Below are 72,089 nucleotides of genomic sequence, written 5' to 3'. Positions count from 1 at the left end.
CCAGAAAGTAAAAATGCAAAAAATTACTTTATTTACCCAAATGGGACATGTCCCATTTGGGTAAATAAAGTAATTTATTGCATTTTTACTTTCTGGAGTGCTGCCCTTTTTTTTTACTATAAATATATATATATATATATATATATATATACAGTCATGTGAAAAAATTAGGACACCCTTTGAAAGCATGTGGTTTTTTGTAACATTTTTAATAAAAGGTTATTTCATCTCCGTTTCAACAATACAGAGAGATTAAAGTAATCCAACTAAACAAAGAAAACTGAAGAAAAGTCTTTTCCAGATCTTCTGTAAATGTCATTCTACAAAAATGCCGATTCTAACTGAGGAAAAAGATAGGACACCCTCACATGTATTCCCTCTTAAATTGGCTCAGATCTCACACAGGTATATCACACCAGGTGCACATAATTAGTAGATCGTTACTCTGCATGTTGAATGAGGCTTGCCCTATTTAAACCTCAGACATTTAGTTTGGTGTGCTCCTGACTGTTGAAGTGAGAGTGAGCACCATGGTGAGAGCAAAAGAGCTGTCAGAGGACTTCAGAAAAAAGATTGTAGCAGCCTATGAGTCTGGGAAGGGATTTAAAAAGATCTCAAAAGATTTTGAAATCAGCCATTCCACTGTCCGGAAGATAGTCTACAAGTGGAGGGCTTTCAAAACAACTGCCAACATGCCCAGGACTGGTCGCCCCAGCAAGTTCACCCCAAGAGCAGACCGCAAGATGCTAAAAGAGGTCTCCAAAAACCCTAAAGTGTCATCTCGAGAACTACAGCAGGCTCTGGCTACTGTTGATGTAGAAGTACATGCCTCTACAATCAGAAAGAGACTGTACAAGTTTAACTTGCATGGGAGGTGTGCAAGGAGGAAACCTTTGCTTTCCAAGAGAAACATCGAGGCCAAACTGACATTTGCCAGAGATAAAGTTGACAAAGACCAGGACTTCTGGAATAATGTTCTTTGGACAGATGAGTCCAAAATTGAATTATTTGGACACAACAGCAGAGGACATGTTTGGCGTAAACCAAACACAGCATTCCAAGAAAAGAACCTCATACCAACTGTGAAGCATGGAGGTGGAAGTGTCATGGTTTGGGGCTGCTTTGCTGCAGCAGGACCTGGTCAGCTCACCATCATAGAATCCACGATGAATTCTACTGTGTATCAGAAGGTGCTTGAAGAACATGTGAGACCATCAGTTAGAAAATTAAAGCTGAAGCGGAACTGGACCATGCAACATGACAATGACCCAAAACATACTAGTAAATCAACCAAAGATTGGCTGAAAAAGAAGAAATGGAGAGTCCTGGAATGGCCAAGTCAAAGTCCAGATTTGAATCCCATTGAGATGCTGTGGGGTGACTTGAAAAGGGCTGTACGTGCAAGAAACCCCTCAAACATCTCACAGCTGAAAAAGTTCTGCATTGAGGAGTTGGGTAAAATTTCCTCAGACCGATGTCGAAGACTGGTAGATGGCTACAAGAACCGTCTCACTGCAGTTATTTCAGCCAAAGGAGGTAACACTCGCTATTAGGGGCAAGGGTGTCCTATCTTTTTCCTCAGTTAGAATAGGCATTTTTGTAGAATGACATTTACAGAAGATCTTGAAAAGACTTTTCTTCAGTTTTCTTTGTTTAGTCGGATTACTTTAATCTCTCTGTATTGTTGAAACGGAGATGAAATAACCTTTTATTAAAAATGTTACAAAAAACCACATGCTTTCAAAGGGTGTCCTAATTTTTTCACATGACTGTATATATACTCCAGTAAGATTTTTATCTCATGCCAGTGCTGGTTTCACAACTACACTGATCACTAGGTCAATTCGCATAAAACTTTGTTCCAATACTGTACGGAGCAGGAGCTCCGTACAGTATTAGAATGTATTGGCTCAGATGAGCCAAAGTTATTGCTTCGCGAAGTCTCGCAAGACTTCAGGTAATAACTTCATAAATTAATTTGGACTGTAAAAAAACATTTCCCGAACTCGGGTTCGGTTCCATCTTAGCCAATACATTCTAATAATCCAAAGTCGATTCGCTCATCCCTACTGATCACTACTCATGTCCTCCAGGCTGCTGCTTCTGAGTGTGCTACAGAGAGAAGGATTTCCGCTTCTCTATGTGCAGTGCATGACAGCCACCATAGCAGTGCCTTCAAAGGGAAATCTAGTAATCTAGTGATAAATGCAAAATACGTGTTGGATAATGATCAGATATAGTGTTATTCTCCATTTACACACACAGCTTATTCTGAAACAGCAGGTAACTTCGTTACACACTTTAACCTCAGTGCAACATTTTTTACTCAGGACAACCACTAACAAAGGTGTCCATAGCCTTTAAAGGGGTTGTCTCACTTCAGCAAATGGCATTTATTACTTACTAATGTATTGTGATTGTCTATATTGCCTCCTTTGATGGCTTGATTTATTTTTCTATCACATTATACACTGCGCATTTCCATGGTTACGACCACCCTGCAATCCAATGGTGGACGTGCTTGCACACTATAGGAAAAAGTGCTGGACTCTCCAGTGGCCAAGACTGTGGGAGTATGTATACACCCCTATGCGCAGCAGCTCCCGTCCCAACCACCTTATATCTGTGCTACAGTGGTGGCTGTAACCCAGGTAACGAGCCATGTATAATGAGATGGAAAAATGTATCAAGCCAGCAAAGGAGGCAATATGGAGAATCACAAAACATTAGCGAATGCCTTGTATTGACATTGCCTACATGATAAATGCCATTTGTTTAAATGAGACAACCTCTTTAAGCCACATCTAGACTATGCAGTAAAGGCACCTTTAGATGCGCTGAGCAGTATAAGGACAAGGGATCGCTATTGCAATCGCTCTTCCTTATACAGCTGCATTATTTCTGAGTAGCAGATCGCTGGTTAGACAGAACGATCTGCTGCCCAGAAATAATTATGTAGGTGCCTGTAGTGCAGGAACAAAATGATCACCTGAGCATTTTGCTCATTCATCGGGTGATCGGCACCACCTTTACACGGCCAGACTGTTCGGGAACAAGCGTTCACAGGAACGTTTGTTTCCGATAATCTTTCAGAGAAGCTGCCCATGTAAATCCACCTTTACTCCACACAAAAGATTAGGAATTGTTAGTCGGGAATCGATTGGGATACTGGAGTGTTATGCACAATAAAAAGTATTGCGAATTATTATATTTCAATAAATTTTAATGATAGAGATATGAGATAGATATAGACCAGGAGTAGGCAACCTCCGGCTCCCAGCTGTTGTGAAACTACAATTCCCAGCATGCTCCATTCATTTCTATGAGAGTTCTTAGAAGAGCAGAGCAAGTATGCATACTGGGAGTTGTAGTTTCACAACATCTGGGAGCCAGAGGTTGCCTACCCCTGATATAGACAGACAGATGGATAGAATCTGTAGTGGAACACTTTTTCCAATAATAGACACAATAATTAAATAAATGAAGAATTGTAGGTAGGTGTTGCTCAGATATGTTTTTACAGGTCTTAAAGACAAGGTCTGTTACAGTTTTATTAGCCGAGTGTTCCTGGAAGATAGTAGATGAAAAGGAATGGTATAACGTTTTTTGCTGAACCCTGCCGGATCCAGTAAAAACCCTAGTGTGAAAGTAGTCTTAGCCAGGGCAGAGAGCTGCTGTAAAGAGCTACTCTCAAGGAGTTGGCTAGGCCAAGAATTACTTGGCTGTGCATCGATTTCAATGGGACATGTGTAATACTATAAGCAAGCAGCGATCATGTTAGCGTTAGGGGGAATCCACATGACAATGGGTCTTGTAAAAAAAACAAAAAATGCTGCATGTCTTCAAAAAAATGCAATTACAAATTCTTGTGCGTGATCACTGGTTTTAGAGGGACAGGGAATCAAAGGTTTTGCACAATACAGGTACACCCTGAGCTGCAGCTGGCTACGTGTTGTTACTTGCTTATTGTCTCTTAAGACAGAAAAACACGTAAATAATTTCCTTGTGCACTTAAAATATTTCACATTCAAAACGTTATCTGAAATTCTAGTTTATTTTCCTTCCTCTTTCCCTAAGTCATGCCTGCCAGGACAGCAACTCATTAGCATGACATATGTCCTTTCGAGAATGCCACGCCGAAACCTCACATGGAAACATGACAGAAACACCATTTAAAAGAAAAATATTCCCTGATTATAAGTGAGGATTTATTTTCCATAAAATGTGGTATGAAACATATGGGTATAGTTTACTAAGTGCCTACAACATGTGACTGGTAGATAACACCACACAGAGAGGGCCTGGCTCACACATTCAGTCACAACATAATTTCAGGTGTAAAATCTACCACAAAGGCCACATCCACGTCAGTGTTTAGAATTCCTGTATTCTCTTCTGCGAAGGAACAGAATACTGGAATTGCCAGGCATCGCTGGTGCCCACCAAATCCCATTCTGTAATGGGATCCGTCGGGTTTCTGTCATGGATGCCCGACTTATGCCAGAAGAAATACACCTGCATTTAACCCTTAAATGGGTTGTCTCACTTCAGCAAATAACTTTCTCTACATAATAAATGCTAATACAAGCCACTTACTAATGTATGGTTATTATGCATATTGCTTCCTTTGCTGGCTGGATTTATTTTTCCATCACATTATATACTGCTTGTTTACATGGTTACGACCACCCTGCAATCCATCAGCGCTGGACGTGCTTGCACACTATAGGAAAAAGCACTAGCCTATGTGCGGTCCCACGGTCCCGGCCAACAGAGAGGCCAATGCTTTTTCCTATAATGTGCAAGCACGGCCACTGCTGCTGGATTTCAGGGTGGCTGTAACCATGGATACGAGCATGCATATTGTGATGGAAAAATAAATCCAGCCAGCAAAGGAAGCAATATGGACAATCACAATACATAAGTGACTTGTATTAACTTTCTCTATGTAATAAATGCTATTTGCTGAAGTGAGACAACCCCTTTAATGACCTTAAAGAGCACATTTTGCGATTTAGTGCATGAGGTTGTTTAACACTTGTAACTTTTTTTATTTGTTGGACAAACAAAATAATTTACCCACCTTTTTTTACATTATGTGCAAATTTTTTTTTTTTAAATTTGCACATAATTTTTTCGTTTCATTTGGGGTAAACGGTGCAAAATTAAAGTACAGAAAAAAAACCTTTTTTTAAATATGCAAACTGTCCCCAAAATAAATCCTTAACATGAGTTCCATATATATTTTTGCCGGTCATTTTAATATATAGTATTTATAGTTTCATATAAACAGAGACATATTGGTGACTGTTTGGGTCTATTTATCAGTTTATTATTTACTTTTATTTAATTTTTTTTTACTTTTTTTATTTTTAGCACATGTCGCACAAGAGTAATTAAAGGACCTCTGGGGGACACTGATACTTTTTATTTTATGCAATCTTTCCACTGTAACTCGGGCATCCGGGGCCCAGATTAAAGGGGAAAACTGTACAGATACGTAGCTGATCAGGATCTGATAAGGCCCGGCAGCTCTGCTATGCCTCAGACCTGGCGATCACGTGATCACCAGGTCCAATAGAGTAAGCGGTAAAGCCACTTCCTCCATTCACTCATTGGGCGCTATGCACCAAGGAAAAGAGAAGGCAGTAATACTCCTCTTCTGTCTTCTCCTCGGGTTCCAGGGACTTGATCTGCTCCTGCTAGGTTGCAGGAGCTTTAATCCTAAACCATACATGTATAGTGCTCTGTACCAAGCGCTCAGTTGTAATAATCTAATACAAATCTAAAAAAAATAAACCAACAAATTTTATTTTATAAAACATATCCAGTAATGAAATGGTTACAGGGAACTATTTAGGACATTTTCCAGGCTCTTGTAGCCAGCCTTAAAATGTAGCGATCTGGAATAGAAATATAATGAGATGTCAAACATGCAACTCATAAAGATTCTTTTTTTTTACTATTTAGAACTGCATTTTCAGCTTGGTGAAGAACATATGTTGCGAATTGTGTATTTTATGTTTATGAAGTTATTGCTTTATAATATCAGATGACACATCATGTGTGCTTTATGTGCATATGGCATAGACTGTGCCTAATAAAACAGCAGATTTCCAGCGTTGACTTCTATATGATGATGATTAATTCAATGACTGCAACATTAGGTAATACGAAATGGCTTGATTTATGTCAAACATTTATTAAAGTGGAGGATGAAAAGGCTGCCACAGTTTTCTTGGGTTTGACTCACTTTTCATTTTCAGCTGGATAACAAAGCCTCGCAAGCAAAATCTTCTGCTCAAAAACATCATATCCCCATGATTCCAGTGCAGCCCCTCTGCTCAATGTAACACCCCCAGCCAGTTACATAGTTTGGTAGTTTACACATTTTCATTTTTAAGCTGGAACTCTATATAATAATATTTTTCATCTCCTGTAAGCCCCTGCATCTAGGAGCCATTAGGGGAATCCTAAAATGTTCAGAGAAGATATTGTGTCCGTCTGCCACCTAGGTCGATGTGGCCTTTCCGTATAACCTGAGAAATAGAAGCTCTTTAAGTCTCACCACCAGTACCAGAATAATACTGGTGGCATGTATAATCCATTTTCATAGATACATGTACATGTTCATGGCCACTTCTTAATCCTCAGTTTTACAAAAGCAGAATCAGAAAGAAACCGTATGCATGTCAATTTTCAGTGACCACAAAGGTCATGCACCCACTCCTTTACCCAAAGATCACTGGGTATAATAGCTAGTTACTATGTGTCCACTAAATTGAACAATGGGATTAATAACCATAAAATTAAATTTCTACAGTTGAAAGCATATCTGGTAATTGGACGGGACTTAATTCTATATGGTAATTGAGTATAAAGTTTCCATTTGCACTATTTCTAAAATCCGCTCCATGCTGTGTTTGACTTGCTTCTCTATTATATGGAAAGATGCTTATATATTGCTCAGCTGCTAGTAAGACCTGATTGACATGACCATGCTCGGTCCAAAAAACGCAGCATCTCCCGAAGCAGCCGTGGCTCCCCTGACCTAAATTGACTGTGTATCATAGTGATTTATTATACAGTCAATCTGATTGTGGGCCTGTTGTACTGTGCGCACATGATAATCTAAGGCTACTTTCACATTAGCATTTTTGCGGCTCCGTCATGGATCTGCAAAAACGCTTCCATTACAATAATACAACTGCATGCATCCGTCATGAACGGATCCGGTTGTATTATGTCTTCTATAGCCATGACGGATCCGTCTTGAACACCATTGAAAGTCAATGGAGGACGGATCAGCTTTCCATTGTGCCAGATTGTGTCAGAGAAAATCTGTCCCCATTGACTTACATTGTGTGTCAGGACGGATCCGTTTGGCTCCGCTTCGTCAGGCGGACAGCAAAACGCTGCAGGCAGCCTCCAGAGCGGAATGGAGACTGAACGGAGGCAAACTGATGCATTCTGATCCTTTTCCATTCAGAATGCATTAGGGAAAAACTGATCCGCTTTGGACCGCTTGTGAGAGCCCAGAACGGGTCTCACAAACGGAAAGCCAAAATGCTAGTGTGAAAGTAGCCTAAGCACAGTACAACAGACTTGTGACCATATAGCAACTTTCATAAATGAATATGATATAGTCAGTCCAGGAGATGTGGCCGACACATAGGCTGTGCTTCCCAGACCAAGCACTGTTGTGTGAATCAGGCCTAAATATCATAGCTCCTGAGTTTGCCATTTTAGATCAAATTAAGAACAGATATTTAAAAAAATATATATCTTTATGAAGACAAAAGGTCTTGTTGCTCAAAAGAAAACCTTAATATATCTCTTGTTTTAAGCTTTAGTGTAGTACGGCAAAGTATACCCAGGACTGTCATTCTCAATCACTCCTTATTAATAGAATGAAAGGGAGTAGGTCATCAATTTTGACCATGGTAATCTGCTGACAGTGCTAGACAGGGTCCGGGACAGAACAAACATATTTTTTGTGGAGCTTTTATCATCAGTAGTGTGAATATGAACTTTTATTCTGCTCCTCTAAGTGACCAAGACACAGGCTTCACTGTAAGTGCTCTCTTCATTGAGCTGCTTCACAACCCTCTCTGAGTGACAAGTGTAACATCCAACCAAGAGAGCGCTACAGCAGTGGGGAAGGACCATGGGGCTCTAAAAAATTCCCTGGCCACTAACTAGGACAGACTGTTGTCTTTTAAATAATAGCAGTGTAGATTTGAGTTTCTGGCACACGGAGGGCCAGCCATACGCCCTATTTATTATATTAAGAGACATTTGCACACAAGGGATCAAGGCTGCAGTATGGGAACACCAGTCTTGATAAATCTCCCCCATTGGGATATATTTACTACTGAATATGCACAAAAAACATCTGTCCATGCCTTGTACCACATTTATTGTTTTGAACACTTTTTCCGGATTATACGACAAAGGGGCATAGCTTCACTGAACAAAGTCTGGTTTCTCGGGATAGCGCTGTCGCTTAAAATGCGCCAACAATTTGGTACTTTTTTAAAGTAAACTAATCTAACAAAAAGTTGGTGTACTGCGTGAAGATGCACCAGATTTGTCACTCATTATCGGTCACTTTAGGATCAGTGACCGATAATAGATTTGTTTTTGAGCAGTGAGGGGCTGTCTCCGCTGTGAGGAGGTTCCTCTCTCCCACTTGATTGACAGGGCTGGTCCTATCAATCTCATGCCTGCAGCACTCCTTAGGATAGCGATGCAAGCGCAGATGCTCTGGTGCTACTGACGCAGCGCTGCCACCCAGAAGTGTTCGGCTCCGGAGCCTCTTGCTGCTCACGAAAGGTTTGATGAGCGAATCGATTCGCTAATATCTATGGCTAACTAATTCTTCACCTGATGTGAACTGCATCCTGTATATTACTCTTCTATGTGCTTTGTAATAAGATTTTTTTCTGACTAAATAAATTAGTATATTCATGATATATGGAGGTGTGGCTCTTTTTTAAGTGTGTTCTTTGTTGGGTTTATTTTTTATTTTTTTTGTTTCATTTTATTTAGCTATGCCACTACTGCTTTAATACTGCATTAGTATATACTTTGCTAATTTATTGAAAAGGAAAAACTAAAATCTCACATTCACACAAGTATTCAGCCCCTTTACTCAGGACTTAGTTGAAGCCCCTTTGGCAGTAATTCCAACCTCTAGTCTTCTTGGAGATAATGCCACAAGGTTTGCACCTGGATTTGAGGATTTTCTGCCATTCTTCACTGCAGATCCTCTCAAATTCCGTCAGATTGGATGGGGATGTCGGTGGACAGCCATTTTCAGGTCTCTCCAGAGATGTTCGACTGGGCTCAAGTCAGGGCTCTGGCTGGGCCCCTCAAGAACATTCATAATGTTGTCCCTAAGCCGCTCTTGTGTTGTCTTGGCTGTCTGCTTAGGATCATTCTCTTGTTAGAAGGTGAACTTCGGCCCAGTCTGAGGTCCAGAGAGCTCTGGATCAGGTTTTGATTAAGAATATTTCTGTAATTTGCTCCATTTAGCTTTCTATCAACCCTGACCTGTCTCCTCATCTCCCCCAGCATGAGGCTGCCACCACCATGCTTCACTATAGGGATGGTGTTTGGCAGGTGATGGGCAGAGTCTGGTTTCCTCCAGACATGACACTTAGAATACAAGCCCAAAAAGTCTATCTTGGTTCCATCAGACCAGAGAATCTTGTGTCTCACAGTCTGAGGGTCCTTTAGTTGCTTTCATGTGCCTTTCACTGAGGAGAGGCTTCTTTCTGGTGACTCTGCCATAAAGACCAGATTGGTGGAGGCTGCAGTGATGGTTGACCTTCTCTAAGTTTCTTCCATCTGCACACAGGATCTTTGGAGCTCATCCACAGTGACCATTGGGTTCTTAGTACCATCACTTACCAAGGTCCTTCTCCCCCGATTAGTTTGGTGGGGCAGCCAACCAGAAGATTCAAACTTCTTCCATTTAAGAATTATGGAGATCACTTTGCTCTTAAGAACTTTCAGTGCAGCAGAAATGTTTTTGTCCCCTTCTCCAGATTTGTGCCTCCAAACAATCTCGTCTCTGAGCTCTACAGGCAGTTCTTTCCTCCTCATGGCTTGGTTTTTGCTCTGATATGCGTTGTCAGCTGTGTAACCTTATATAGACAGGGCAGTGTCTTTCCAATCAATCACCACAGGTGACTCCAATCAAGGTGTAGAAACATCTCAAAGACGATCAAGAGAAATTGGAGGCCCCAGAGCTAAATATCAAATGTCAGCAAAGGGTCTGAATACTTACCGTATTTTTCGCCCTATAAGACGCACCGGCCCATAAGACACACCGGCCCATAAGACGCACCTAGGTTTTTGGGGAGGATAATAAGAAAAATATATATTTTTAACCAAAAGGTGTCCTTTTGGTGGGTTTGGAACTAATGGTGGTCTGTGGATGGCACTATTATGGGGGATCTGTGAAGGACACTGTTATGGGGGGATCTGGGGATGGCACTGTTATGGGGGATCTGTGAATGACGCACTGTTATGGGGGGATCTGTGGATGACGCACTGTTATGGGGGGATCTGTGGATGACGCACTGTTATGGGGATCTGTGGATGATGCACTGTTATGGGGCGATCTGTGGATGACGCACTGTTATGGGGGGATCTGTGGCTGACACTGTTACGGGGGGGATCTGTGGCTGACACTGTTACAGGGGGTTCTGTGGCTGACACTGTTGCAGGGGGGATCTGTGGGTGCCACTGTTATGGGGGATCTGTGGGTGCCACTGTTATGGCGGATCTGTGGGTGCCACTGTTATGGGGGATCTGTGGGTGGTACTGTTATATATGTGCCATCCACAGACCCCCCCCCCACCCCATAACAGTGCTATCCACACCCCCCCAGCCCTTAACAGTGCCATCCACAGATGTCCCCCATAAAACTGTCATCCACAGATTCCCCCCCACCGCTCCAGTGCTGCAGTATACAAATTTAATTGAATGAGACATTTTATAAGTGATTAAACATGCCCCCTCACTCCTAATATTACCGTACATCCTAACAGCTTCTGTACAACGCAGGCAGGCCGGGCGGCGCGTCACTCACTGACGTCACGTGCCTGCGCCGCCTGCTTCATTCAAAAAGTAGGCGGCGCAGGCACGTGACATCAGGGAGTTACACTCCGCCCACTCCGCACGCCCGGCCTGCCTGCCTGCATTCTACAGAAACTGTTAGGGTGTACGGTAATATTAAAAGTGGGGGGGCATGTTTAATCACTTTTAATTGAATGAGACATTTTATATTTGTATAGTGCAGCACTGAAGCGGCGGGGCCGGAGTACAGTGACTGCACCACCCCACCGCAATTTCCGGCCCCCAGCTCCTCCCCGCTCGCTCATAAATCGTAGCCTGCCCATAAGACGCAGGGGCATTTTCCCCCCATTTGAGGGGGGGGGGGGAGTGCGTCTTATGGGGTTAAAAAAAGACAGTATGTCCTTGCAAAATTTTAGGGGGACATTTATCAAAACTAGTGCTAAGGAGAACTGCCTTAGCTGCCCATGGCAACCTATTAGATTAATCCTTTCATTTTCCAAAGGAGCTTTGAAAAATGATGCACGGAATCTGATTGGTTGGTATGGGCATCTAAGCCAATTTTCCTTTGCATCGGTTTCGGTAAATGCCCCCTTTGTTTTTTCTTTTTTTTAATAAATATGCAAAAATTTCTAAAATTCTGTTTTCACTCTTTCGATATGGGGTATTGAGTTCAGAATGAAAGGGGGAAATTTAGCACTAGGCCACAAAATAACAAAATGTGAAAAAGTGAAAGGGCCTGAAGACTTTTCAAATGCATTGTATGTCACAGTACTATTCGCCAAGGATACCAGTAGTAAATGTGTGTTACATTCAGATGTTTGCCATTTTTATTTATTCTTCCCAGCTTGGGGGCAATTTCCTCCAGGCTGCTCAGTAGAGGCAAGCTAAAGACACTGGCTTCAGGCATGGGTCTAATGAGCCTCCGTACAGACTATGGACTTGATAAGCAATATTTAGCTGAAGTTGTCATCCTCCTCCTCCTCCTCCTCCTCCTTCACAGCCCTGGATAAGAACAGAAGAATACAGCTGCCACAAAGCATTGTGAGGTCTTTCAACATAAACTCCAGCGATATCCTCCCATCACAAGGTCATAAAACTGATTTATTATAAATACATTTCTCATGTGTTTACAGTGGAAATGTTTTAGTCCTGGGTAATTAGCACATTAGCCATCTCTCACAGTGAGTGCTCTCAGGTGTTGAGAGGAGTGACCAGGCAGTTTAAATTAAATGCAAAGCATTTAAAAGACTAATGGCCTCTTTAAGTTAACCCCTTTGCCCTTCAGACAATTTTTTATAGTGCATCCTGATATATGATGCTTAGTGATTTCATTCCTATTATTCATATACTGTATTTAACATAAGTAGTCTGCATTGTGAGACTAAAGGTGCCCATACACTTCAATAGCATTCATCTACAAGCTGTTCTCCCCAACTCCCCCATACACATGCATCCTCAGCACTGGCAGCGGCTCATCTCCCTTGACAAATGGATCAGAATTTAGAAAGATGCTCTTTCTAAAGTAAACGCTCACAGAGAGACTTTATCAAGCAGTGTTCTTAACTTCTAATATGCACAGGAAGGCGGTATGCAAATGAGCTCTGTCCCTACTGCTACTGCTGTAAGGCAGCTATCCTATAAGTGAATGTTCGACCGTTTAAATAGGTCTTGAAACATGACTCGGGTATTTAAATAAGCCAGCATCTCATCTGCAGACAGCTGTTTCTGGGTGATAGCCCCTCATTAGTGCAGAGCAGAGAGAACTGGCTTCACTGGGTGAGAGGCCTAGGTCAGGATTCAGGGGATAGTAAATCTCAAATAAGCATTGCCTGGCCTGTAAAACTCCTCATAAGAGCAACTCTCAGCAGCATCTACCCTATTAAACTAGACTGGTGGGGCTGATGCTGCTGATAAAAATGTGAAAATTGCTTGGAGTGTTCCTGAGAAAAATAATTTTATACTTAAAGAGGCTCTGTCAGCACGAAAAACCTTATTAAACTAGACATACTGCCTGGTTGCTCATGCTGATTAAAATGATACCTTTCTTTTTTCTGTATGCTAAACAGCTGTAGAGATATGTAGCTGTGTTTTATTCACGTGCAAATGAGCACATTGGAGCATCAGGGGGTGGGGCTGAATCCTTTGAGCCTTGCTTTGTAACATCCCCTGTGCTCTGCACACTCCCCCCTCTATTAACAGGCCTAGACATCAGCATGGTGAGGGCAGAGCTGTATCCTAGAATGTACATATCATATACACTATTTACTGTAGCCATACCACATTGAGATACTCTTAGAAAGCTAATATACATATTACTGCTTTATTCACAGGTACAAGATATGATTATAAAGACAACAGTAAAATGTGTTAGCTTTCTGAGCATAGAAAAATAATTCTGCTGTAAGTGGAAATACTACAGCTTAGTGCTAAGTGGTCAGCCTTGCATGTAGAGATCCTAAGTTCAAGTCCCAGGATATACTTATATATGCTATTTTCTGTTGTATTTATCTCTCTCATTCAACCCATAATAAAAGGATATACTATAATAAATACCATATTGTCCGCTTTATAATACGCACTGACGGTACTCGCCTCTCCCTGATCTTCTCTGGGCACCAAGCTGCATTGTTGTGACTGCACACTGTGTCATGACGTAGTGCACACGCTTTGACTTGATGCTGCACGCAGTCAGTTCACAGTGTAGTGTGGGCCCAGACAAGATCAGGGAGTGCGACTGTAGGAGAGGCCGCCGGATCTAGAGAGTAGCAAAGGAATAGGAAAGGTAAGTCAATGAATTTATTTAATATCTGATGGGCATCTGATCGGAGGTCTGACATCGGGTGTCTGATGTGAGCTTTGATGGAGGTCTGATCTGATATGGGAGTCCAATCTGAGGTCTGACATGGGAAGTCTTATCTGATATGGGGATCTGATCTGAGGTTTGATATGGGGGTCTTATCTGAAGTGTGACGAAGATTGAGGGTGTAGTTTGGGGGTCTGATAAATATTGAGGGTCTGTTCTGAGTTCTGACTAAAACATATTTTTTTCTCATTTTCCTCCTCCAAAACCTAGGTGCCTCTGATCATAGGTGCGTCTTATAGTGAAGAAGTGAAGAATACGGTAATATATAATAATTATAGGTCTTACTATATTGAGAATAGTGTTTTTATGCTTAGAAACCTAAAACCTATCACTGGATTATTCACAGACACAATATATGATTATAAAGAAATCATAGATACATACGGTATTACCTTTCTAAGGATTTAAAAAAAATTCACAATATGATATGATAAGGATATAGATTTTTATTATGGGTTAAATTAGGGAGAGAAAAAATCGGAAAGTCTCTCCCAAGATTCAAACCTGGGATCTCTACATGCAAGGCTGAACACTTAGCACTAAGCTATAGTATTACCATATAGAGCCTGTGAATAAAGCAGGAATATGTATATTAGCTTTCTAATCATATCTCATTGTGGTAAGGCTACAGTAAGTAGTGTATATGATATGTACATTCTAGGACACAGCTCTACCCTTAACATGCTGATGTCATTAGCCCTGTCAATAGAGGGAGGGAATGCACAGGGGGTGATTTCAGCAGGGATATTTTATACTACCTGTGGATGCATTTCTGAAAACCTCATCCACATATATTGCAGTAGCGATCGTTCATCCTCATGCACAGGGGATGATAAAAACGAGCAGCAAAAATGACTGGGCAATTGTCAGGAAGAAACATGTAAATGTGCTCTAAGAAGAACATCAATTTGATTACATTAGATACACAAGTTAGGTCTTCTGGCTCCATGGCAGACTTTAATAGCCAAGCAGCCAAACACATTAGAAATAAGGATAGGACATATTGAATTTTTATGTGCCCCATCCGTTGTTCTTACAGGAGAAAAGATGTCCTGCCAAAAGTCTCTGGCAGTAGATTACTCCCCTAGTTTGTCCAACACGGTGTGTGGCCATTCAGCCAACAGCTACTGCAGGTGCATGGCCAGGGTTACGGACACTTATCGAATGTACATTTACTGCTGTAAAAGTTACACCAAATGTTGAAAACCAAACTATCAAATGGTTGAAGCTAATTATAAATATGCTTGTAGAACTATCCAGGTCGTGTACCCAGGTTATTAGCAAGCTCTTCAACAATTGGCTTCTAGAATGTGTATAACTTGCTGTTACCATGGGCGTCCGCAGAAATTTTTCCAGGGGGGGGGCATAATTTTATTGACATCCATGCTCTGCTTGTTTCTAAGAATGTAATGAAGGAGAGGGGCATATTCATTATCACAAAGTATAATAACGCATGAGCTGTACAGTGGCGGATCCAGAGCCTGGTCTCGGGAGGGGCACTTCCAGATTATTTTCTGTCCGCCGCCACAAAACAATGGTGCTTATAGAACAGACTACACAGTGTAGCGGTATACTGTATATTGTGGGGCACAGTGTAGAGGTATACTGTATATTGTGTGGCACAGTGTAGCGGTATACTGTATATTGTGTGGCACAGTGTTTGCTATATGTGTATAACAAACATATTTCACATGAAAACTTACAATTACTTGGCTTGGCCCTTGGGGATCTCGGACGCCACTTCACCACTTTGGCCGGGGGCTCGGCGGAGCTGATGTTGTGTTTTATCCTAATGAGAAAGATTTCATAATAAGGATTTGGAGAAGGGGAAGAGGGATAGCAGAGCAGGGAGAGGCTGGTGCTGCTACTAGGGGGTCATACCATGGGGGAGTAATAAAGCCCACCATAATGCCCCCCCCCCCCAGCAGAAATAATTCTCCTTATAATGTGACGGTGCAAAAAATACCCCCTTGTAATGCCCCCAGTTGAGCTAATGTCCCCATAGTGTCCCCATAATGTGCAAGTATAAAATACCCCTATATAGTGTCCCCAGTAAATGCCTCCATAATGCTCCTCTCCCCCCTTCCTCCTAGTGCCCCCCATAATGTACCAGTATAAAATGCCCCAGTAGATGCCCTCAGTGTCCCTCATAATTTGAAAGTATAAAATACCCCTTCTTAGTGCCCCCGTAGTTGACCCCATAGTACTCCTCTCCCCCCCTCCTCATAGTACCCACCATAATGTGTCCCAGTATAAAATTCTACTGTACAGAGCCCCCCATATAAAACACCCCTTCTATGTGCCAGTAGCCAGAGCCCCCCATTATGTGCCAGTAGCCAGAGCCCCCCATTATGTGCCAGTAGCCAGAGCCCCCCATTATGTGCCAGTAGCCAGAGCCCCTCTTTATGTGCCAGTAGCCAGAGCCCCCCATTATGTGCCAGTAGCCAGAGCCCCCCATTATGTGCCAGTAGCCAGAGCCCCCCATTATGTGCCAGTAGCCAGAGCCCCCCATTATGTGCCAGTAGCCAGAGCCCCCCATTATGTGCCAGTAGCCAGAGCCCCTCTTTATGTGCCAGTAGCCAGAGCCCCCCATTATGTGCCAGTAGCCAGAGCCGCCCATTATGTGCCAGTAGCCAAAGACACCCCATTATGTGCCAGTATCCAGAGACCCTCATTATGTGCCAGTAGCCACCAGTATTGTACACAAAAAAAATAAACACTTATACTTACCTCCTTGGCAGCCCCCATTATGTGCCAGTAATGACAGCCCCCCATTATGTGCCAGCAATGACAGCCCCCCATTATGTGCCAGCAATGACAGCCCCCCATTATGTGCCAGTAGCCAGAGCCCCCCATTATGTGCCAGTAGCCAGAGACCCCATTATTTGCCAGTAGCCAGAGACCCCCATTATTTGCCAGTAGCCAGAGCCCCCATTATGTGCCAGTAGCCAGAGCCCCCCATTATGTGCCAGTAGCCAGAGCCCCCCATTATGTGCCAGTAGCCAGAGACCCCCATTATGTGCCAGTAGCCAGAGCCCCCCATTATGTGCCAGTAGCCAGAGACCCCCATTATGTGCCAGTAGCCACCAGTATATTACACAAAACAAATAAACACTTATACTTACCTCCTTGGCAGCCCCCATTATGTGCCAGTAATGACAGCCCCCCCCCCATTATGTGCCAGTAGCCAGAGCCCCTCCATTATGTGCCAGTAGCCAGAGACCCCATTATTTGCCAGTAGCCAGAGACCCCCATTATGTGCCAGTAGCCAGAGCCCCCCATTATGTTCCAGTATCCAGAGACCCTCATTATGTGCCAGTAGCCACCAGTATTGTACACAAAAAAAAGAAACACTTATACTTACCTCCTTGGCAGCGATGCGATGCAGGCCTCTTCCGGCCTGTGTCCCGCGCTGTATGGCTCAGGCGGCGCGATGACGTCATCGCGCCGCCTGCGCCGGCCTCTGATAGGCTGCCGGCCTAGTGCCTGCAGCCTATCAGAGGAAGGGAAGGGACACGCCTCTCTCTCCCCTGCCTCAGCACAGTCATCTGTATCACTGTCCTGGGGACATCTCCCTGTACCCAGATTTCCAGGGGGGGGGGGCACTTGCCCCCCATGGCTGTTACCCCTAATGCAGTACTCCACCACACACATGAATACTATTCTACATTTCCTAAATGATTCTGGCCGTTCATCTTGCATTTACATGTTGAATTTTCTTCTTAAACAAACAGTTGGCTACTCCTAAAGTATGGTCCTAAACCCTATAATTAGTGAAGCAAATGGATCGAGTAACCAATAGGATGTGTGCACATAGTTTATATATATATAATTGTGTGGAATATTGGTCGTTCATTCCTAAAATATGGCTTGGCCAAGGTTCTCTGAGGACAGACATGAGAACTGAAGCTTTACACACCTCGAAAGACTCAGGCCCAAATGGCTCTGTAAAACATCCATCCTCTAACTGAAGTTTATTTTCCAGCATAAGCCTGCTCTACTCTCTGTTTTATAGGCGTATTGTTTTTGGAGACGAAGGGACATTTGCGTGTCAATTGTAATACTCAGATGCAGCTATAAATCCATATTTTACTGCTAACTTGTGTTCCCCCTTGCAATAAATATCAGCCAACAATCAAGTCCTGCAGGGAGAGACAATGGCCCATAAAATTATTTAAGTGCTTCTAAAAACAATGTTTCCTGCTTAAAAGATTTAGCTCTTAATAATTCTTCTTGTGATCATTAAAATAAATTGTCTTTGTTACTTGTGAGACGGATCTCGTTAGACATACGTACAAAGAATATATAAAGCATTTCTGAATTTCAAACAATGGTTCTCTTGAGTTCATGCATTCTAACTCCATGATCGCAATGTGGAAATAATGAAGATTTTTTTATGAAGGATAAAGAAAAAAAAAAGTTAATACTGAAGAACAAGGTGAAATAAGGATTTCAATTTGGGATGAATCTTCCTGCAGTAGCACAAAAGCAAATTCAACTGGCCACATCAACAGTGCACACTGTTACTGATGTGCAGTAAAGCACCATTGGTCTCTATAATGTTCCTATGCACATTAGCACAGGCTCAGGAGAAGTAAGTAGTTCGCTTGCCCTGCGAACAAGCAAGTAATTTTACCAAACTGTGGCTCGAAACTGGCGTAAAAGTAAAGGCTTCTTGGCAACGTTCTTGTCCTAAACTACAAAATAAACATACCTCCCATACCTCTATATTTTCTGAAAATGGACACCGGCAAATTGTTAAAATGCTATTCAGCACTTTATACGCACATTTTCTTTTCTTTTTTTTTTTCTTTTATAAAAAATTTCATAAAAGTAAACATGTAAGTCAAGCAGAAAGTTCAAATATACCACTTGAGGACTAGATCTACCTGCACATATAGTCATAAAAATCACCAGAATTAGAAAGAACAAAAATCCAGTTTTAAGGTGAAAATGTAAGAAAAGTAACAACCGATAAAATACAAGGATTACACTCCTTGAAAACTTCTGCTTAGATGTGCATTTTAGGGTGGGTTCACATCGACGTTATGAATTCCGTTATTGCTTTCAGTTATAACAAAATTCGTAAGATGGAATTCAGAATGGAAACTTTCAGAGGCATTCCGTTTTGATCCGTCATAATAGAGTTCTTTGGGCAAGCATAACGGATCTGGTCTGGGTTCTGTCGACAGGACTTTCTTTTCCATCCTGCATAAAGGAAACCAGACAGAACCGTTATGCTTGCCCAAAGACCTCTATTTTGACGGATCAAAACGGAATGCCTCTAAAAGTTTCCGTTCTGAATTCCATTATAACCCGCACTTAGGGGCAAATGTTTGCTTTGATTACCCTTCAACTTTGAATATGTGTCTTATTTTGGCGAAGACCAGAAATCAGCAGGATTTAAGTTAAATTTGAGGTCTATGGCAAACATTACTGTACCAGAAGTAAAGTAAATGCTTTGTTTAGAATAGATGAATTTAATAAATGATCTACTATCTCTGGTTTATATGTTGCATTCACTTTTTTTACACCTTGGAGAGAAGGAGCAATAGCTCCATTCAGGACTTTGTTAGGACACTTATTTCATTAGGGGGGGGAAATAGCTCAAGTCAAGATGATCATGGATCTAATTGACATGTCAAGTGATGCAATAACAAAAAAAAAAAGGAGAGATGAAAACAACAGAACACATTCATTGTTAATCACATGTGACTGCTCACCTTAAAAAGGTCATAAGTGGCTGCCAAGAACGGAGCATGAAGGCACAGTCCCTAATTTGCTTTGAACAAAAATGTCTTCATTAAAAAGCTGCTGTTCATTATGACACTTGTCTGACATATTTACATTTTTACACTAATCCCTTATCTCCTAGAGGGGCGATTAACACTCCATAATAAGCCATGTATATAGGTTTATTGTACTGGAACCTAAGCGTTTCATCAGCAGATTTTTTTTATACTGTATGTAACAAATATGTTCTGCTACTTTTAGAAGATTCGGTAAAAGGCAGCAGATTGGGAGTAAGGAGTGTGACTAATATATACAGTATGTACACACACCGTACTGTTCAAAAGTTTTAGGAAGGTGTGGAAAAAATGCTGCAAAGTAAGAATGTTTTCAGAAATAGAAGGGTTAAGGCCCCTTTCACACGGCCGAGTTTTCCACGCGGGTGCAATGCGTGAGGTGAACGCATTGCACCCGCACTGAATTCGGATCCATTCATTTCTACGGGGCTGTGCACATGAGCGGTGATTTTTTACGCATCACTTGTGCGTTGCGTGAAAAACGCGCAAAATAGAGCTTGCTGTAGGCCCCATAGAAGTGAATGGGGCTGCGTGAAAATCGCAAGCAACAAATCTAAATCCAATCAGTGGAGTGACTGCCCTTTGCCGTCAGCAGCAGATCTTCTAGATACACTTGTACACAGCTTTTAAAGGAACTCAGCATGGAGGTTGTTCCTGACATCTTGGAGAACTAACCAGAGATCTTCTATGGATGTAGGCTTGATCAGATCCTTCTGTCTCGTTATGTAATCCAAGAAAGACTAGATGATGATAAGATCAGGGCTCTATGAGACCATATCATCACTCCGTTCTCCTGCTATGCCCTCCGGTATCTCCGGCCACTAAGTTCTAGTAGGCGGAGATTTCAGTCACTAAGTTATGGAAGGCGAAGTCTGCCCTTGTTCTTCTGTAGCGCTGGCCAATCGCAGCGCAGCGCAGAGCTCACAGCCTGGGAGGTTATTTTCTCCCAGGCTGTGAGCTCTGCATTGCGATTGGCCAGTGCTACAGAAGAACAAGGGCAGACTCCGCCTACTATAACTTAGTGAGCAGAGATACCGGAGGGAATAGCAGGAGAACGGAGCGGCGCCCGGGGATAATAGTAAGTGCAGTGAGATCCCCGAGCGCCGCTGTATATGTCTGTATACTTAGTTCACAGTGTAATAATTGGTGAAAGGTTCTCTTTAATGACATTGGCTTGATATTTGGGTCGTTGTCCTGCTGCAGAATACATTTGGAGCCAATCAGACGCCTCACTGATGGTACTGCATGATGGATAAGTATCTGCCTGGACTGCTCAGCATTTAGTATTAAAGGGGTTGTCCCATGAAAAACGTTCTACAGTTTTCAAACCTGAATACTTTTGTAATTGCATGTAATTACACTTTTAATTTCATTTGCAGACGAATTGAATAAGTATTATGCATTTTGTACTTCTCGCCTTTTATGCAAATTAACATAAAAGAGTCATATCTTACTTGTGTGACCAGAGAATAGTCATATTTTCAAGCTCTAACTCATCTCAGGTTAATTTGCATACATACACAATAAAAGCACACAGAGCTATGGGGACTGGGTATTGCGGATGTGCTAGCGGCCATCTAGCAACCCATGTCCTCCGCTCTATACCCAAAATCCAGGTGACAGGTTCCCTTTAACTGCCTCCTGAAATGTGATAGGAAGAGCATGGACACGCCCCCTGAGCTACAGCAGAAAAGACACTCCCCTTAAACTGTCAGCTTGATATAAATCTAGCAGAGCAATAAATAGGGAGCTCTCTGGATCAATGTGAGGTGCAGGGCTGCTTCTCACTTTGTTAGAAAGAGATTTTCATTTTTTACAGTAGTTATGGGACAACCTCTTTAACCACTTAAGGACCACAGGTTTATACCCCCCTAGTGACCAGGCCCTTTTTTACAAATCGGCACTCCACAACTTTAGCGGTTTATTGCTCGGTCATGCAACTTACCACCCAAATGAATTTTACCTCCTTTTCTTCTCACTAATAGAGCTTTCATTTGGTGGTATTTCATTGCTGCTGACATTTTTACTTTTTTTGTTATTAATCGAAATTTAACGATTTTTTTGCAAAAAAATGACATTTTTCACTTTCAGTTGTAAAATTTTGCAAAAAAAACAACATCCATATATCCATTTTTCACTAAATTTATTGTTCTACATGTCTTTGATAAAAAAAAAATGTTTGGGTAAAAAAAAAATGGTTTGGGTCAAAGTTATAGCGTTTACAAACTATGGTACAAAAATGTGAATTTCCGCTTTTTGAAGCAGCTCTGACTTTCTGAGCACCTGTCATGTTCCCTGAGGTTCTACAATGCCCAAACAGTAGAAAAACCCCACAAATGACCCCATTTCGGAAAGTAGACACCCTAAGTTATTCGCTGATGGGCATAGTGAGTTCATAGAACTTTTTATTTTTTGTCACAAGTTAGCAGAAAATGCTGAATTTTTTTTTAAATTTTTTTTTTTCTTACTATGTCTCATATTCCACTAACTTGCGACAAAAAATAAAAAATTCTAGGAACTCGCCATGCCCCTCACGGAATACCTTGGGGTGTCTTCTTTCCAAAATGGGGTCACTTGTGGCGTAGTTATACTGCCCTGGCAATTTAGGGGCCCAAATGTGCGAGAAGTACTTTGCAATCAAAAGCTGTAAAAAATGACCGGTGAAATCCGAAAGGTGCACTTTGGAATGTGGGTCCCTTTGCCCACCTAGGCTGCAAAAAAGTGTCACACATCTGGTATCGCCGTACTCAGGAGAAGTTGGGGAATGTGTTTTGGGGTGTCATTTTACATATACCCATGCTGGGTGAGAGTAATATCTTGGCAAAAGACAACTTTTCCCATTTTTCTATACAAAGTTGGCATTTGACCAAGATATTTCTCTCACCCAGCATGGGTATATGTAAAATGACACCCCAAAACACATTCCCCAACTTCTCCTGAGTACGGCGATACCAGATGTGTCACACTTTATTGCAGCCAAGGTGGGCAAAGGGGCACATATTCCAAAGTGCACCTTTCGGATTTCGCAGGCCATTTTTTACACATTTTGATTGCAAAGTTCTTCTCACACATTTGGGCCCCTAAATTGCCAGGGCAGTATAACTACGCCACAAGTGACCCCATTTTGGAAAGAAGACACCCCAAGGTATTCCGTGAGGGGCACGGCGAGTTCCTAGAATTTTTTATTTTTTGTCACAAGTTAGCGGAAAATGATGATTTTTTTTCTTTTTTTTTTTTTTTCTTTCAAAGTCTCATATTCCACTAACTTGCGACAAAAAATAAAACATTCTAGGAACTCACCATGCCCCTCACGGAATACCTTGGGGTGTCTTCTTTCCAAAATGGGGTCACTTGTGGCGTAGTTATACTGCCCTGGCAATTTAGGGGCCCAAATGTGTGAGAAGTACTTTGCAATCAAAATGTGTAAAAAATGGCCTGCGAAATCCGAAAGGTGCACTTTGGAATATGTGCCCCTTTGCCCACCTTGGCTGCAAAAAAATGTCACACATCTGGTATCACCGTACTCAGGAGAAGTTGGGGAATGTGTTTTGGGGTGTCATTTTACATATAACCATGCTGGGTGAGAGAAATATCTTGGCAAAAGACAACTTTTCAATTTTTTTTATACAAAGTTGGCATTTGACCAAGATATTTCTCTCACCCAGCATGGTTATATGTAAAATGACACCCCAAAACACATTCCCCAACTTCCCCTGAGTACGGCAATACCAGATGTGTGACACTTTTTTGCAGCCAAGGTGGGCAAAGGGGCACATATTCCAAAGTGCACCTTTCGGATTTCGCAGGCCATTTTTTACACATTTTGATTGCAAAGTACTTCTCACACATTTGGGCCCCTAAATTGCCAGGGCAGCATAACTACGCCACAAGTGACCCCATTTTGGAAAGAAGACACCCCAAGGTATTCCGTGAGGGGCACGGCGAGTTCCTAGAATTTTTTATTTTTTGTCACAAGTTAGCGGAAAATGATGATTTTTTTCTTTTTTTCTTTTTTTTCTTTCAAAGTCTCATATTCCACTAACTTGCGACAAAAAATAAAAAATTCTAGGAACTCGCCATGCCCCTCACAGAATACCTTGGGGTGTCTTCTTTCCAAAATGGGGTCACTTGTGGCGTAGTTATACTGCCCTGGCAATTTAGGGGCCCAAATGTGTGAGAAGTACTTTGCAATCAAAATCTGTAAAAAATGACCGGTGAAATCCGAAAGGTGCACTTTGGAATGTGTGCCCCTTTGCCCACCTTGGCATCAAAAAAGTGTCACACATCTGGTATCAACGTACTCAGGAGAAGTTGGGGAATGTGTTTTGTGGTGTCATTTTACATATACCCATGCTGGGTGAGAGAAATATCTTGGCAAAAGACAACTTTTCCCATTTGTTTTATACAAAGTTGGCATTTGACCAATATATTTATCTCACCCAGCATGGGTATATGTAAAATGACACCCCAAAACACATTCCCCAACTTCTCCTGAGTACGGCGATACCAGATGTGTGACACTTTTTTGCAGCCTAGATGCGCAAAGCGGCCCAAATTCCTTTTAGGAGGGCATTTTTAGACATTTGGATCCCAGACTTCTTCTGGCTCTTTAGGGCCCCTAAAAAGCCAGGGCAGTATAAATACCCCACATGTGACCCCACTTTGGAAAGAAGACACCCCAAGGTATTCAATGAGGGGCCTGGCGAGTTCATCGAAAAAATTTTTTGGGCATAATTTAGCAAAAATTATTATTTTTTTGTTTTTTTTCTCACAAAGTGTCACTTTCCGCTAACTTAGGACAAAAATTTAAATCTTTCATGGACTCAATATGCCCCTCAGCAAATACCTTGGGGTGTCTTCTTTCCAAAATTGGGTCATTTGTGGGGTGTTTGTACTGCCCTGGCATTTGAGGGTCTCCGCAATCATTACATGTATGGCCAGCATTAGGAGTTTCTGCTATTCTCCTTATATTGAGCATACAGGTAATGAGATTTTTTTTTCCGTTCAGCCTCTGGGCTGAAAGAAAAAAATGAACGGCACAGATTTCTTCATTCGCATCGATCAATGTGGATGAAAAAATCTCTGCCCAAAAAAAAAAAGGAGGGGAAAGGCGTCTGCCAGGACATAGGAGCTCCGCCCTACATCCATACCCACTTAGCTCGTATGCCCTGGCAAACCCGATTTCTCCATTCACATCAATCGATGTGGATGAATAAATCATTGCCGGGATTATTTTTTTTTTACATACAAAGTGTTTGCCAAAGCATAGGAACGCCGCCTCCTCCTCAGCTCGTATGCCTCGGCAAACGTATCTGTTACTGCAGAGTAGAAATCTCGTCTTGCAGCGCCGCATACACCGACTTGCGTGTAATCTGACAGCAGCGCAATGCTTCTGTCAGAATGCACATCAGTGCTGCAGCTGCTTGATCGCTTGGTCCACCTGGAAGGTAAAAAAACAAAAAAACAAAAAAGAAAAAACCAGGCCGCAACGCAATAATTTTATTAACATTAACTTTAGAGAACATTAACTTTTCTAAACTTTTGAAACAGAACAATAACTTTTTTGCTTACCGGTGATTTTTTCTTTTTTTTTTTTTTTTTTTTTTTTTTTTTTACCTTTATTGGACAAACCTCTCCTTCCCCATGGGACAATGTGCAAAGCGCAAATCGCCCAAACATGTGGCGAAGTGCATTATGCACTTTGTCCCAGGTGAAAGGAGAGGTTTGTGGCAGCTCTGTGTGAAAGGGGCCTAAGACCCCTATGTGCCTGTCCTGTGTACGCAATCCCTATGCTAATAGTGTACCTGAGTGTGGAACTTGCGGAAACACTCCCCTATGCATAGGGCAGGCTGGTCAGGACAGTCAGGACAAAAAAAGGTGGTGTCACGCCTTATTCCACCCCTGCTACAGACACGACATCTTTTTCTTGTGGAACGTTGAGTTGGGGTACCAGGATAGACAGACGGGAAGTGTCTGCCATGTAGCCGGCTCACTACATCAGGGCCTTGGGGCACGGACCCTCCTGGATACAGGATTTCCGAAATGATCTCTTCCTGGAATTTTAGGAAGGATCCTGTTCTCCCAGCCTTACTGTAGAGAACAAAACTATTGTACATCGCCAATTGGATCAAATAAACAGACACCTTCTTATACCAGCGTCTGGTTCTGCGGGAAACTAAATAGGGAGCCAACATCTGGTCATTGAAGTCCACCCCTCCCATGTGAAGGTTATAGTCGTGGACAGAGAGGGGTTTCACAATGACTCCAGTTGCCCGTTCAATTTGGACAGTCGTGTCTGCGTGAATGGTGGACAGAAGGTAAACGTCCCTCTTGTCCCTCCACTTCACCGCGAGCAGTTCTTGGTCACACAAGGCAGCCCTCTCCCCCCGTGCAAGTCGGGTACTAACGAGCCGTTGGGGGAAGCCCCGGCGACTAGGTCGCGCGGTACCACAGCATTGAATTCCGACTATATGTAAGTGCCGAAAGAGGGCCACGCTTGAGTAAAAATTGTCCACGTATAAGTGGTACCCCTTGTGGAATAAGGGTGACACCAAGTCCCAGACAATCTTGCCACTGCTCCCCAGGTAGTCAGGACATCCGACCGGCTCCAGTTTTGAGTCTTTTCCCTCATAGACCCTAAAACGATATGTATAGCCTGTGGCCCTTTCACAGAGCTTATACAGTTTGACCCCATACCGGGCGCGCTTGCTGGGGATGTACTGTTTTATGCCAAGGCGCCCGGTAAAATGTACTAGGGACTCGTCTATGCAGATGTTTTGATTAGGGGTATACGCATCTGCAAATCTGGATGACAAATGGTCTATGAGGGGCCGAATTTTGTGGAGCCGGTCATAAGCAGGGTGGCCTCTTGGATGACAGGTGCTATTGTCCGCGAAATGCATAAAGCACATGATGACCTCAAAACGTGCCCTAGACATTGCAGCAGAGAACATGGGCATGAAATGTATTGGGTCTTTAGACCAATATGACCGCAATACATTTTTTTTTGTTAGACCCATGCTGAGGATAAGGCCCAAAAAAATTTTAAACTCGGAAACTGTGACTGGTTTCCACCGGTATGGCTGGGCATAGAAGCTTTCCGGATTGGCGGTAATAAACTGTGTGGCGTAGCGGTTGGTTTCAGCCACAACTAGGTCATAGAGATCCGCGGTGAAGAACAGCTCAAAAAACTGAAGGGCCGATCCTAAATGAGCCGTCTCCACGCGAACTCCAGACTGGGCGGTGAAAGGGGGCAGTACGGGTGCGGCGGAATCAGGGGATTGCCAATTAGGATTTGCCAGCACCTCTGGGAGACTAAGGGTTCTACGGACCTGTGAACGCGGTGGCTGTGACGGGGGAGTTATTGCACGTGCCACCGTACCAGCTGGAACTGCCCTTCTGGTGCTCGCCACTTCACCAGGGACTACGGCAGTGCTGGTAGAAGGTCCAGGCTGTGCTGCGCTGCTGGTGTATGCCGCACCATAAACAAGATCAGCGCTAGCACCACTCTCATGCAAATGAGGATCATCATGCAGGGTAGGCAGAACTCTTACATGGGATCGGGTACGTCTGGCCGTAGCAGGGACCTCTACCTCGTCATCCTCACTAGCCGTTAGAGTGCCACTGCTGTCTACAGGTTCATATTCTGAACCACTGGATTCAGCGGATAAGGCGTCCCCATCGCTTTCATCCATCACGGTCAGAATCCTGTAGGCCTCTTCAGCGGAATACCCCTTGTTTGACATTTTGGGTTCACTAAATTTAGGGGGTATTCCTCTGAGACTACCCAGGAAAAAGAGCAAATCTGCCTAGTAGAAAGGAGTGCTTGCGAAGTAAAGCTGCGATCGCTAATAAAGATCCAAAAAGCTCAAAAGTGATCTTTTATAGCGGCGCAGCGATTTTACGGTTTTTGCAGTGATCAGAAAAAAAAAATTCTGTCACTGCGGTGGGGCGGACTGAACGCAAGTGTGCGCACAAGATCAGGCCTGATCGGGCGAACACTGCGTTTTTTGTAGAACCTAAGGTGACCCTAATGTACTTATATAGATCTGATTGCGATCAGTATTGATCACTTACAGATACTATATAGTACTAGTGCTGATTAGCGACAGCGATGACGCTAATCAGCGACTAATCGGTGACTGCGGTGCGGTGCGGTGGGCGCTAACTACCTAACAAGTAGCTAACTACCTGGCGGTGATAAGGGACCCTAACAGGGGGGGTGATCAATGACAGGGGGGTGGATAAGGGGGTGATCAGGGTGTCTAATATGGGTGATCAGGAGCTAAATAAGGGGTTAAATAAATGACAGGGTAATATCTAATGTGTAGTGTGGTGTTTGGTGCTACTTACTGAGCTGCCTGTATCCTCTGGTGGTCGATCCAAGCAAAAGGGACCACCAGAGGACCAGGCAGGAGTTATATCAGACGCTATTTTCAAAATAGCGTCTGACATAACCATTTCATTGGCCGATTCAAAAATCCACAGCCTGCCAGCCAATGATCGCGGCCGGCAGGCTGCAGATGAACTTGTGAACTGCGCAATCCTGTGAACGCACGCTCCTGTGAGCGCGCGTTCACAGGAAATCTCGGCTCACGCGAGATGACGCCAATCGGCGTTAGTGTGACCTGGGAGCGTCGCAGAGATGACGCCTTTTGGCGTTAGTGTGACGGGAGGAGGTTAAAAGGGTTATCCAAGACTATTAAATGCCCCCCCCATATGCCCAGGGTCTTCACAATGAATATACTTACCCTGCTCCGCTCCTGATCCCTGTACCACCGCTGCTGCTTCTCCCCGTGCGCAGATGAAAACATCTGGTTTTGGGGGGGGGGGGGGGGGGGGGGGCGGGGCAGCCAATGGAAGACAGGGACGAGCCTTCCTAGCATTGCGGGTGACGCAAGGGAGGCTCGTCCCATTCCCCGCCTGCCATTGGCTGCTCCCCCCCCCCCCCCACACCGGATGTTTTCATCTGCGCATGGGGAAAAGCAGCAGCAGCGGTGCAGGGACCAGGAGCGGCGCGCCAGGTAAGTATATTCAATGTGAGGGGCCTGGCATATGGGGGACATTTAATAGTCTTAGGTAACCCCTTTAACACTTCTATTTTTTTATTTATTATTCTTACTTTGCAGCATTTTTTCCTTGCTTGCCAAAAACTTTTGCACACTACTGGATTATATATATATATATATATATATATATATATATATTTGTTTATTTAAACCATAATAAATGCGCCGCTGCATGTACTTTGTGGCTGCAATACAAAATCAAACACAAGATGCAACAACACTCTGCAAACATGGCACCACATTCATACATATAGTGAATATAGCATTAGTACAATTTCTAATCCATACATTCGATGTTTGCAGAGACCTGTTGTATCTTGTTTGCTTTTGTACTGCAAATAAACTGGACTGACAGTCAGCATTTCAGTATACAATATCATTAGATGAATTTATAAAGCAAGTCTGCTGGCAGAGTAAAAAATGGGGTTAACAGTATAAGAAGTTCTGTACTCCTGCAAATTGACGTACCATTCAGGGTTGCCAACCGTCCAGAAATTTATGGACAGTCCGTAAAAATTGTCCATAAAAAACAATAGATGAGTCGATGTTTTTTTTTGAGACTGGTGGTGTTTGATTAGATTATTTTAGTGGTAATTATTACAGATGAGCGAATTTAATATTTTGACATTCGTTCACAATTCATTTGTTGGTAAAAGGGGAATTGCGTTATGAATTCTGTTACCACAGACTATAATGCAATTCTATAACGGAAACGGGATGGATCCGTTTTGCAGCCCATAGACTTCTATTATGACAGAATGAATAACGGAATGCCTCTAAATACATTCCATTATGCATTCCGTCATAGAATTGCGTTATGATCCGTGGTAACGGAATCCAAAATGCAATTCACTTTTAACCAACAAAGTGTGAATTAATTTCATAAGCAGAAATTCACTCATCTCTAGTAATTATCATCATTTAACAGCTCACAGTAAATGCTGGTAATGAGTTCCGATCAGTATACTGAGCTATAGACATGTATTACTTATAATCTTTAGCATTCATTATGGTTTTCCAATTTGTCTGTAAAAAATGTTGGCTGTCCATCATTTTGGCATAAGTCATCAAGAAAAATGAAACATTCTGGTTGGCAACTGTAGTACCATTATGTTCTTGTTTTGGTCATATGACCTTAGTACGACTTAATAGTATGAAATCTGAACTACACATACACGAGAGCTGTGCCCGTGCCATCAGCAGCAGATGCCAGCTGTACAATACAGCCAACATCCTGCTGCAAAAGCTGGAATCAGAGTTCACCCTGATCCTTACTGTTTACCACTGTAGATGACATGGTCAAATCTAAGGAGTATGACAGAGAGGGCTCAATTTGCATCCCACCAGCACCCTATGATGCGATGGGATCCCATGGGTGTTTATAGTAGCCGGGAGGTTTTCTGTCCTAGTATCTGAGTTTGTCTTATCTCAGACAATCGAGGCAACACGATTACACGGCCACCACTCCCATTCAATTCTATGAGCCCGACAGAAATAGCCGAGCCAGTGCTTGGCTATTTGCGGCGGCCACATAGAAAATGTATGGAGGGCGGCTGTGCATCTGCAGTGCGCCCTCCACCAATTTCGGCGCTCCGTTCTCTATAAAGCTGTGGGTCCCACCTCCTAGCGATATTCCCCCATTGTCTGAGTTGTGAATAACCCTTTAAGAAAGGACTTATAATCAAGTTGTGCTGTACTTGGCAACACTAGTAACTGGGGAGTTTCTACTTTTTAACTTGAAAAGCTTTCATGAAGCCATATAAATATACTGGAAAAACGTACTGGAACACACCTTAAGCTACGTTCACATCTTTTCTGGGCCTATGTCACAGAGTTTGTCAAGAATAGTGGAGAGACTTTTTTATTCTCAGCTAAAAAAAAACTTCTCCCGAACGGAAACCTAACAGATCCCATTATAGTCAATGGCTCCTGTTAGGCTCTGTTCCTGTCAGTTATGTGCCGAATCCGATACTACGTTTTCATTCTTTTACGCCTATAACACAGCAGAAGTCGTATGGAAATAAATAGCGCTGATGTGAAAGCGCCCTTAACCATTGAATTCACACATTTCATTCAGTGCAATTGTGACAGGTGTAAAATCTTTCCCCTAGCCCTGCATTCGCCTTTACAGACGCTTTTAAAAGAATGGTTCATTCTAAAGACCTCACTGATTCAGCGTGGTCCTGTAATAGGATGCCACCGTTCCAACAAGTCAGTTCCTGAAATTTCTTCCCTCCTAGATATTCCACCATGAACTGTGGTATTATTGCAAAGTGGAAGCATTTAGGAACCACAGTAACTCAGCTACAAAGTGCAGCTCATGTAAAATTACAGAGCGGGGTCGCCAAGTGCCGAGGCACATAGCGTATAAAAGTCACAGACACTCTGCAAAATCCAAACCTCCTCTGGCATTAACATCAGCATAGCAACTGTGCTGTGCCAGGAGCTTCATGATATGGGTTTCCATGGTTGAGCACCTGCATGCAAGCCTTACATCCTAAAGCACAATTTGGATGGAGTGGTGTAAGACATGCCGCCACCGGGAATCTGGAGCAGTGGGAACCGGTTTTGCAGTGTTCTCTATCTGGCAGTCTGATGGACGAGTTTGGGTTTGCTGAATACCAGGAGAATGTTATCTGCCTGACCGCACCAACTGTTAGGTGGAGGATGGAGAACGCTATGGGTGTGTTTTTCAGGTCGGCCTAGGCCTCATAGATCCAATAAGATAAATCTTAATACTTCAGCAAAAGAAAAGACATTTTGGACAATTGAATGCTTCCAACTTTGTGTGAACAGTTTGGGGAAAGGCCATTTTCTGTTCCATTGTGACTGCGACACACTGCACAAAACAGGTCCAAAAAGGCATGGTTGGGTGAGTTTTCTATGGAAGAACTAGACTGGCTGCACAGAGCCCTGACCTCAACTGCATCAAAACACCTTTCGGATGAACTAGAATGGAGACTGTGAGCCAGGACCTCTCGCCCAACAATAGTATCTGACCTCAGAAATACTCTTCTGGATAAAATGGGCAAAAATTCCCACAGACACACTCCAAAATCTTATAGAAAACCTCCCCAGTAGAGGGGACCAACTTCATATTATTGCCTATGGATTTAGAAAGAGATGTCCTAAAAACTCCTGTAAGTGTCATTTTTCCCATATAGTGAATTTCTCAAATAATACAAAAACACTGAGCATATTCCTAAGCACATCCATAATAATTAGAGACACTGTACCAGTCTGGAAGCCAGTGAGGAAATTATGCTATAAACCATTTCTAGTATCTCACTATCTTGTCCCTTGGCAACAGCCGGAGTTCACACCAGGTTCCCTTAATAAGTAATTTGCATGCTGGCGTCAACACGGCATTCATTCTGCAAAGGGATCTCTGGAAAGTTCACACACAGAGGTATTACACATTTGGGGAATCATGTGATACCTATACTTTAAGCCCGACAAATTTTTTGGCGTACCACAAGATCATGGAGTTTCTCAAGGCTAGACTGATTAACCTCGCATATGACTTTTCTGTAGATGAGTTGGACACCATTCTCTGAAATCCGCAGGAAAAACGATCACTGTCCCGGTTGTACAGCTTCTTGCATTAAGAGGTATCCAAGAAGAACAAAAAAATCTTTTAAAAAAATGTGAAAAAGAAATGGGGATGTTGGCCTTATCCAAGATAGTTCTGCAGGGCTGGAAAGTGATAAATAGGGCAATGTCAAGCGAGATGTGCAATTTAGACTCATGCACAAGGGGATTTATGGCTTTCATTCTGAGAGGTAACCAACAACAGGGGCATATAACTTCTTGCCCCTCAAATGTAATGAACCTTATTCTGATCTCACACATGGGCTATGGACTTGTCTGGTCAAAGTGAAGTTGTGGGAATCACTGTTAGAGACACTTCGTACCCACTTCCATATCACTATACTGTTGATGGCGGAAATACATTTTTTATTATTCATTGCAACTAATTCCCATGGCAGTTCAAGTGTTAATCTTAAGGGCTGTATATTAAGGCACTTCTTAAAACCAAAAATACCAACCATCTCCGAGATAGTGGAAGATGCTAAGTTATGTCTGGAGGCAGATAGGTGGGAAGTGGAAAGACAACAACCTCACATACCAAACGTTTCATTGAGAAATTAGGCGATTTTATTTTATTCTCAGTCAGAAGCGAAATCTACCACACTGAGATACCATGTTTCCTCTACTGCCAAATAACCTTCACATATTATGCCCAAGTTCTCATGGTCATTATCCTAGACATCAACCACTTATCTGCCATTTCATAGACCGAGAAATTAGACTGAAATATAGAGTCGGATAGGGTGAGGAACTGAACATGGGGTGGTTTCGTCTCAATCTTTTTCTGTCTGATTTATCAATATGAACTACATAGTACATTTCATCTTTTTTGTATTGTATTTTCCATTGATGGAATTATTTGGAAAAGTCTATAAAAGTTTGTTAAAAAAAAAATAAGCACAAAATTAAAGTTTGGGATAAGAAAATGTCTGAGCATCATAACATTGTAGACAATCTCCAGATTTTATATCTTGGATAAGGATGTTAAAAGGTAAACATAATAATAGGGGGGGGGGGAAACAGTCCTGAATTGATCACTTGCGACTCCATTGTCCTCCAAGAAAAGATCAGAAACTCTGCAGATATTTAGATCTGAGCTGGATTACTTTTTGTTATCTCAATGTTGAATTTAGTGGTTTTAAAAATGAGTTGCAGAGGAGGCTGAAGAGATGAGAGTTATGAAGCTGCCATTTAGTTAAATCAGAAACTTTTAAATAAACAAAAAGGTTTTTGAAGGATGCGGCGCCAATCGGGGCCATAAAACATGTTTCGCTATGTGTTTGGCAGGTTATCTTGAGAAACTAATATTACTACCACAAACCCAGTCGTCCTCGTTTCATAAGAAAAAAAAAAGAAAGAGTTGACACTTTTGAAAAGGCAAATTTCTGAGGATTAGCAAGTCTAGGCCACGGTCTGTAACTTGAGCGAGGAGCTATGAGGAACAGGAAAATTATAATCATGAGAACACCTGCTGAACATTTCTGGTGGTGTAGATAAGTGTTCACACCAAGTCCGCATAAGGCAGGTATGCACAAGGGCAAAGTGGAGGGTGCTGCCGGAGACCACCCAGATCAAGGGTAATTAAAAACTTGTTCTCACAACTCGCTCTGAAAGTCCCACTCTTGTATTCATGAAGGATTGCCCCACTCAGACCTCCCGAAACTAGGTAATGATTTAAAATATCAGTACTGCCAATGCAATGTGTTATTTTATGGCATGGGAATGTGGACTTTTTGGCCTCTGCAAAAGCCGTATTTTATTGCTGAGACCTCCCTGTCATTCTTCCGCACACCCTACGATGTTGGTTAGCTGTCAGTGAAAATGTGTAGCCATCATACATCTTTATTTAGACGCATGTAAGAGGAAACCCTATTTTGAAACCAGTTTTTCTATGAGCTTATCGAACAGCTGGTTGATAGGCTTGATATCATTTTGGTTCATGCACAAAACTAAAAAGTAAAAAATAGTAATAAAACATAAAAAATAGCAGGTCAAATATCAATGATCAAAGCTGATACAAGTGATGTCAAGAATTGGTGATGATTTTATATAAACAATTATTACAACAATATAGATAATCTAGTAGAGACCACCTGAATCAATTGAAAATATACGGTAAGTGATCAGTTTAAAACTTAACATTTAATACACATAATATAGAAAATTTGGTCCCATGATGATTGGATACAATTGTAGAAAATAAAAGGAGCAGCGCGGTGGTACACCTACGGAGAACAGGTGCAATCAACCAGAACCCAAAAACAGACAATGGTGCTCGGCGGCACTCAAATTAAACCCGGTGGTCCTACCGCTTAGATGAGAAGCTCCTTGGATTCACGACCGCCCGTCCAGTGCTGATAGATATACACACCGTTTGGTGACGGCAGACGTGTGCATCAGGGTGTAGGAATGCTAGGATTGCTGGCCCTAATATCACCCTCGGGCCCTACAATGGCCTAAATGGCGTGACCACGGTATTCCGCGATCAGCCAATGCAGGAACCTACCCCTGGAATTGGTGCGCCCTAATAAGCCCATGCGCCATTAGTGTTTAGCAGTGGCTAGGACGAGTATCAGTTTGTCCTTCTCACTGGTTATTAGGTTTGGCCACATTTTCCTTTTATCTGGACTGTGGTCTGAACTTTGCCTCTGTGCAGTGTCCGCTGATGACATCTGTCAGCGCTCCTTGCACAGTCTCAGCCCAGGCTCCGTGTTTCCCCTGATGAGTCATTCACTCTTCTATGTTTGCGAAACATGCGTGTAGGGACTAGGCAGCTGAGGGCTTATTAGGGCGCACCAATTCCAGGGGTAGGTTCCTGCATTGGCTGATCGCGGAATACCGTGGTCACGCCATTTAGGCCATTGTAGGGCCCGAGGGTGATATTAGGGCCAGCAATCCTAGCATTCCTACACCCTGATGCACACGTCTGCCGTCACCAAACGGTGTGTATATCTATCAGCACTGGACGGGCGGTCGTGAATCCAAGGAGCTTCTCATCTAAGCGGTAGGACCACCGGGTTTAATTTGAGTGCCGCCGAGCACCATTGTCTGTTTTTGGGTTCTGGTTGATTGCACCTGTTCTCCGTAGGTGTACCACCGCGCTGCTCCTTTTATTTTCTACAATTGTATCCAATCATCATGGGACCAAATTTTCTATATTATGTGTATTAAATGTTAAGTTTTAAACTGATCACTTACCGTATGATTTTATATAAGCCACAAATAAACACAATTATAGGGCAAAAGACTGGGTGCACACACAGTGCTGCCTATAATTATTCATACCCCAGGCAAATTTTGACTTAAAGTTACTTTTATTTAACCAGCAAGTAATTTTTTGACGGGAAATGACATAGGTGTCTCCCAAAAGATAATAAGAGGATGTACAAGAGGTATTATTGTGGGAAAAAAACATTTCTCAGCTTTTATTTACATTTGAGCAAAAAATACAAGATGTTCCGCACTGTGGAAAATCTCAGAGGACGTGGTCGGAAGCCAAAAGTGACACCTGTGCTGGCCAGGAGGATAGTTAGAGAGGTGAAAAAGAATCCAAGGATCACCACCAAGGCTGTCCTGGTGAATCTGGACTCTGCTGGTGGCAATGTCTCAAGGCAGACAATCCAACGGACACTGCACAATGCAGGCCACGGAAGACGCCACTTCTCCAGACAAGGCACATAAAAGCTCATCTGGACAAAGAAGACGACTTCTGGTCTTCTGTGTTATGGTCAGATGAAACAAAAATTGAATTGTTTGGTCACAATGAGGTTTCCGTCATTTGCCGTAAAAAAGGAGAAACCTTCAACCCAAAGAACACCATCCCCACTGTCAAACATGGTGGTGGGAACCTAATGCTTTGGGGGGGTTTCAGCCAATGGACCAGGGAACCTAATCACAGTAAACGGCACCATGAAAAAAGAGCAATACATGAGTATTTCCAATGACAACATCAGGCCGTCTGCAGAGAAACTTGGCCTTGGGCACCAGTAGACATTTCAGCATGACAATGACCCAAAACACACAGCAAAAGTGGTGAAGAAATGGTTAGCAGACAACAACATTAACGCTTTGGAGAGGCCCAGCCATGGTCCAGACTTGAATCTAATGGAGAATCTCTGGAGGGAGGTAAAGATCAGGGTGATGGCAAGAAGACCCTCCAACCTGAAAGATTTGGAGCTCATTGCTAAAGATGAATAAGCAAAAATACCTGTGGAGACCTGCAAAAAGCTGGTCTGCAATTATAGGAAGCGTTTGATTGCTGTAATAGCCAATAAAGGCTTTTCTATTGATTATTGAGAAGGGTAGGAATAATTTTGGACTGGACAGTTTTTGCTCAAATGTAAATAAAAGCTGAGAAATGTTTTTCCCACAATAATGCCTCTTGTACATCGTCTTATTATCTTTTGGGAGACACCTATGTCATTTCCAGTCAAAAAATTACTTGCTGGTTGAATAAACGTAACTTTAAGTTAAAATTTGCCAGGGGTATGAATAATTATGGGCAGCACTGTATATTAGTTGAGTACGGACATTTTTTTTTTCTTTGCAGAGCCGGACACAACTGACATGTATGTGAGAGTCTGGCATCTATAGACTGGAAGCAGGCTGCGTTTTTCTGTTCGGCACTATTTGACATCACTGTGTGACACCATAGAAACAGGCCGAACTGGATGGACAAATTTCTTTTTTCGGCCTTATATACTATGTTACTAAACCTACAGGATCAGTTCTAGATTCAGTTTTTCTCACCACACCAAAGGGAAACTGAGCTGGACTGCCGGATATAGGGCATTGACGAGTTATTTACTAAACCAGATTTATGGAAAGGTATGTACCTACATTTGAAATAACAGTCCTGGAAAAAAATTGGTCCAGTTCAACAAGACTTCATAGAGCTCACCAGTTACTAGGCATGATGGGCCGGTGATATGTCGTAATCTGTCTGTAACTTTTTGGTACTCACCAAAGATATCGGTAAATCAGATGTTGTAAATGTTACTTTGGACATGATACAAGTTGCATTGAAACTATCTCGAATAAGGTACCATGTCAATCAATGAAGATTTCAAAAGTAGAAAATCTGTAAGCAGGAATTTCACCGAATGCTAAAAATCCACTCGGATAGATACAAAAATAATGTGTGTAACAATCAACAATAGTCTTATAAAAGCAGCAATCCAATGAAAACAGACAGGGTCACTGTTATACAACCACGGTAGGCAGGAACAGATTTATACACGGGTCAAAGACATTTCCATTTGACTTTGTGGAACCCAAGGTCCTTAACAGCGCAGAAAGTCTCTGTTACAGACAAAGGGAATACATTGCAATAGAGGGGGCTGCACTTCCACAGCCGTAAATCTGTCTGGGTGGATATTTTATTGCATTTTTATAACTGTATAAGAAATTAATGATGTGACAGCAAAATCTCAACCAGCCCTATTCTGTCAGACGGTTATATATCTTTATTTCTATGTGAAATATTACCTGATAAGTAAATTTAGAGGCTTGGATCTAATGTTTCTAAGCAGAAGGCACCCGCGATTAAATCCAAAATAATCCCGTAAAAATGAAAGTGTTAAACCTTACAGCTAATACTATATTTTTTATTATGAATGTAAAAACACAAATATATAGCTTATAAACAGAGCTAAGAAAAGGCCACAGTCTGGGAAATTATTTTCCACTTCATGTGGGGGTGAAAGATTGCAAATGATACTAGTGAAGAAATATATAGCGATATAAACTGTCTACAATATGGTGGTGTGACGAATACCACGCCTCGTGCCTGCTCGACGTCACCTACCTCAAGCTCACAAGACGCAGTATGGTCATGGGTTACCAAAGCATGACGTTACGGCCTTCAGAGGAGCAGGTAGTCAGCTTGGTACTGTTTACACAGAAACCTCCTGTCCATGCGGGCACAGAGAGGCAACAAGCAGGTTCTCAGCCCGGGAAATCTGCCACCAGTTTCTCGTTTAATATAAGCCCAGCTTATAACTAGGCCGAAACACAGATGTGGGGATTCGTGATCGAGATACAAGATAGCACAAGATTAAATAATATATTTAATCGCCTTAAGGGCACACTAGATGACACAATATACACAGAGAATATATACAGTGGTCTGAGGTTACAGATACAGGTGATATAGGTACAACAGGGTTAAGTAGAGCAAAAGTCAGTTACCGGGTAGATGAAAGTTCCTTTGGGTTATGAGGGTAGAATAGGCCTTGGCTGCAGTCACGTGGGGGCAGTGATGTCAGCTGGATCCTGGTCTCCCTAAACACATTGGCACAATGTAACCCCCTTCAGAAAAGACCACGCCCGCTGGCTTGCATGGGCTTATGACCTGTAGCCGGCCGCTCCCCTCTCCGCCTATGGGTAGGGTCCACTCCTCCTTCTCTAGTGCTGGCAGAAAATGACCCATAAAATCCCTTCGGGCTCATAGACCCAGACCAGTATGTCGCAGGAAGATGGTTCCGGGCCCAATTGATCCGCCTGGGTTCTGGCTACAACTAGAGTCCAAACATGGTACCGTTATTTGGTTTCTGTGGGGAGATATGTATATCTCCCCTCCCGGGCATCCTAGCATCAAGCCAGGACCACGTGGATGTTTGGCTTTGCCCCAGGATCGCAAAAAGAGAACCAAAATTATGCCTGGGGTGGACAGACGATTCATAATTCCTTATGAAATGTAGGTGGCAACATGTCTGGGAGCAGATGGCTGGGGGTAAGAACATATTTTCAATGACAATCAGGGCTGCCAATAAATGATAATCCATATTCCTCACAGGTGGTACAGTTATCTGTGCCATGGCTGGGCCTCTAGGTCTGGCTTTGAGCGTTTTCTATATGGTTCAAAACAAGACATTAAAACTAAGCAACAAAACATAATGGGGGACATTTACTAAGCAGGTTGTGCCAGAATTATGGCGTAAAATGCGCCAACAAAATGGTGTTTTTTAATTTCACCAAATATATAATCTGTTTTCTCCAGAATTTTCACCATAAAGAACGCATCATGCCAGAAAGGAGTTATAAATGTCAAAGTGGGAGGGGCTATCAAACTGGCGCATATTACGCCTCATTTATCATCCTCTTATCGGCAGAAATGGCTCCAAATGTTGCGGACAATTAAGCCAGCCTATGTGGTGGTGTTTTGTGTAAAAAGTCGCATTTATGGCAGAAAGATGTGACTTTTTGTCAAAAAGTAGCATTTATGGGAACCAATGAAAGGTTGGTATAAAAACCGGACGAGTTTATTTTTATCTAATACAAATGAGCTAAACAACAGTGTTTTGTTAGTAAATTGACATTCAACAAGAAAAAAGTCACAAAGTATCAGTAAAAAGTCACAAATATGCTTCAAAAGTCGTAAGTTCGGTCACTCAGGGTTGGCTGAAATGGCATTTCAGTTTAAAAAAAGTCAAATTTTAGCGCTATTGGTGTTAAAACGCAAATTGAGAGAAATAGGCAGATAATCAAGGTTATATTTGAAAAAAGTCACCTTTTTGATATATGAGGTGAAACAAATCACCACTTTCGATTTGTAATGTTAGTATTTTTTGGGTGCCAATTACGCCATTATTAATAAATGTCCCTGGTTTGAGAATTTGCAGATTCACTAGTCCATAGTAATGATTAGTGCCACGACTATTTGACTATTTACACTTCCAACTAATTTTCATATTATTCTCACACATTCACTAAAACTGAATCTCTTTTGCCTCGTGTATCCTAATGACCTGTAAATCCCAAAACAATTTTCAAATCAGCAAATTTCAAGTTTGCCCATCTCTAGTATGTTGGTCCCTCTTTTTTTTTTTTCTTTCTATTTACTTAACTACACCCTATTTACTTACAGTAGAGTCTTGACAATCTGTTAGTAAATATTTCATATAAAACTGGCCTTACACATAGACCGCTGTCAGCTGAATGCGCTCTCTCTCCGGAACCCTCACTACACAGAGCATGGGTGGCATAGAGCATGCCCATACCCTGAACCAGGAGAGGGAAGAACAAAAGGATCGAGTATCCCACTGCCCGATCCTTACCACCCACGACATCTGGTGTTGGGGGGGGCCCACATTTATCTAACGTATATGGCCAGCTTTATGGTCTGATCTAAGCCAGTAAAACAATATAGAAGCAGCTCATTTGGTTTACAATATATAATACTCAAAGTGAGCGCAATAAGTGACAGATCAGTCTCAGACATTTTTAAATCGTTCCTTACCGATCGTTAAAGCCTTTATCACCACCACAGCTTCTCTTCTGTAGCTGCAGGACTGACAGAACCAGTGGGAAAACTAAAGTCCGTACAAATGTGAGATCAGTCCTTGAGAAAATATAAACTGCTGAACCATTAGGGAATTGTGTATATTAGTTGAAAATATATTTAGAAAAATAAATATTATCATCACATAACCAAAAATACTCTACAAATATAATTCAGACGTATTATCTAGTATTAAGATCTATATGGTGAATGGTTTTAACATAGAAAGATAAAAATTCTTCAGTCGTTTCCACCACTTAAAGCATCTTCGCCTCTTCCTCTGTAATTCCACTTTACTGATGAAATGATAGAACTTATAAACCAATACTGCCCTGAGCAGCCTGCACAAGGTGTCAGAAGGGGGAAAAAAAGCCATTTTATTGATGTGTTTTTATGGAGATGACAGAAAGGTCTGCACTAGCTTGTTCCACACCCGATCCCATTGGAGACATCACAACGTGGCGGAAATGAAGACATCTTCAATGCACGGTGAGAGAGCATTGAGTAATGATGTGCAACAGGCTGAGAATATTTCAACATTTTACTGTGTTTTTCCAAACCTACAATTTAAATTGTTACACATAAAGGACACTTAGGGCAACGCTGAGCAGTTGTTTTATTTCTTTTCCACTCGCTTTTTACAATTCACACAAACATATTCCATTTGTAGGAAATGTCGCAACTCACTCAGGGATTTGTGGGGGAATAGTCCAAAAACATTCGACCCACACCTACTGCTCCACCTATTTCCTGCCACTGGGGAAGGGGAGGTATAAGCTGTGCGTTATCCACTTACTTGCAAGTTATACGGTTAAAGTGATATTCTGATTGTTACAAAAGAAAACTATTTACAGACTTTTCACTGCGGTGATCAGGGAGCTGCGCCAAAGCTTGCAACGCGCTAGTGTGTGGAAAGGGATTGTCTGGCTTAGAAGCTGACTATCAAAATTGTCATAACTGTGCCCAATTAGTAAAAAAAACTCACCTGTCTACAGTCCAACTGTTCCTGCTTCACTACTCTCTTCCCAGCTGCTTCTGGTCCCCATGGACTAGAAGTGGCTTGGTCCCATGACTGCTGCAGCCATTCACAACTTCATTGGTCAGACGACCCCTGGAAGAAGCCGTCGGGCGAAATGTTGGTCGGGGAGTTGCTGGAGGTCACACTGCACAGCGGTCTGTATTATTTCCTGTTTCTATGTTTTATATGTTATACTTATTACCTTTGAGTCTAGCCTTGTGCCTCACCTATCTTATTTTGTGGTTTATATAGCTGGGTTGGTTATCCAACATGCTTTAATATGATATAATATGGCCCTTGGGCCTGCCTGCTTTGTAGGCTGACTCGGGAACTTTTTTCCTAGCTATATAAATCATCCTGACTTTCAGGATTAGTGCACTGATGGATATGGGCCCCTCTGATTAGTGGACTTTTACAGGTGTTCTTTGAGACGTATAGATCGCTGTATGCTTTTATGTGTGACTTGCCACATGCTGCTATATGGTATCCGTTTTTAACCGCATCTCTGTGATTGTATCATTATACCTTTTCTTATATGGAATTGAATAAATATATTTAGTTACATTTTCATAGTGTGGCTTTTTGGGTGTTTTCTGTTTGTATGGCCACACACTTGGTTTAGAATCATTGGAGTGTTGTGGTAAGAAAGGAAGTAAAAGCACACTTTTTAATTTATTTAAGAGTCTACATCCTCCTCCATATGTCTACAGGTGCAGCTCTGGTAGGTCTTAAGGATGAATATAAAGAAGTAGCAGCACATTACACGGGCTCAGGACTGGGCACAGCTCTCTTCTCACACACATTTTCCCCCTATAGAGTATTAGAATGAGTTGCATCGTTCATTTATCTTCCAGTTTGCATCCAGCTCTGCCGTCTACTACCATTTGTGTAAAAAATACATGACAAATGGACAATGTCAGTCTCACCAGCTTGGGCTTTTCCCATACATAACTAAAGCCGTTTCCTCTTCTTGTGGTTTGAAATGAAGTGATTCATTACTCTTTACTTGCGACACTCGGCCATTCCCCAGCTAAGCATCGCAGGAATGTTGATGTCAATTAATTCATAAATTGTGGAAAATGAGAGGCAAAAAGAGGGAATACACCATAACCCACGTCTTCACATGATACAATTTAATGTTCTATCTTCTAATTTATAAATAGCGGCTGAAGAGACTCCGCTAAAAGGGAATCGGAAATCAGAATTTGAAAAAAAAAAAAGATACTTAGGCCTCTTTCACACGGGCGTGAGTTTTTTTGCCCGGATAAGAGCCCTGTGCGTTGCGGGAAAATGCGCAATTTTTTCTGCGCAGGTGCAAAACATTGTCATGCGTTGCACTCGCGTGAGAAAAATCGCGCATGTTTGGTACCCAAACCCGAACTTCTTCATAGAAGTTCGGGCTTGGGATTGATGTTCTGAAGACTGTATTATTTTCCCTTATAACATGGTTATAAGGGAAAATAATAGCATTCTGAATACAGAATGCATAGTAAACCAGCGCTAGAGGGCTTAAGAAAAAATAAAAAATAATTTAACTCACCTTAGTCCACTTGCTCGCGAAGCCCGGCATCTCCTTGTGTCTCCGCTGCTGATGAACAGGACCTGGGGTGAGCTGCTCCATTAAATACAGGTTAAGGACCTTCGATGACGTCAATCCGGTCATCACATGGTACGTCACATGATCTTTTACCATGGTGATTCACCATGGTAAAAGACCATGTGATGACCGGAGTGACGTCATCGAAGGTCCTTAAGCTCTATTTAATGGAGCAGCTCACCCCAGGTCCTGTTCATCAGCAGCGGAGACACAAGGAGATGCCGGCTTCGCGAGCAAGTGGACTAAGGTGAGTTAAATATTTATTTATTTATTTTTAACCCCTCTAGCGCTGGTTTACTATGCATTCTGTATTCAGAATGCTATTATTTTCCCTTATAACCATGTTATAAGGGAAAATAATAATGATCGGGTCTCCATCCCGATGGTCTCCTAGCAACCATGCGTGCAAATCGCACGGCATCCGTACTTGCTTGCGGATGCCATCCGATTTTCACACACCCCATTCACTTCTATGGGGCTTGCGTCACGTCAAAATCGGAAAATATAGAGCATGCTGCGATTTCAACTGAACGCACAAGTGATGCGTTAAAAACATCGCTCATGTGCACAGCCCCATAGAAATGAATGGGTCAGGATTTAGTGCGGGTGCCATACGTTCGCCGCACGGATCGCACCCGCACGGAAAACTCGCCCGTGTGAAAGGGGCCTTACTGTCCCGAACCCCCTCCATCTTAGCACCGCTGCTCCTATCCTCAATGCCACTGCAGCCATGATGTGCATGTAATACCTCATGTGACCGCTCCAACCAAACACTGGCCTCAGCAGTATATGGCACAAGAGTGCTGTGTTTGGCTTCAACAATCACATGCAGTATATTGGCATGTCGCTGCTGCAGTCAGGAAAGCAAAGCCTGGCGAGAAGGATGGCACGGCGGAGCTGGAATAGAGTGTGAGCATACGTTTTTCTTATTCTTAAGACGGGCAAAAACACCTTATTTACCCATTTACAGCACATGCAATTTTTTTGCTCACAATGTTTTTGTTGCAGTAGCATTGTGTCTGAGTGTTGTATCGCTGAAGTTTCATCTCTCCAATAGATAATAAATAAAAATATTTTAAAGTGAGCTACCGCTGTGTGTGTCGAGCATTACCGCTATGAAGGCTGGTTTCTTGTTTGCACACTGGAGTTCTGCTAAAGGCACCCATGGAGTGAGGCCAACTTCACATCACCATTTTGTTTTCCACTCTTCTGATCAGTCAGAAGAACAGAAAAAGCATCAGTTATGATCATTTTGTGTCACTCCCGTCAGAGATCCGTTATTTCTTTTGCGGGAGAAAGTACGTTTTGCAGGATTTTTTCTCCCATCTAAAATAACAGAACTGACACAAACTGATTACAACTTATGCTAAATTCACATCTCTGTCAAGGAGATCCGGCAGGCCTTTCCGCCACAGAGCAGTCTGCCGGATTCACCGCTGGATTCTGTGGAGATTCGCTCTGGTAGGCAGGTTAGCGGACGCAGTATAGAGGCAACAACAAAGTCTTTGAATTAAACAGTTCAGTGTTTATTCACACATTAAGGCCTCATGAACACAAACGTTGTTTGTTTCCGTGTCCGTTCCATTTTTTTTTGCGGATAGGATGTGGACCCATTAATTTCAACGGGTCCGCAAAAAATGCGGACAGCACACTGTGTGCTGTCCGCATCAGTATGTTCGTTCCGTAGCCCTGCAAAAAAAAAAAAAAAGAACATGTCCTATTCTTGTCTGTTTTAGGCATTGTTACAATGGATCCGCAAAAGAAAATGGATGGCATACGGATGTCATTGTTTTTTTGGTTTTTTTGCGGATCCGCAATTTGCGGACCGCAAAACACATATGGTCGTGTGCATGTAGCCTAAGTAAATGACAAAACAAAAGGTCTGTTTCGAGGAAAACAGTCACCTTGTGATTCTGGTGTTTGTTCACACCATGCAGCAAAGAAGAAGTCTTTGGACAAAGCAGAATCCACCTGCTTTCAGACCAACAAGGTAGCATGCCTTAATCCAGGCCCAAACTCCCAGGTCCCAACACAGCAACAGACAGAGCTCCACTGTCAGAGGAGTAATCCACACCACCTGACAGTGCTGCCTGTGTTTTATAGCCCAAAACCAAGACCCGGCCTGGAACGTGGTGAGTAGTCACCCACCCAGCACTTTCACTACTCTCAGTAAGAGCCGTCCCGGATCATCTATTACAGCCATACTAAACAGAAACGTGTCAAACAGCTACTGCTGCTAACACATGAAGCCGGCTCTTACTTCATCGAGGCCAGGAACCTCAGTGACACATATCTATCATCCACGATCATTCCTTAAACCCTCCTACAACATTCATCGACTTTAATCTGGTCCCTCAGTGATCCGGCCTCTTTCCGGCATAAATGCTGTGTTTCAGCCGGACAAAAGACGCTTCATGTAATGTTTTTTTTTTTGTCCAGCAGGATCTCCTAGATGGAGATGTGAACGAGGCCTTATTTTTAGGGCAAACTGATGCTCAAAATAACATGTTTTTTTTATTTTATTCTGATCTTCTGACAGATCAGAAGAACGGAAAACAAAATGGTGATGTGAACTTGGCCTTACAGAGGCAGAATTGGGTGTCACATTTAACAACTAATTGCCCATCTTTGTACTTTCCCTGTTTAATACAGTTTCATATCCGACTTGGGCAGATACATCAGCCCAGATAAAAGGGAATATAGCTGTTCATTGTTAATGACATTTGCCGGCTGTGTTCTTGTCTAATAAGACCCACCAGTTATGGTGCATAAATGGGAGCGATTACAACAACTATGGGGGACATTTATCAAGACTGGTGTTTTCATCACTGATCCTCAATCCCCCGGTGCAACTGGAGGATAAGCCAAAGCTATGCTGTGAAGCAGGCCTCGGCATAGATTTAGCACATCGTCCTGCAGGCCATGCGACAGAGTAAAATCTATGGCAGCCTCCCAGCTATCTTCCTTCCCGCCAGAAAACAGGCTTGGATGAAGATAAATGTGCCAGCCCTGATGGCCTCCCCCTCCCATCCTTGTCATACCCCCTTTTCTCGCAACTTCAGAAAAGTTGCGAGAAGGAAACAATTTAGCAAATTATGCTGCAAAAATGGCATGTGACAAACTGCGACTTTTTAACACCACAATAGTGGTGTAAACAGCATGAGAAATGTCCCCATATAAATAATAATAAAGAAAACAGCATTTACTGCATTATATACATAGTGCATTTCTATATAGCATATGGAGAAGCAGAAGGGTTTAAAAGCAACTTTTGCAACCATTTTGTGTGTGTGTGTGTGTGTGTGTTTGGGGGGTGGGGGGCACACTACAAAAGAATAAATGAACAAGGGAAGCAAGCCTAATGTAGTGCCTTGACATGTCACTAAGAGGTACCATACACAAAACAACCTGACGTAATATGACAAGTTGATCACAGTCAGAGTGGTTTATAGAAGAAGTTACCCCAACCCCAGTACAGCGAGTGGTGAAGCATTGCTAGCCCCACCAGAAAAGAGAATTTGGGTTATTTAAGATCAGATTAAGGTGAAGAGAATGTGCAAGCCAGCGGTGGAATGCTTTATTTGACTTCTCTGGGGCGGTAGAGGACTATCTGGGGCTCAATTAGGATTTACAAAACACTGTGACACTCAAGAAGGTGAAATGTCAAGTGGTGGTATTAAAAAAATGTTCACATTAAAGCACATATTTTAACAAGCAGGTAATGAGTTTCTAAACACAAGACCACCAGGTTCCTGCTCCGGCGGCCAATTCACGGGTCACTGGTACAAAGACTCCATGTGAAAAGGACCAACCTGTATGGCTCACCTTGCTGAGGCCAATGAGAGGGCATCTGCTCCCTAAGGTTGTTCAGATGGCCTTTATTCAGGATCTCGCGCACACACACGCTGGGGAGGGCTTTTTGTTATACCACTTATACAATCTAGATGTACAAAGGTGTTTTTTCTGCCTCTCCAGTAACATTGGATCGAGCGCCTGTAGTATGAAAATGAGATTAAAAACTTTAGGGATTTTTTATTTTATTTTTTTAAATAGCATGTCTCCACTCCACTAAAGCCTGCATAGCACATCTATGCCAGGTTCTAACAGAGTGGAGCTGGCGCAGGCAGCTACGAAGAACTCCTTCCTGAGCTTGCACGGCTCTGCTACAAGCCTTACATACCACACCGGTGCAGACTCTAGCTCTGTGTAGCACACTGCTGCTCCTGCCTGTGTCCACTATTGCATAGCACATCACCACTGGTCGCAAAAGTGACCTCCTCCCCTTGCGTTATGACAAACAGTCATATGACACAAGAGGAACAGGTTACTGCTGCAGCCAACAATTGACTGCAGCAGCTTCAAACAGGAAGTTTACATCCAAGGAGCTCAGAGGAGCAGCCAAGGCTGGGGAGCGAAGGAGTCAGGAGCGGGAATCAGGTAATTATGCTTCTCTTTTCAGGTCTGACCAGGAGGTGGGGGGTTGCCTTTAGGGCTCAATGCAGTGTTTGATGCATTTTTTTTTTTTTTAGCTACAAGTGGCTTCATTCAAAAGGAATGTCAAACAGAAAGGAAGGACTACTTCTCCTTCCTCCTGGATCCACCTCTGGCTTTGGCTCAAAAGTGCTGCACCAAAACGGATTCCCCTCTAACGGGAAAAACACTAACTATGAAACAGGCCTAAAACTACTAAGATTCAACAAACAAAGACCTCATTTAAAGTTAAAAATAAATAAAAAAAATTTTTTTTATACATTTCATGATGGCCCAAACCATGAACAACACATAACAAGGCAAACCATCACTCATACAGTTGATTTTATATTTATAGTTAAATTTATATTCATAGTTGATTTTACATTTATAGTATAGTTTATATTTATAGTTGTCAGGTGGCCTTTAATATATAATACTTTAGGGGACATCTGATGAATGACAAGACCTTCCAGGGGAGTCATTGTGTATCCATTTCAATATACCTCAACCTGCAGTGTATCTGTAAGATGCTGACGTGCTGCTCTAATGGTCTTGGATATTCCATTGTCTAAGGGCTGCTAATCAGAGAGTTAAGCCAGCAATGACAGTTATAATGCGCGTCTGCAGAGTCAATAGATCCGCTGCCGGAGAGAAGAGGTTTAAATGCTTTGCCTCTTGCAGTAGCTGGAGATGTCCCTCCTTTTACCGGTGATGCAGTCTCACACTCTCCCAGCTTCCAGATGGTCAAGTGGTCTTTCGAGAAGGCACTTATTAAAAGATTAAGTTGGGGCTGGTATGCTAAATGAAGGACGAAAGGGTTTTTATCGCTTCGGAAGTAATGCTAGTAGTTATCTAAAGCAGTGCGTATCGTATCATACACTTTATCTCCGAGTGTCTTGTTCCTTCCAGTAGTAGGAACGGATTCTTAATAAACTCAGACAAGCCTTAGCCAACATTTTCTCTCTGCCTGGCCAGGGGCCATTCTCCGGCATAAGCATGTAATCATCCCAAATATGTATAATCTGGGGAAACGTACAAGTATTTTCTTGAAATATTGTTTGTAAAGAGCTAATTTATAATAGCGATTGTTTTTGTTAGGGTCTCTCTGAGTGTATGAATAACAAGAACCTGCTGTTCCGCTGCCAGCATATTTAATCAACAGGGCCTTGTGTGGACCATAACTGATATGTCTCGTCGAACAATGGATGCCTTTTTCCCAGTAACCGTACAGCATGATAGAAGAGCAGCCTGCTATTTAATCTGCCATTGTCCCATTTGACAGATATTGTTACTGTCAATGCACCACATCACAACATACATGATATCGGATTTACAAGCCTGTAATGCTCCTTCTTTACATTTATCTGACAGCAGCAGTTATTGAGGACAATAACGCAACTATAGCCTCTTTGTTACTTTGTGAATAAATTCTGGTTACATTTCAATATGTTCTAAATAGGTAGGCAAATATCAAAGACAATATGCCTAGACACATCTGCTGGGTGGGGGAGCTCTGCGGTCTGTAAACTATCCTGAAATTATACTCTCCAATAAAAGGACAGAATTTGTGGCCACTTGACTTTAACGCAATAAGGGTCCTCCAGGCTTCACTGCCTATCTACTACAAGGGCATGGAAACAAGGCACCGGAAGCACAATAAGCCTGGATGAGTCCTCCACATAAGACTCTAATTACAAGCTTATGTTACTTAAAGGCTGCAGGGTGCATTTCACTAATTTACTATGGCTTATTTCTTAATCTTGCCGAGTGCTTTATATTGATCACCTATCCTCAAAATAGGTCATCAGTATCTGATCTCTGCGGGTCCGACCCCCGCTGATCAGCCGCTTGAGGAGGTCACGGCACTCCAGTGAGCACCAGAGCCTTCTTGAAACAAACTAGGCCAGTGATGTCATGTTTATTGGTCATGTGGCCTAGGTGGTGCTCATTCTCATTTAAGTTAATGGGGCTGAGCTGCGATACCAAGCACTGTAGCTATCCAATGTACAACCTCTGCAAACAGTTGATTGTCAGAGGTGCCGGGAGTTAGACCCCCGGACGATCAGTATAAAATACTTGGAAAACCCCTTTAAACTTATTTTTTTTTTATATATTTTTGTATAGATACGATTCTGCAAAAAATAAACAGGAAAACACTGACATCAGCCCAAGAATATGATATGATAATTCAACATTATTGTGGCCCCAAATGTGCTCAACAATTAGAATTTTGTTAAAAATATTTGTAAAATGTGTGTCCACAAAGTGGATTTTATCTGCTGGTTGAGCGGCATGAAATCTGTGGCAAATCCAGAGAAACTCTGCACAACTCTAATGTGGATTTGTAATGTTTTCTGCTGTAAGGACAGGGCCAAGTAAGAGGACTATGCAGGAACCTAACCCTGACAATACAGAAGTAGAGGGAGGGGCTGGCAGAGGAAGCAGATGGAGCAAGGGTGCACAGAGTGGTTTGGGCCCGCCCTTGGTGCACTTAACCACTCATCTGCATATGGATTTAAAGTACTTTTTCTGCAGAATGAAGCAATGAGTCGCTAAAGGGAAAGGTATCTTTATATTAAGCTAAGCTAGCCCTACAAGTCATTGAGCAGGTTTAATAGTGAATTTCTTAGTCACAGACTCCAAATTTTCACTTTACTTTGCAGTGTATAACCTCTTAATGAATAATGCCGTACTTGTACAGCATTATGCGTCTGGAATTGTATGGAATGGGCTGCTCCATACAGCAGGCACGCGCAATGACTGGAAATGGCGATCGTGCAACTAATTTTAGAATACAACAATAGAACACAAAATGCTGCTTTTAACCACTTAAGGACCACAGGTTTATACCCCCCTAGTGACCAGGCCCTTTTTTACAAATCGGCACTCCACAACTTTAGCGGTTTATTGCTCGGTCATGCAACTTACCACCCAAATGAATTTTACCTCCTTTTCTTCTCACTAATGGAGCTTTCATTTGGTGGTATTTTATTGCCGCTGACATTTTTACTTTTTTTGTTATTAATCGAAATTTAACGATTTTTTTGCAAAAAAATGACATTTTTCACTTTCAGCTGTAAAATTTTGCAAAAAAAACGACATCCATATATACATTTTTCGCCAAATTTATTGTTCTACATGTCTTTGATAAAAAAAAATGTTTGGGCAAAAAAAAAATGGTTTGGGTAAAAGTTATAGCATTTGCAAACTATGGTACAAAAATGTGAATTTCCGCTTTTTGAAACAGCTCTGACTTTCTGAGCACCTGTCATGTTTCCTGAGGTTCTACAATGCCCAAACAGTAGAAAACCCCCACAAATGACCCCATTTCGGAAAGTAGACACCCTAAGGTATTCGCTGATGGGCATAGTGAGTTCATAGAACTTTTTATTTTTTGTCACAAGTTAGCGGAAAATGATGATGATTTTTTTTTTTTTTTTTTTTCTTACAAAGTCTCATATTCCACTAACTTGCGACAAAAAATAAAAAATTCTAAAAACTTGCCATGCCCCTCACGGAATACCTTGGGGTGTCTTCTTTCCAAAATGGGGTCACTTGTGGGGTAGTTATACTGCCCTGGCAATTTAGGGGCCCAAATGTGTGAGAAGAACTTTGCAATCAAAATGTGTAAAAAATGACCGGTGAAATCCAAAAGGTGCACTTTGGAATATGTGCCCCTTTGCCCACCTTGGCTGCAAAAAAGTGTCACACATCTGGTATCGCCGTACTCAGGAGAAGTTGGGGAATGTGTTTTGGGGTGTCATTTTACATATACCCATGCTGGGTGAGAAAAATATCTTGGTCAAATGCCAACTTTGTATAAAAAAATGGGAAAAGTTGTCTTTTGCCAAGATATTTCTCTCACCCAGCATGGGTATATGTAAAATGACACCCCAAAACACATTCCCCAACTTCTCCTGAGTACGGCGATACCACATGTGTGACACTTTTTTGCTGCCAAGGTGGGCAAAGGGGCACATATTCCAAAGTGCACCTTTCAGATTTTGCAGGCCATTTTTTACACATTTTGATTGCAAGGTACTTCTCACACATTTGGGCCCCTAAATTGCCAGGGCAGTATAACTACGCCACAAGTGACCCCATTTTGGAAAGAAGACACCCCAAGGTATTCCGTGAGGGGCATGGCGAGTTCCTAGAATTTTTTATTTTTTGTCACAAGTTAGCGGAAAATGATGATTTTTTATTTTTTATCTTTTTTCCTTACAAAGTCTCATATTCCACTAACTTGCGACAAAAAATAAAAAATTCTAGGAACTCGCCATGCCCCTCACGGAATACCTTGGGGTGTCTTCTTTCCAAAATGGGGTCACTTGTGGCGTAGTTATACTGCCCTGGCAATTTAGGGGCCCAAATGTGTGAGAAGTACTTTGCAATCAAAATGTGTAAAAAATGGCCGGTGAAATCCGAAAGGTGCACTTTGGAATATGTGCCCCTTTGCCCACCTTGGCATCAAAAAAGTGTCACACATCTGGTATCGCCGTACTCAGGAGAAGTTGGGGAATGTGTTTTGGGGTATCATTTTACATATACCCATGCTGGGTGAGAGAAATATCTTGGCAAAAGACAACTTTTCCCATTTTTTTATACAAAGTTGGCATTTGACCAAGATATTTTTGTCACCCAGCATGGGTATATGTAAAATGACACCCCAAAACACATTCCCCAACTTCTCCTGAGTACGGCGATACCAGATGTGTCACACTTTTTTGCTGCCAAGGTGGGCAAAGGGGCACATATTCCAAAGTGCACCTTTCGGATTTTGCAGGGCATTTTTTACACATTTTGATTGCAAAGTTCTTCTCACACATTTGGGCCCCTAAATTGCCAGGGCAGTATAACTACGCCACAAGTGACCCCATTTTGGAAAGAAGACACCCCAAGCTATTCCGTGAGGGGCATGGCGAGTTCCTAGAATTTTTTATTTTTTGTCGCAAGTTAGTGGAATATGAGACTTTGTAAGGAAAAAAGAAAAAAAAAAGAAAAATCATCATTTTCCGCTAACTTGTGACAAAAAATAAAAAATTCTAGGAACTCGCCGTGCCCCTCACGGAATACCTTGGGGTGTCTTCTTTCCAAAATGGGGTCACTTGTGGCGTAGTTATACTGCCCTGGCAATTTAGGGGCCCAAATGTGTAAGAAGTACCTTGCAATCAAAATCTGTAAAAAATGGCCGGTGAAATCCGAAAGGTGCACTTTGCAATATGTGCCCCTTTGCCCACCTTGGCAGCAAAAAAGTGTCACACATGTGGTATCGCCGTACTCAGGAGAAGTTGGGGAATGTGTTTTGGGGTGTCATTTTACATATACCCATGCTGGGTGAGAGAAATATCTTGGCAAAAGACAACTTTTCCCATTTTTTTATACAAAGTTGGCATTTGACCAAGATATTTTTCTCACCCAGCATGGGTATATGTAAAATGACACCCCAAAACACATTCCCCAACTTCTCCTGAGTACGGCGATACCACATGTGTGACACTTTTTTGCAGCCTAGATGCGCAAAGGGGCCCAAATTCCTTTTAGGAGGGCATTTTTAGACATTTGGATCCCAGACTTCTTCTCACACTTTCGGGCCCCTAAAAAGCCAGGGCAGTATAAATACCCCACATGTGACCCCACTTTGGAAAGAAGACACCCCAAGGTATTCAATGAGGGGCCTGGCGAGTTCCTAGAATTTATTTTTTTTTTGCATAAGTTAGCGGATATTGATTTTTTTTTGTTTTTTTCCTCACAAAGTCTCACTTTCCGCTAACTTAGGACAAAAATTTCAATCTTTCATGGACTCAATATGCCCCTCACGGAATACCTTGGGGTGTCTTCTTTCCGAAATGGGGTCACATGTGGGGTATTTATACTGCCCTGGCTTTTTAGGGGCCCTAAAGCGTGAGAAGAAGTCTGGAATATAAATGTCTAAAAATGTTTACACATTTGGATTCCGTGAGGGGTATGGCGAGTTCATGTGAGATTTTATTTTTTGACACAAGTTAGTGGAATATGAGACTTAGTAAGAAAAAACAAAAACAAACAAAAAATTTCCGCTAACTTGTGCCAAAAAAATGTCTGAATGGAGCCTTACCAGGGGGGGGGTGATCAATGACAGGGGGGTGATCAATGACAGGGGGGTGATCACCCATATAGACTCCCTGATCACCCCCCTGTCACTGATCACCCCCCCTGTAAGGCTCCATTCAGACATCCGCATGATTTTTTACGGATCCATGGATACATGTATCGGATCCACAGAACGCATGCGGACGTCTGAATGGAGCCTTACAGGGGGGTTATCAATGACAGGGGGTGATCAGGGTAATCAGGGTGATCACCCCCCTGTCACTGATCACCCCCCCTGTAAGGCTCCATTCAGACATCCGCATGATTTTTTACGGATCCATGGATACATGGATCGGATCCACAGAACGCATGCGGACGTCTGAATGGAGCCTTACAGGGGGGTTATCAATGACAGGGGGTGATCAGGGTAATCAGGGTGATCACCCCCCTGTCACTGATCACCCCCCCTGTAAAGCTCCATTCAGACATCCGCATGATTTTTTACGGATCCATGGATACATGGATCGGATCCACAAAACGCATGCGGACGTCTGAATGGAGCCTTACAGGGGGGTTATCAATGACAGGGGGTGATCAGGGTAATCAGGGTGATCACCCCCCTGTCACTGATCACCCCCCCTGTAAGGCTCCATTCAGACATCCGCATGATTTTTTACGGATCCATGGATACATGGATCGGATCCACAAAACGCATGCGGACGTCTGAATGGAGCCTTACAGGGGGGTTATCAATGACAGGGGGTGATCAGGGTAATCAGGGTGATCACCCCCCTGTCACTGATCACCCCCCCTGTAAGGCTCCATTCAGACATCCGCATGATTTTTTACGGATCCATGGATACATGGATCGGATCCACAAAACGCATGCGGACGTCTGAATGGAGCCTTACAGGGGGGTTATCAATGACAGGGGGTGATCAGGGTAATCAGGGTGATCACCCCCCTGTCACTGATCACCCCCCCTGTAAGGCTCCATTCAGACATCCGCATGATTTTTTACGGATCCATGGATACATGGATCGGATCCACAAAACGCATGCGGACGTCTGAATGGAGCCTTACAGGGGGGTTATCAATGACAGGGGGTGATCAGGGTAATCACCCCCCTGTCACTGATCACCCCCCCTGTAAGGCTCCATTCAGACATCCGCATGTGTTTTGTGGATCCGATCCATGTATCCATGGATCCGTAAAAAATCATGCGGATGTCTGAATGGAGCCTTACAGGGGGGGTGATCAATGACAGGGGGTGATCAGGGAGTGTATATGGGTGATCACCCGCCTGTCATTGATCACCCGCCTGTCATTGATCACCCCCCTGTAAGGCTCCATTCAGACATCCGCATGATTTTTTACGGATCCATGGATCGGATGCACAAAACGCATGCTGACGTCTGAATGGAGCCTTACAGGGGGGTTATCAATGACAGGGGGTGATCAGGGTAATCAGGGTGATCACCCCCCTGTCACTGATCACCCCCCCCTGTAAGGCTCCATTCAGACATCCGCATGATTTTTTACGGATCCATGGATACATGGATCGGATCCACAAAACGCATGCTGACGTCTGAATGGAGCCTTACAGGGGGGTTATCAATGACAGGGGGGTGATCAGGGAGTGTATATGGGTGATCACCCGCCTGTCATTGATCACCCCCTGTAAGGCTCCATTCAGACGTCCGCATGATTTTTTACGGATCCATGGATCGGATCCACAAAACGCATGCGGACGTCTGAATGGAGCCTTACAGGGGGGTTATCAATGACAGGGGGGTGATCAGGGAGTGTATATGGGTGATCACCCGCCTGTCATTGATCACCCCCTGTAAGGCTCCATTCAGACGTCCGCATGTGTTTTGCGGATCCGATCCATGTATCCATGGATCCGTAAAAATCATGCGGACGTCTGAATGGAGCCTTACAGGGAAGTGATCAATGACAGGGGGTGATCAGGGAGTGTATATGGGTGATCACCCGCCTGTCATTGATCACCCCCCTGTAAGGCTCCATTCAGACGTCCGTATGCTTTTTGCGGATCCGATCCATGTATCCGTGGATCCGTAAAAATCATACGGACGTCTGAACGGAGCCTGACAGGGGGGGTGATCAATGACAGGGCGGTGATCAATGACAGGGGGGTGATCAGGGAGTTTATATGGGGTGATCAGGGGTTTATAAGGGGTTAATAAGTGACGGGGGGGGGGGGGGTGTAGTGTAGTGTTTGGTGCGACTGTACTGACCTACCTGAGTCCTCTGGTGGTCGATCCTAACAAAAGGGACCACCAGAGGACCAGGTAGGAGGTATATTAGACGCTGTTATGAAAACAGCGTCTAATATACCTGTTAGGGGTTAAAAAATTCGGATCTCCAGCCTGCCAGCGAGCGATCGCCGCTGGCAGGCTGGAGATCCACTCGCTTACCTTCCGTTCCTGTGAGCGCGCGCGCCTGTGTGCGCGCGTTCACAGGAAATCTCGGCTCACGCGAGATGACGCCAATCGGCGTTAGCGTAGCCTGGGAGCGCCGCAGAGATGACGCCTTTCGGCGTTAGAGTAGCGGTAAGAGGTTAAATTATCATTCCACTAATTGAAGATAAAGATTTATTCAAAACCTGTATAACCAATGTGAAAAAGTAATTGCTCCGTAAACCTATCAACTGGTTGTGCCACCCCTGGTTGGGCAGTGTAGTTGGTGGGATCATTCGTACTAAGGATCCCATGGACGACAGATCAGCTGCAATGCGGCTGAACATTATCTTAAATGTAGGGGCAACTTTAGCAACCTTTTCCGAGTAGATTTTAATGACTCTGTTTGCATCTGTATGTGAATCCCTTTAGAACGTGGCATCAGGTGCTGTTTTTCAGAGACTGCTTCACATTGCCAGATGTGGTTAACTGGTTGATAGAGTAGCCAATGGGGCAATTACTTTTCCACATATGACCAGACAGGGCTGAAGAGCAATTTTCCTTCAATAAATGAAATATAAAACAGCATTATGTTTATCTAATATTAACCCTTAAGAGAACCATGACGTACAGTTACACAATTGTGCTCTGTAAGGAGTATAGAGCGGGTTCATGTGCTGAGCCTGCTTCATACGCACCTGGGCCAGCTGTGCAATAAGCCGATCCTGGTCATTTATCCTCTCAGATGCTGTGGTCAATTGTAACCACGGCATCTGAGGTAGGGCTCCATAAGAACATAGCAAATCTCCCATAGACTGCAAAACTTTCTGTGTGTCATTTTGGCAAGTAGGAGAGCCATTCTGTCTCCATACAATGCTGCCCTTACATAGAAGACAGCATACTCTGCTGATAATTTCCTGAAAACAAACCAAAGGAAAATAAAGTCCAGATAAAAAATTATAACCTGAGAAATTAGACATTTAAAAGTTAGGCCTATAGTGTGCAAGCACGACCACAGCTACTGGATTGCAGGATGGTTGTATTGGGATAGAAAAATGTATTAAGCCAGCAAAGGAGGCAATATGGACAATCACAATACATTAGTAAGTGCCTTGATTAGGGGAAAAAAAGTTAGTAGCTGCTCTCACCTGAATCAAAAGTGGATGTACAGGCAGTGCCAGGAATAAGGCACTAGTCCAAATGAAAAAAAGTTCCAAGAATAAAAATTCAGCCTTTATTGTTCCATGACTTTAAAATCTAAAGTAGCAAAATGTCTATCCGAAACACGTAGACTTTTTGCTACTTTGAATTTTAAAGTATTGGAACAATAAAGGCTAAATTTTTATTTTTGGAAGCTGGGCTTTTTTAAGTTTTTTTCATTTGGATTAGTAAGTGCCTTGTATTAACCCGGTCTACATGATAAATCCCATTTGCTGAAGTGACTCAACCCCTTTAAGGCTTCAAACAACTTGGAGCTTTTGGACAGTCATTTGTATGCATTAAATGTAAAAGCCATTTAAAAAACGAATCTATAATGCCATGTTTGTACATTGATGCCGACTGCATCCACACATTATTATTCAGTGGAAATTATCTTTAGATGTTTTTTGGAATTTGGAAACCTGGATGGAAGAAATGCATCACCTATCTCTTTTGGTGTACAACACATACCTCATCTTTAAAAATAACCATAACTTCCTGAGGTATTTTAGGGCTGTCTAAGAACGTTCACTTTCTGTGCCACAAACTCAAGTGTGCTTCTATATTAAATATATGAAATGATAACTATGGGGTAAGACAGCCAACAACTGGCAGAAAAACGTAACGAGCTTTAAAAGGCAAGAAATCCTTAGTGCTGCAGCTATTGAAAAAAAAATAAAAGTACATTTCAAATATTTGACACCAACTCAATATCACATCTATATTATATCGGAGTAAGAGCTGCAATATGCATGTAAGTCATTTCTTAAACAATTAAAATGTTTACTTTCCATTTAAAATTTTATTTGGTTAAATTACATCTTATTAAATTCCTTTTTTTTATCAGTAATTGATGAAACTTATAAGTGACAAGCAAATGAGAAAATATGTTTAATTATTCATTGATTTACAAACAGAATCACTGGAGCGGTGTCTAGTATTGCAGCTCAGCTATTCCAGGGAAACAATTTTGTTTGTCCCAATACATCTTAAATAGTAAAGCAACTTCGTAATCCTATTTTGCTAGGGCTGGGGTGATACTGCTTAAAATTTAAATCTGGATTTTTCGAATGTTAAGGTTGAGTATAAATGTAAATCTTGATTGTCTTTTTTTTTTTCTTCTTTCTGTTCTCTGGCAGTTCTATAAAGAATGAATAAGGCGTATTCTGCCACAGATGTACGTTAGAGAAGTCTCTGACTGGTTGTGAGTGGTAATCTCTGTACAAGCAATGGTAGACAGCTGAACTCACTAATATCCCATTAGGTCGTGGTACCAGTTGCATGTGATAATCCAGTGAGGAGAATACAATGTAGATGCTTTGGTAATTTATTGAATTTACCTTGAGCAAAGACACATGGAGGACAGTAGAGGTCGAAACAAATGCTCTCACCAGATCTGAGTCTGCTGCAGAAGAAGTTCCCAGGAACAGAGAGAACAGGATGTGATGACACCAAAAGGGAGGAGTAGACAGAGAGCAAGGCAATGGGAATTATATAATACATTCAAGAAACCTATAACAAGAATGACCACAGGGTGGCAGCATCACACAACATGGTAATGATTTGATAACACAAATACAGCAATTTATCTTAAATGGAAGAAATAAATGCTGGAACAGCACAGAGCGGGTGTGTGTATGCTCGACCTGCCCCTACGGAATCCCCATTCTCTTGATCAATGGGGGGGTCTATCAATCGGACCTCACCATTCAGTTAGTTATCATCTATCCTGTGGACAGGGGTAACTTTAACAATAATATCAAGGGGAGAAAAACAGAACTGGAACACACATCCACAATGCTATGCTTAGATCTAATTGAACTCGCTTCTCAGCGCAATATTAAAGTGTACAGCCCCCTATACTGCATACTGTACAAGAGGCATTAGTGTACATTTTGATCAAAAGGCATAAGCCCACTCACCACGCCAAGGTCGCCTTTTTGAGTGGGACCTACTCTGACAAAAAAGGCGTAGCATACTGCAGTGACAAAGCGGCACTGCCCTAGTAGGCGCCAGAACCCAGGAGTCAAACAGCAACTCTGCTGTCCGACAATGCCACCCATGGCCCTGGGTCCCACCAACCCACCAGTACATTGTTCACTGCGTATGGCCTTTGTTTTTGTGGCGCTGTGCTGGTGGGACCCAGGGCCATGGGTGGCAGTCAGACAGCAAGGTTGCTGTTTGATTCCTGGGTCCTGCCGCCTACTAGGGCAGTGCCGCTTTGTCACTGCAGTGTGATGCGCCTTTTTTGTCAGAGTAGGTCCCACTCAAAGAGGCAACCTTGGCGTGGTGAGTGGGCTTATGCCTTTTGATCAAAATGTACACCAATGCTTCTTGTACAGCATGCAGTATAGGGGGCTGTACACTTTAATATTGCGCTGAGAAGCGAGTTCAATTAGATCTAAGCATAGAATTGTGGATGTGCGATCCAGTTTTGTTTTTCTCCCCTTGATATAGGGGTAACTTTAACGTCTAAAGTACCTGAAGTACTATTTTGGCAAAAACCACAGTAATTTATATATATATATTTTTTTTTATTTCTGCATTGCTGCATTCAGTCAACAATATTATTATTATTTTTTTCTACTGACATACCCATACTATGGGACAAATTATACTTTGAGCAGCATGTTGTCTGATCCTGCAGTTCCTTCCATCTACCTATTTCCTCTAGGGTCTCCCTGTTACACCCTGCCCTGTGAGTGATCTGAGAAGATCTGTCAGACTTACTGCACATGGATTTGACAGATTGCTTTGTTGTGGCTTTAGGCAGGATCACAGGTTCTACTCATTAGTTAGTTGGTGATGCTATTTATACCTGCCTCTCTCTACAGCCCTTGCGGCTTATAGTTTCTCCTGGAGATCTCTGCTGGTATTTGGTGGATCTCCTGCTCCCAGTTCGTCTTCAGTTAAGTCCTCCTTCCTTCCCTTCTGTTGTCTGTATTGGCTAGGCTTAGGTAGAAGCTGGTTCCTTTATCTTGTGCAAGGAACTGGTTGTCTTTTCGCCTGCTCCCTAGCTGAGGGTTTGTGTCAGTTGCAGCAGGGCTTAGGTTGGTGTGCATGAACACTTCTGCCATCGAGATTTGCTCATGTTGGTAGCAGTCAGGGAAAGGCTCAGGGATTGTCAGGAGGTGACCTTTCCCTGTTCTCTAGCTGTGGGGCCTAGTCTGCTGTTTTGTTTAATTTTGTTGTGTTTGTTTGCTTCCCTTACCTTACCTACTGTGACACTCCCTCACTGTATGTAGTCTGATCCTGCAGTCCCTTTCACCTACCTTTTCTTCTAGGGTCTCCCTCACTGTAACATAGTAACATAGTACATGAGGCCGAAAAAAGACATTTGTCCATCCAGTTCGGCCTGTTATCCTGCAAGTTGTATATCCTATACAGTGAGGGAGACCCTACAAGAAAAGGTAAATGGAAGAGACTGCAGGATCACACTACAAACAGTGAGAGAGATCCTAGAAGAAAAGGTAGATGGAAGACAGTGAAAGTTCAGACTATATACAGTGAAGGAGACCCTAGAAGAAAAGGTAGATGGAAGCGACGGAAGGATCAGACCACATATAGTGAGATATACCAATACCAGTGCACTATCCAAACAGTGCACCAGTCCATCAGAGCAGCTCTGTTGTGTAATCTGCTTCTGTTTTAAGGTCCCTTTACACGGGACGATGTACAAGCAGATTGTTGGGAAGGAAGCATTCCTTCCTGACAATCTGCTGATCGCTACTGGAAGAAACTTCTGCATTTACATGGCTAATGCCAGCGCTCTTCCCCATACAGACTCCTTTCCCAGCAGCAGATTGCGTTTACACAGCATGATGTGCCCCCGGGAAAATAGGATTTTTGTGCTGCACTGGCGATTCAATTACCTGATGATCGGGTAATCGGTGGTATATTTACACCACCAGCGTTACGATGAACACTCGTTATCGATGATAATTTCAATTCTCGGCCCATCTAAAAGGCCCTTTAAATATGCCAAGTCAGGCTGGTATTTTCTTTCTGGGATGCTTTTCTAGTAAGGCTACTTTCACACTCGCAATTTGGGCAGATCCGTCATGGTTACAATAATACAACCGCATGCATCCGTCATGAACGGATCCGTTTGTATTATCTGTATTATCTAACACAGCCAAGACAGATCAGTCTTGAAAATCATTGAAAGTCAATGGGAGACGGATCCGTTTTCTATTGTGCCAGATTGTGTCATAGAAAACGGATCCGTCCCCATTGACTTACATTGTGTGCCAGGACGGATCTGTTTGCTCAGTTTCGTAAGACGGACACTAAAACGCTGCAGGCAGCCTCCAGAGCGGAATGGAGACGGATCGGAGGCAAACTGATGCATTCTAAGCGGATCCTTTTCCATTCAGAATGCATTAGGGCAAAACTGATTAGTTTTGTACCACTTGTGAGAGCCCATGATGGATCTCGCAAACGGAAAGCCAAAACGCCAGTGTGAAAGTAGCATTAAAAATAAAGTTTGGAAAATATTTCTTACGCATGGAACAAAGGGCTTTATAAATAAAGCCAATCTGCTAAGTTACGTTACTGTATCTTTTAGGTCCCTTGGAGAAAACAAGAAATCAGTTTGCACAACTGTAAATTCCCTTTAATTAAATTCCAGGATCCTTTTAGCATAATCCAAAAATACCGGACACGTTAGTGGGCCACGGATGTGTAGACAGTCTGCAAAAAAGTAATGTTGACTGCCTAATTATGAACAACTGAAAACCCCGTTATCTATTAGGTAGCCCTTATCCAGATAAAAGGACAGAATATGTCATGGTATCCTCTTTTGACATGAACCATATAAACCATAGTAAACAAGTAAATCAGAGTTGGGATGAATTCACACGACCGTAAAAATTTGCGGGACATGCTCCATATTTTTTGCAGGGCCGCGGAACGGAACAACAGATGCGGACAGCACACGGTCCGCATCTTTTGCGGCCCCGTTTAAGTGAATGGGTCCGCACCTGTTCTGCAATATTGCGGAACAGATGCGGATCCATTTATATGGTCGTGTGAATGCACCCTAAGATTTTTCAACCTAACCATGTGTTAAGTGATAAGAATAACTGGTTCGTGAGTATGTGACGTGTATTTCAAGCCTGACACATATGGGAATATTTTTTGATATTTTTTTTGCCTTGATTACAGGCAGAAGAGTAAAAGAAGGGGGATTTGGAGTTCTTTATAAAGCCTAAAAATGCAAAAATTTCTCTAAATTCACATGCTGAGACAGTTATTAAGGGAGGGGGATAGAACATCAAAGCACTTCTCAGAAGAACAGTATCTGTTTTTAACGATTTAATATCTCATGGAAATCTTATCTCCAGTAGGACCATGCCGTAAACACATTTCAAGAACACTTACAGAGCAATTTTTCAAGATGAATGTATTTTACCAAGATATAGTGTCCTGTCCTCAGGTTAACTCGATCAAGATTTATAAATTACCTCAGATGTAAGCTTTTCTTCTATCTCCCTAAATGCACAATGTACGATAGGGACTATTTATGCTGCATTTAGTGTTTGCAGCACATTTAATACTCTGAGCAGATAGGTATAGAGGACACAAAAATGAAAAACTATGCTAGTCTTACATACCACAGCATCAGTTAGCTTTTATTTCCAGCTATAGTCAGTTTAATAAAGTGATTATTAATAATATCTGAGGTCAGAGTGGGAAGCTAGCTCAGGGTAGAACGGAGATTAGTCAGAAGTCAGGTTAGACAGTGAAGGGTCAAATCCAGGAAACAGGCAAAATTCAGTACACGCTCAGATGAACATAGAAAGAGCACACCTTTGCAGGACACTAGCAAACTAGAACCTATTGCTCAGGCACCTTCCCGTGGTGGAAGGTGCCTAAAGTATCTCAGGGTAGCCAGCCATTGGCTGCAGAAGAATAGTGTGCATTGGCCTTTGAGAATTGGACGGAGCATGCGCCCTATGGGCAGGGACAGGCCTAGCTGGCAAGAAGCAGGCCATAGGCTGCGTGGAGGGACAGAGCTCCTATAGTACCACAAGGATGTCTGTTTTTGTTTTGTTTTATTTCTGGTGCGGGATGCGTGCCAAATTCTGCTGTCAAAAAACTCAGCGAAAAGCCACTTAGGCAGGGCTGTATTTCCAGCTCACGTTGCCCTGACCCTGAGCATAAACACACTCCATTAACTCAATGTATGACACTTGGTCCTTAAAGGCACACAGATTTATTTTTTATTTTTTCAATTTACCATCACAGCGAATTCTAAATTTTCTGCAGACATTGCCATATGAGGGCTTGTTTTTTGCCAGGACAAGTTGTATTCTTTATAAGTACCATTATTATTATTATTTTATTTTTATTTTTTGGGGGGGTTGCAGAATAGAAAAAAAAAAAAGAGCAATTGATGGCGAGTGTGAATGACATTTTTATTTATTTCTGCTGATTCATTACAGTAATCCCAAACTTCTATAGTTTTTTGGTTTTCTACTATTGGTGCCTCTGGAGAGATTGAGGAATCCAAGTGTCATTTAAAGGGGTTGTCAGGACTCTAGACTCTAGATATTGATGGCCTATCACTAGGACAGCTTACCAACTGTTTTCAGCAGCCTCCAGCCCCACACAGTAGATGGAGCCGGATGCAGACAGCTCCGTCAACTGTGTAATGCCGGGCAGTGACAGGTTTCTGCAGCTCAGCTCCCAGGATAGGTCATCAATATCTAAAACCTGGAAAACCCTTTTAAAACCCCTGTATGAAATGCATTATGCTGGTAATTGGAAACATTTCAAATTGATTTTGAGAAACAAAGGGTATTTATAAGCCATGAAGATGAATTACTGAATGGACATCCAGTGGTTGCATAAGTAGGAACGTAGGGTAAAGTCTGATGGTGTGAAAAACTTTACACTGGTATTGGGATAATCGTATTGATTTTCCATTGATTATATAGCACCAACAATTTCTGTAATGCTGTACAAACCTTGGTGACTCACATCAGCTCCTCTCCCCTATGGGGACTACAATGTAACATCGCCATCACAAACGCTAACTGGCCAATGTTGCTGGGAGCCGATTAAACTATCAGCATGTTTTTAGTGTGACAGAAGAGGATGAAGAACCAGAAATAAACCCACAAATAAAATATTTTTATATCTGCGTTTTTGCTGGATCCGTCATGGATCAGCAAAAACGTTTCTGTAATGATAATACAACCGTCTGCATCCGTTATGAATGGATCGGGTTGTATTATCTTTAACATAGCCATGACAGATCCACCTCTAAAACCGCTGTAAGTCAATGGGTGATGGATTTGTTTTCTTTGTGTTAGCAAGATGGATCCATCATGACTCATGATGTAGGTCAATGGAGACAGATCTGTCTTGCTCCACATATCAGGACGCACTCAAAAACGCTGCTTGCAGCACTTTTGTGTGCGTCATGGTAACGCATCTGGTAAGCTTTTTCCACCGCTATTGAAATCCTATGATGGATCTCAATAGCGGAAAGGGAAAGCGCAGATGGGAAAGTAGCCTAAGAATGGGGTGAATCAAAAGACTTTACTGGGCCTGTCTAGACTAAAGAATGGGTAATCTGCATGGAAGGCACAAAAAATAAAGCTATAGGACAATGTAATACAAAAATTAGTTTTGTAATTAGAAATACATAAAGGGGTTGTCCAAGTTATATTTATTGATATATCAGGATCGGTCATCAATATCAGATTGGCTGGGGTCTGACACCCGGCACCCCCGCCGATCAGCTGTTTGAAGAGAAGGCGCGCGCCGTCTCCTCTTCACTGTTTACCGTCTCGCCGTTGCATCTGCAGCGGTGAGCAGGTGTAATTACACATAACCGTCCCATTCATTTCAATGGGACAGCTCGTTCCCATACACTTGTATAGGAGCGATCCGTCCTATTGAAATGAATGGGACGGCTTGGGTGTAATTACACCTGCTCACCGATGCAGATGCAATGGCGAGACTGTAAACAGTGAAGAGGAAGCGGCGCTAGCACGGCGCGCGCCTTCTCTTCAAACAGCTGATCAGCGGGGGTGCTGGGTGTCGGACCCCAGCCAATCTGATATTGATGACCTATCCTGAGGATATGTCATCAATAAATATAACTTGGACAACCCCTTTAAAGTTCATTAAATTTTTTTAAAATATATAAAATTTTAATAAATTACAAAAAGAAAAAAATCCATATTAAGTAGAAACTGCAAGCATACCCAATGTAATTACTCAGCACTGGATTCTCTTCACGCCGAGAAGGACATGTACCCAATCAACAGGGAAGAGATTAATTAGTAAACTAACTTGGTGATGAATTGTAATGTCCTAACAAACGTCCACTGTTACAAAACACTGGTGATTCTACAAACAATAAGAGCCTAAGCGCAGCCCGCCGATGACTGAGAAGGGAAAACCAACTCAAAATAGAAACTTTGATTTTCTTTTTTTTTCCTTTTTTCCCGTCGGTCCCAAATACACAATGCATGCCGCTTCCTTCCACATTAACAAGGAGTTGTCTTTGAGATGAAAAATGCCCTTGTAATGATGCACTTAACACTCAACTGTTGTTTGACCTGTCCTGCTAATGTGTTTGTGGAAGAGGTTAATTAACAGTAGATAGCTGGGTCCTTCAAGTTAATTTTTCCAACCAGTTTGCTCATAAAAGGAAAATGTCAGCTATATTGAAGGAAACAATTAGGCTGCACAAATAGTGATCTCATCGAACCACAGCTGACTTTTATCATGTCAAAGAACAACTAAACACAGGAGTAATAAAGAAACAATGTACCAGTGGCCACCACTGAGCCGACTGGCAATAAAGATGAATAACTTCCTACTTGAAGATTACAGATTAAATCTCCTTAATACCAAGGTTGGCTAGGTAAAGACAGCGCAAGGGCAATGCCTCAGAAAAACATGCTCCATCTGTGTTTGGACAGAGTTTTATAGACCATTGAGAATGACGTTTAATGTGACACTGGTTAAGCCTGCTATTCTGAATTAGTATAGTTAAATGCTGGCTTCTTGGTCAGAAACAAAGAACAGAAATAGAAATAACCAAAACAGGTCAGGAAGATTTATATATACAATACATGCAATGCTTGCCTAAAATACAGTACAATACCTACTTTTTACGTGCTACACTGGCCTATAATAATATTTATTTATATAGCGCCACCATATTCCGCAGCGCTTTACAAATTTATAGGGTTTATGTACAAAACAAAAGTAACTGGCTAATATACAACACTAGGAGTCAGGGCCCTGCTCACAAGAGCTTACAATCTACGAGGAGTTGGGGGTGACACATAAGGTAGTTGATTGTGATAAGTAGGATTTGAGCTAGGGCTGCAACGATTAATCAGCGTTATCGATAATATTCGATAACTGGATTCGTTGTCAACAAATCCCGTTATCGAATAATCGGCCGATTCGTCGCTATGCGGGCGGGTGGTCAGGCTCTATGCCTGCGGGTCCTTAAACTTTAGATCACCGCATCTTTATTACCTTACAATGAAGCTCCAGTAACAGGCAGAGCGGGCGGCGGCGTAACGTCACTTACTCACGTGACGCGCATGCTCCGCCTGCTTTATTCATAAAGTAGGTGGAGCAGGTGCGTCACGTGAGTAAGTGTCGTTACGCCGCCGCCCGCTCTGCCTGTTACTGGAGCTTCATTGTAAGGTAATAAAGATGCGGTGATATAAAGTAAAAGTTACTGCCGGTTAAGGAATACTGTTGTGAGCGGAGGGGCCCGGGCTGTTATGGGGAGGGGGATCTGTGTATGGCGAGGGGGATCTGTGGATGACACTGCTATGGGGGAGATCTGTGGATGACACATATAGCATAAGATGCTATATAGTGTCATCCATAGATACCCCCATAGCATAGTCATCCACAGGTCCCCCCCCCCATAACAGCGCCATCCACAGGTCCCCCCATAACAGCGCCATCCACAGATACCCTCCATAAGTGCCATCCAAAGATCCCCTCCATAAGTGCCATCCAAAAGATCCCCTCCATAAGTGCCATCCAAAGATCCCCTCCATAAGTGCCATCCAAAGATCCCCTCCATAAGTGCCATCTACAGATCCCCTCCATAAGTGCCATCCACAGATCCCCTCCATAAGTGCCATCCACAGATCGGCTCCATAAGTGCCATCCACAGATCCCCTCCATAACAGTGCCATCCACAGAACCCCTCCATAACAGTGCCACCCACAGAACCCCTCCATAACAGTGCAATCCACAGATCCCCCCCATAATAGTGCCATCCACAGAACCCCTCCATAACAGTGCCATCCACAGAACTCCTCCATAACAGTGCCATCCAAAGACCCCCCCCATAATAGTGCCATCCTCAGATCCCCCATAATAGTGCCATTCATAATTTCTTTTTAATATGGCCTTTGAACATAATTTTTCAAGTAAAATCATATAAACCCCTTTTCCCTTACATCCTAACCAGCAGCACAAGTGGGGAGTTCTCCCTTGTGAAACTAGTAGGACAGGTGGAATTTTTGATAATTTTTTTTTCCTACCAAGCAATAATTTAATAATTAGTAGAAAACCCACCCCTATAAAGGGCAGACTGCCCATACCTCAGTGCTTTTTTTTCTCTGTCCCTGTGGACAGTAGGACGGGTCAGGCTGCGGCTTGATACATTAAAGGATTCCTTTTTTCCTTCTTTGATACAGAATTTTTCCTACCACTTGATGTTAGCTCGCCCCAAGTCGTCCTCGGTCCCTCCGCCAACGGTATTGTCCGCGATTCGTTGACTGCTTCGGTAGGGGCAGTCCAGGCTGCAGGAGCGGAGCGTAGTGGCACTTTCCCCGTTGGTAAGGCTGTGGATCGCCGGCATCTCCGTTGCCAGCTCCGCTGCACAGCCAACCGGAAGTGCGTCATTGATGACTTCTGATACTCACGCCGGGTCTCTTGCAGATGATTTTTCTGCAAAATAAGCGGCGCGGACTACACGATTTTAACAAATATATAGAATATAGGTAGTTCAGAGGTAATTTTCCAGAGGGTTCAGGAATGGTTAGGAAAGGCGGGATTATCAGGGAGGGGGCTGAGCTAAGGTCAGAGGTGGAGCTAGTCCACCTAAATAAGCCCACATTAAGAGGAGTGCTTCCTCTTCTGAGCAGAGAGCTAAGGCTACAGTTCTGTGGCTGCTACTACTACTTAAACAGAGAGCTAAAGCTGCAGTTCTGTGGCTACTACTACTAAACTTAAAGTTTTTTTCTAGATGGCGTCCCCTAACGGTGATCAGCGCAGGAAATCCGCCCACAAGCAGAGACATTTAGTCTGCGCTTCCTGCGAGATGCCAATGCCGGACTCCTATGAGTACAATAGGTGTCGTAAGCGACATGTTTGGGTGGATAAAGGACTTTATGGGAAATTCTATTTCCGAAATTAAGAGCGCCCTCGCCTCCAAGAGATCAAGAGCATCATCTCCAGATTCGATGCCCATGCTGGAAGCAATCTCCGTGGATGACCATTCTTCTTCTTCCTCGGACGACGAAGATTCTTTGTTCCGGTTTCCAGCTGAAAAAACTCAAAGGCTTTTACGCTCCATCCGATCAAGGGATCGTGATGTTGAGCAAGGGGAAGCTCCGCCATCCACCTCTAGCGGGTCAAGAACCTTCAAAGTGGACGAAACCCTTAAGCGTTTCATGCTTACTGAATGGAAACATCCAGAGAAGGGTCCAGTCCTCAACAAGAGGTTCAAACTCATGTTTCCTCTCCACGGATCGGAGTTCGACCTTTGGGTACCACCTCCAAAGGTCGATATGGCAATATCCAAATTGTCCAAAAGGACCCTACTCCTGTCAGATGACGGTAGTAATCTCCAGGACCCGTTAGACCGTAGGGTCGAATGCACCTTAAGGCGCAATTATTCCGCTGCGGCAGCCTCCGCGTCAGTAGCTGTTGCCTCTTCTGAGACCGCGGACTTTGTACGCTCCCGCATCCAAAGAATTCAAGCTAACCTAGAGGCCGGAGCGGCCAGAACGGACATTTTGGATCAATTTAAGACCCTCCTGTTAGGAGCAGAATTTCTATGTGACGCCTCTGCGCAGCATTTGAAGCTGGCTGCGAAAAGTATGGTGCTTTCTTCTGCCAGCCATAGGCCCCTCTGGTTACGACCATGGGTCGCTGATAACACCTCTAAGTTCAACTTATGAGGCCTGCCCCATGAGCCAGGAAGGCTATTTGGCTCTGAGCTGGACAAGCTCATGGAAAGCTTGGCAGATAAAAAAGGAAAAAAATCTCCCCCAACAGTCTTTTCGGGGTCGCAGTAGGTCTAGAAACACAAGACCTCAGGGCCTCTCTAGATCCCAGAGACGTCAGGCGTCCTCCAGACACAGACGTGGCCGTGGTAGGGGTAGCGAACGCAAGGCGGACCTATGACTCTCCTGCTTACCTTCCTCCTTCCCCTCCAGACCCTCCGTGTGATGCACAACTTCCAAGCGTTCCTCCGGTCGGAGGTCGTTTAAGTTTTTTTCAGCAGACTTGGCTGCAAGAAATTCCGGACCAGTGGGTCCTGAATATAATTTTGTTCGGTTACACAATAGATTTAGTGTCTCCCCCTTAGGAGAAATTTGTGTTAACCCGACCGTTACCCCAAATCAAACAAAATATCCTAGAGGACGCGGTCCTCCTTTATCTTCACAAAAAGGCCCTAGAGGAGGTTCCCTCCCACGAACAAGGGTGAGGGGGTCTATTCCTTCATATTTCTAGTCCCAAAGCCTTCCGGAGATTGGCGCATGATAATAGATCTACGCTATCTAAATCGCTTCATAAGGCAGAAGCGCTCTAGGAGACCATCCGCTCTTTAATCAATATCCTAAATCACGGAGACCTCATGGTCACTATAGATCTAAAGGACGCTTATCTTCATGTCCCTATTCATCCAACCCACCGGAAATTCCTTAGAGTTGCGGTCTACAAAAAGGGTGTGGTAAAGCATTACCAATTTGCTGTTCTACCCTTTGGCATCTCTTCCGCTCCCCACACCTTTACCAAGGTTGTGGCTCCGGTCGTTGCCAAACTCAGCCTTCAAGGGCTAGAAATCGTGCCATATCTAGACGACTGGCTTTTAAAAGCCGCCTCTCTAGATATTCTTCAAACCCATCTTCATCTGGCTCTTCAGACTTTCCAGCAGTTAGGCTGGCTGATAAATTGGGAAAAATCCCAAATCCTACCTTCCACTTTCAGGATATTCCTGGGATTTATAGTGGATTCTCAGAGAATGACACTCTGTCTCTCCCCAGAAAGAAAAGATAGAGTCATAAGAGCCGCTCAGTTTCTCATGGGACCTCGTCGAGTGTCCATCAGGATACTGATGAAGATGTTGGGCCATATGTCAGCATCTGCAGAAGCAGTTCCTTGGGCCCTTTGGCTCCTCCGTCCACTTCAAGAGGAAGCGTTAGCAGTCTGGAACCACAACCCCAAGGGGTTGAACAAGACTCACTCCATGTCTGTCAAAGTCCGGTCCTTACTCAAATGGTGGAGGAACCCATCAGATGGGAGGTCCTTGATTCAACCTCGTTGGATTACGTTAACCACGGATGCCTCCCTTCTAGGTTGGGGAGCCCATCTGGAAGACAGTCCAGTACAAGGTATCTGGACTCCACAGGAGAGGCTTCTCTCGTCCAATATGAGAGAACCAAGAGCTGTATGTCTAGCTCTTTATCACTTTGCTCCGCTCATCCGCGGAAAGGCGGTGAGAGTCTGTTCGGACAGCACGACTGTCGTCGCTTACATCAACAGACAGGGAGGTACGAGATCTCAACCTCTTCTCCAGGAAGTTGGTCTAATTCTCTCTTGGGCAGAGCTCAGTCTATCCCACCTTTCCGCGGTTCACATCAGGGGAGATCTCAACATAGTTGCGGATAGACTCAGCCAGGGTCTACCCGTTCCAGGCGTATGGTCACTGAACAGAGACATCTTCTCCCAGATCACTCTACAGTGGGGCACTCCAGAGATCGACTTAATGGCGACCAGGTTGAATGAAAAGGTGGACAAGTTCTGCTCCCTCTACAAGGAGGACAACCCTCTGGTGATAGACGCTCTGTCCATTCCATGGAGGTTCAGGCTGGCCTACATATTCCCTCCACTTTCCATGATACCAAGGGTATTGACGAAGATCAAACAAGACCAGACCCCGGTGATTGCAATAATACCGTTCTGGCCGAAGAGGTCTTGGTTCACCCAGCTCATGAAGATGTCTCACATATTGGAGACTTCCCCTAATGCAGGACCTAGTGTATCAGGACACCATTTCCTGCCTAGATCTGAGGAAACTCAATCTGACAGCCTGGAGATTGATAGGTCCTTACTAGAAGCTAGAGGGCTTTCTGCGGAGGTCTTGAGAACTATTTCACACTCCCGTGCGGGGTCTACAAACAAGGCGTACTCAAGAATTCACAAGATCTTTCTTCAGTGGTGTGCTGTTAAAGAGGTAGTACCCTCAGATCCTCCTCTTTCAGCTATTTTACAATTCCTGTAGGACGGCCTGGACAAGGGTCTAAGCCCATCTACTCTCAGAATCCACATCAGTGCTCTCTCTGCCTCTTTAGGCAGACCATTATCTCAAGACCCCTTA

The sequence above is a fragment of the Bufo gargarizans genome, chromosome 11 (assembly GCF_014858855.1).
Source record: "Bufo gargarizans isolate SCDJY-AF-19 chromosome 11, ASM1485885v1, whole genome shotgun sequence".
Lineage (NCBI taxonomy): Eukaryota > Metazoa > Chordata > Amphibia > Anura > Bufonidae > Bufo > Bufo gargarizans.
Note: the sequence above shows the minus strand (reverse complement) of the source record.